This window comes from Spermophilus citellus (assembly GCF_964194105.1).
Source record: "Spermophilus citellus genome assembly, chromosome: 4".
NCBI classification, from domain to species: domain Eukaryota; kingdom Metazoa; phylum Chordata; class Mammalia; order Rodentia; family Sciuridae; genus Spermophilus; species Spermophilus citellus.
In genome coordinates, this window is record NC_138185.1 from 141,289,377 (window position 1) to 141,361,465 (window position 72,089).

Genomic DNA, 72,089 nt, shown 5'->3' on the forward strand with positions numbered 1-72,089 from the left:
CTTGAAGAATGAAACAGAATCCCATATCCTAGAAGCCTACAGGACGCCGAAAGTGCAAAATCATAAGAGATCCACACCTAGACACATTATAATGAAGATGCCCAACATACAGAATAAGGAGAGAATTTTAAAAGCTACAAGAGAAAGAAAGCAGATTACATTTAGGGGCAAACCAATCAGGATAACAGCTGATCTCTCAACACAGACTCTGAAAGCTAGAAGATCCTGGAATAACATTTTTCAAACACTGAAAGAAAATGGGTTCCAACCAAGAATCGTGTATCCGGCGAAATTAAGCTTCAGGATGGAAGATGAAATTAAAACCTTTCACGATAAACAAAAGTTAAAAGAATTCGCAGCTAGAAAACCATCTCTTCAAAAAATCCTTGGCAAAACATTACAGGAAGAGGAAACTGAAAATAACATTGAAAACCATCAGTGGGAGGTAGGACAGTAAAGGGGGGAAAGTAACCAAAGAGGAAAACTAATCAGGTTTAGTAACATAAATAAACAAATATGACTGGAGGAACAAACCAAATCTCAATAATAACCCTAAATGTTAATGGCTTCAACTCACCAATTAAGAGACACAGGCTAGTCGAATGGATCACAAAACAAGATCCAACAATATGTTGCCTACAGGAGACGCATTTAATAGGAAAAGATATACATAGACTGAAGGTGAAAGGCTGGGAAAAATCATTCCACTCATATGGACTGCGGAAACAAGCAGGAGTGTCCATACTCATATCAAACAAAATAGATTTCAAGCCAAAGTTAATCAAAAAGGATAAAGAGGGACACTGCATACTGCTCAAGGGAACCATACACCAACAAGACATAACAATCATAAATATATATGCCCCAAACAATGGTGCAGCTACGTTCATCAAGCAAACTCTTCTCAAGTACAAGAGTCTAATAGACTACCATAAAATAATCATCGGAGACTTCAACACACCTCTCTCACCACTGGACAGATCTTCCAAACAAAAGTTAAATAAGGAAACTATAGAACTCAACAACACAATTAACAACCTAGTCTTAATTGACATATATAGAATATACCACCCAACATCAAGTAGTTACACTTTTTTCTCAGCAGCACATGGTTCCTTCACAAAAATAGATCATATATTATGTCACAGGGCAACTCTTAGACAATATAAAGGAGTAGAAATAATACCATGCATCTTATCTGATCATAATGGAATGAAACTGAAAATCAACGATAAAAGAAGGAAGGAAAAATCATGCATCACTTGGAGAATGAACAATAGGTTACTGAATGATCAATGGGTTATAGAAGACATTAAGGAGGAAATTAAAAACTTCTTAGAGTTAAATGAAATCACAGACACAACATATCGGAATCTATGGGACACATTGAAAGCAGTTTAAGAGGAAAATTCATTGCTTGGAGCGCATTCCTTAAAAAAAGAAAAAACCAACAAATAAACGATCTCATATATCATCTCAAAATCCTAGAAAAAGAAGAGCAAAACAACAGCAAAAGAAGTAGAAGGCAAGAAATAATTAAAATCAGAGCTGAAATTAATGAAATCGAAACAAAAGAAACAGTTGAAAAAATTGACAAAACCAAAAGTTGGTTCTTTGAAAAAATAAATAAAATCGACAGACCCTTAGCCATGCTAACGAAGAGAAGAAGAGAACCCAAATTACTAGCATACGGGATGAAAAAGGCAATATCACAACAGACACTTCAGAAATACAGAAGATAATCAGAAATTACTTTGAATCCTTATACTCCAATAAAATAGAAGATAGTGAAGGCATCGATAAATTTCTTAAGTCATATGATCTGCCCAGATTGAGTCAGGAAGATATAGACAGCCTAAACAGACCAATAACAATAGAGGAAATAGAAGAAACCATCAAAAGACTACCAACTAAGAAAAGCCCAGGACCGAACGGGTATACAGCAGAGTTTTACAAAACCTTTAAAGAGGAACTAACACCAATACTTTTCAAGCTATTTCAGGAAATAGTAAAAGAGGGAGAACTTCCAAAGACATTCTACGAGGCCAACATCACCCTGATGCCTAAACCAGACAGAGACACTTCAAAGAAAGAAAACTACAGACCAATATCTCTAATGAACCTAGATGCAAAAATCCTCAATAAAATTCTGGCGAATCGGATTCAAAATCATATCAAAAAAATTATACACCATGATCAAGTAGGATTCATCCCTGGGATGCAAGGCTGGTTCAATATACGGAAATCAATAAATGTTATTCACCACATCAATAGACTTAAAAATAAGAACCATATGATCATCTCGATAGATGCAGAAAAAGCATTCGACAAAGTACAGCATCCCTTTATGTTCAAAACTCTAGAAAAATTAGGGATAACAGGATCATACCTCAACATTGTAAAAGCAATCTATGATAAGCCACAGGCCAGCATCATTCTGAATGGAGAAAAATTGAAGGCATTCCCTCTAAGATCTGGTACAAGACAGGGATGCCCTCTCTCACCACTTCTGTTCAACATAGTCCTCGAAACACTGGCCAGAGCAATTAGACAGACGAAAGAAATTAAAGGCATAAAAATAGGAAAAGAAGAACTTAAATTATCACTATTTGCAGACGATATGATTGTATACCTAACAGACCCAAAAGGGTCTACAAAGAAACTATTAGAGTTAATAAATGAATTCAGCAAAGTGGCAGGATATAAAATCAACACGCATAAATCAAATGCATTCCTGTATATCAGTGACAAATCCTCTGAAACGGAAATGAGGACAACTACTCCATTCACAATATCCCCCAAAAAAATAAAATACTTGGGAATCAACCTAACAAAAGAGGTGAAAGACCTATACAATGAAAACTACAGAACCCTAAAGATAGATATAGAAGAAGACCTCAGAAGATGGAAAAATATACCCTGTTCATGGATAGGCAGAACTAACATCATCAAAATGGCGATATTACCAAAAGTTCTCTATAAGTTCAATGCTATCCCAATCAAAATCCCAATAGCATTTCTTGTAGAAATAGATAAAACAATCAGGAAATTCATATGGAATAATAAAAGACCCAGAATAGCAAAAACAATGCTAAGCAGGAAGTGTGAATCGGGCGGTATAGCGATACCAGACTTCAAACTATACTACAGAGCAATAGTAACAAAAACAGCATGGTACTGGTACCAAAACAGGCGAGTGGACCAATGGTACAGAATAGAAGACACAGTAACCAATCCACAAAACTACAACTATCTTATATTTGATAAAGGGGCTAAAAGCATGCAATGGAGGAAGGATAGCATCTTCAACAAATGGTGCTGGGAAAACTGGAAATCCATTTGCATCAAAATGAAACTGAATCCCTTTCTCTCGCCATGCACAAAAGTTAACTCAAAATGGATCAAGGAGCTCGATATTAAATCAGAGACACGGCGTCTGATAGAAGAAAAAGTCGGCTATGATCTACATACTGTGGGGTCGGGCTCCAAATTCCTCAATAGGACACCCATAGCGCAAGAGTTAACAACTAGAATCAACAAATGGGACTTACTCAAACTAAAAAGTTTTCTCTCAACAAAAGAAATAATAAGAGAGATAAACAGGGAGCCTACATCCTGGGAACAAATCTTTACTCCACACACTTCAGATAGAGCCCTAATATCCAGAGTATACTAAGAACTCAAAAAATTAGATAATAAGATAACAAATAACCCAATCAACAAATGGGCCAAGGACCTGAACAGACACTTCTCAGAGGAGGACATACAATCAATTAACAAGTACATGAAAAAATGCTCAACATCGCTAGCAGTCAGAGAAATGCAAATCAAAACCACCCCAAGATACCATCTCACTCCAGTAAGATTGGCAGCCATTATGAAGTCCAACAACAAGAAGTGCTGGCGAGGATGCGGGGAAATGGGTACACTTGTTCATTGTTGGTGGGACTGCAAATTGGTGCAGCCAATTTGGAAAGCAGTATGGAGATTTCTTGGAAAGCTGGGAATGGAACCACCATTTGACCCAGCTATTCCCCTTCTCGGTCTATTCCCTAAAGACCTAACAAGAGCATGCTACAGGGACACTGCTACATCGATGTTCATAGCAGCACAATTCACGATAGCAAGATTGTGGAACCAACCTAGAAGCCCTTCAATAGATGAATGGATTAAAAAAATGTGGCATTTATACACAATGGAGTATTACTCTGCAATAAGAAATGACAAAATCATAGAATTTGGAGGGAAATGGATGGCATTAGAGCAGATTATGCTAAGCGAAGCTAGCCAATCCTTAAAAAACAAATGCCAAATGTCTTCTTTGATATAAGGGGAGTAACCAAGGACAGGGTAGAGATGAAGAGCTTGAGAAGAAGATTAACATTAAACAGGGATGATAGGCGGGAGGGAAAGGGAGAGAGAAGGGAAATTGCATGGAATTGGAAGGTGAGCCTCAGGGTTATACACAATTACATATAAGAGGAAAGGAGGGGTAGGAGAAAAATTATATAAGTGGAAGAAACGATTTAAAGTAGAGGGGGTGGAGAGAGAGAAGGGGAGGGGAGGGGAGGGGAGGGGAGGGGAGGGGAGGGGAGGGGAGGGGAGGGGGGATAGTGGAGAATAGGATAGACAGCAGAATACATCAGTCACTAGAAAGGCAATTTGTAAATCAATGGAAATGTAACTGATGTGACACAGCAATCTGTATAAGGGGTAAAAATGGGAGTTCATAACCCACTTGAATCAATCTGTGAAATATGGTATATTAAGAACTATGTAATGTTTTGAACAACCAACAATAAAATTAAAAAAAAGAACAATTTAGATTATATAATTACTTCCCCCACCATTCATGTTGTTATTGTTATTCGTACAAGGAAATACTTAGTTGACATCTACCGTTTACTTTAATGCTATATCTAGTTCATGGCTGTTTAGTTTTATTATTATTGTAATGCTGATCATGCCATTCCTTTTTGTGGCAAATAATGGTGTATGTGCCACAGTAGGCACCAAATATTTATTCTAATGCTGTGTATTGATTACCACAGTTGTTGTTTGTTGCTCCTCTGTCTGACATGGGCTAAGCAGTGACTGGAACACTATAAGTTCATGTGGAAGAGACTCTCTGGCTAACTAATCTACACAAACTCAGCAAAGTGCCAATGCACCTGCCTCCCCACACAAACCAACCCCCATTAAGCTTCACTTTAACACAGAGACTAGGGGAGAGAAAAATCACAAACCAAGGAGGCCCCAAGTAGGAATGACTTGAGAGGAACATCAGATCCTACCATTGAACATCTACTTCTACATCAAAATCAGATAAAGATTCTAAAATAAATGCTCATAAAAATCTTCAATGTTGGGCTAGAGTTGTGGCTCAGCAGCAAAACGCTTGCCTCACACATGTGAGGCACTGGGTTTGATCCTCAGCACCACATAAAAATAAACAAACAAAATAAAGATATTATGTATATGTACAACTAGAAAAATATTTTTAAAAAAATCTTCAGTGTTGCAGCAACTCTACAACAGTGAATTAATTTATCAGTTCTGCAGCAGCAAACTTGAGAGATACTGGCAGTTAGGACTGTGTGTATGTAACAGTGGGCATATATGTTGAAGCTAAGAGATATCCATAACACAAGACTTACTATAAAATAAACAACTCCATGCCAAAGGACATCCTCACAAAAGAGGAAGAGGAATCCATCTCAACAGATCTGCAATCCAAGACTATTGAAAACGAGTAATCAAGAAAACAGTTATTTTTTTATTCCCAAAAGTTACTATCCCCCAACAAATGAACACACAGACACTGGAGGGGATGAAATCCCAGAGAAAGATTTCAAAGACTGATAATTAAAATGATTAATGAGCTAAAGGAAGATCTAAGAAATGAATTAAGGAAACAACTAGGAGAGCAATTACAAGGGGTGAAAGACCACTCCAATGAAGAAATAGGGATTCTTAAAAGAAACCAATCAGAACCCCTCGACATGAAAGACATAATAAAACAAAAAATTTACCTCAAAGTATCACAAACAGACTAGATTACATTGAAAGCAGAACCTCTGGCCTCAAAGACAGGAGATTAGAGATGGAATACTCAGTAGACAGTAAAGGGGAGGTGGGGGGAGACCATAATCAGAATATACAAGAATTCTGAAACATTAAGAGACCAAATTAAGAGTCATGGTAGAGAAGAGAACATAGAAATTCAGACTGACATAAAGAAACTTTTCAGTGAAACAATAGCAGAATTTTTTCCAAGCCTTGGGCACAGATTGATATCCACATACAGCATCCACATAGAACCCCAAATTGACATGATAAAAAAAAAACTTCTCCCAGACATGTTGTAATCAAAATGCCTAACATAGATAATAAGGCTAGAATATTAAAAGCCTCAAGAGAAAAATATAATATCACTCTAGAAGTAGACCAACAAGACTCACTTTACACTTCCAACTCAGATTCTATAAGCCAGGGGAGTTTGGAATGGGATAATCCAAGCTCTGAAAGAAAACAGTTGACAACTGAAGTTGCTATAACCAGCAAAGCTATCATTCATAATTGAAGAAGAAATAAAAACTTTTCATGATAATGATAAACAAACAAAAAAAAAATGACCACTAAACCCACACTACAGAAAACATTTAAAGAAATACTGTACAAAGAAGAACCAAAATCCAGGTGCAGTGTTTAACACCTGTAATCCCAGTGACTCAGGAGGCTAAGGCAGGAGGATTGCAAGTTTGAGGTCAGACTCAGCAACTTAGCAAGACCCTCAACAACATAAAGAGATGCTGTTTCAAAAAAAAAAAGAAGAAGAAGAAGAAGAACTGGGGATAGGGCTCAGTAGCAAAACACCCCTGAGTTCCGTTCCCAGTGCAAAAAAGGAAGAAGAAGAAGAAGCAGCTACTACTATTTGCAGTACCCAAAACAAAACCCTAGATCTCTCAATGGATGAAGTTGATGTTCTCCAGAAGAATCCTTAAACTAATTAAAATTAAGAACAAATTAGGGGCTAGGGCTGTAGCTCAGTGGTGGAGTGCTTGCCTCAAATATATGACTAAAAATAAATAAATAAAATAAAGGTATTGTGCCCATCTACAACTAAAAATATATTTTAAAAAAGAACAAATTAAATCTGTGAAACAAACCAGGATGACTAGAAATAATAAATATCTCTCCATCATAGCTCTGAGTGTAAATGGTCTCAATTATCTCACTAAAAGACACAGACTGGCAAAATGGATTAAAAAGCACCACCCAATCATGTGCTGTTTGCAAGAGACTCATCAGCATAGATACCCAAGACTGAAAGTAAAAGGTTGGATGAAGGTATCCCATGCAAATGGAGTTTGAAAACATGTAGGAATAGCTATTTTTACCTCTGACAAAGTAAATTTCAAGCAAAAATTAATCAGAAAAGACAAGGAAGGCCACAATAAAGGGAACTGTTAAAAGGAATGATCCAAAAAACAGATATAATGATAATAAATAGTTATGCCTCAAATGTCAGTGCCCCTATTTACATAAAATAAACACTCCCTGATGTTCTGTCCTGGATAGACTCCAATACAATAATACGTGGTGATTTCAATGCACCCCTCCTCTCAACAAGAGACAGATCATCCAGACATAAAATCAATAAGGACATTTCTGACCTAAGTGATACTGTACATCAAATGGACCTAACAGAAATTTGCAGAATATTTCATCCAACAACAGCTTAATACACTCTTCTTAGAAGCTCATGAAACCTTTTCCCAAATAGACCATATTTTATAACACAAAGCCAGTCTTAGAAAATACAAAACAATTAATAACCTGTGCATCCTATCAGATCATAATGAATTAAATTAGAATCCAACAGCAAGAAAACTTACACAAGGAGATTTATCAATACTCTTTTATATAAGAATTAGACCACTGAAGAAATGAGATCAAAAGTTTTAAAATTTTCTAGAATCAAAAGATAAGAATGACACAACATATCAAAATCTCTGGGACACTATGCAGGCAGTTCTAAGAGAAAAGTTTATAACATTCAAATGCTCGGATTGAAAGGTCCCAAATGAAATCTAGTGCTACACCTAAAGGCTCTAGAAGGAACAAACTAATTCCCAAATCCATAGAAGACAGGAAATAATTAAAATCAGAGCTGAAATTCATGAAATACAGAATAAAAAGCAATACAAAGAATCAATGCAAGAGAGTTAGTTCTTTGAAAATATAAACAAGATTGATAAATTCTTATCCAATTTAACCAAAAGAATGAGAGAGAAGAGCCAAATCAACAAATTGGAGATGAAAAAGGAGATATAACTACAGACATTTCTGAAAGCCAGTCTATCATTAGGGACTATTTTGAAAACTTACATTCCAATAAATCAGAAAATCTAGGAGTTGACACATTTCTAGACAGATGTGACCTTCCCAAATTGAAGCAAGAGGGTAAAAAGAAACTAAGCAAACCAATAGCAGCCAATGAGATTGACTAACAGTCTTCCAGCAATAAATAGCCAAAGACCCAATGGATTCTCAATGGATTTCTACCAGATCTTTAAAGAACTAATGCCAACATCCCTCAAATTACTCTCATATGTGGAAGCTAGAGGAAAAAAAATTTTAAAGGGGATCTTGTGAAAATGGAAGATCAGTAGAGTAGAAGCAAGGGACCAAGGGTTAGGGAGGGAAAGGTAAAAACAAGAAAATGAAGTTGACCAAATCATAATAAATGCATGTATGACTATATCACAATTAACTCCATAGATATATAGATATAGAATGCATTAATTTAAAAATAAATAAATAGAATGAAGATTAATAGAGTAAAGGATTGATGGGGGCGGGGAGAGGATGAGAGGGAAAGGGGTAGTACTGGGGATTAAAATGAAGAAAATTATATCATATGCATTTATAATAAATCAAATTAACCCCGCTATTATGTACAATCACAATGCACTAAAATGTAAAATATAAAGAAAACACTTGCTGTTAAAATACAAACATTTCTTGGAATAATAAAGCATTTTTATTTACCATCAATTATTTTATGACAAAGGTACATTGATCATGTACCTTTCAACATGGAAAGTTTAAATATCTCACTTTAGAATAGTTATATTTTAATCCTAGAGTGAAAAGACTTTTTTAAATAGAAAGTCTTGCCAGAAAACACAATTAGTTCTGATACATATAGAAATTTGGAGAAGAGGAGGAAGAGGCAATCCTGAGACTTCTGTAGTCTGTATGAAAGGCTAGATAGTTGGATATATTAGATATGAATAGATTGGAAATTAAAGAAACAAGTAAAATTCGCCAAAATTCATTCAACTAGTATTTAAAGAACATTCACTATGTTGTAGGACATAGACATTTATTCATGCATCAGTGAGCAAAAAACAAAGTCTATGCCTTTGTATAGTATGCAGTCTGATGGAAGGAGCAAATAACTCATTCTTTGAGGGAAACTGGGCAAATAAACATTATTTAATATTTCAAATAGTTTTAAATGTCATGGTAAATGTGAAGTTGGTGGTGGAATAGACTGGGTAGTCTGTTAAGAAAATTCTCTCTGATGACTGACCTCAATGAAGGGCCAGCTTTACTAGTATCTGGAGGAAGACCATCCAAGGCTAATAGAAAAGCAAATTCAAGATTATTGTTTAAATATGGGAGGTGGTGAAGGAAATATTTTTACATGTCCAAGTAAGAGCAGAGTCCAGTGTAACCAAAGGGCAGTGAATGAAGCTATAGAGGTAGCAATTGGTCAGGTGAGAGTTAACACTTTAGATTCAATTTTAAATAGGATGAGAAGACACTGGGGAGGAAAAACAGAGAAGTAGCATGATCATACTTGTGGTTTTCTTTCTAATCACTCTGGATGCTCATGGAAATGGCTGAGAAACGAGTAAAAACTAGGAGGCCATTTTGAAGACCATTTGTCCCAATAAGGGAGGATCATGATCTTGACTAGTGTGATAACTGTACAAGGGACAAGAAGTGATCAGATTCAAGATATATTTTAAAGTTTTGTATATAGATTGAGATGAATGAGAAGGAATGAGAAAATAAAAGACAAACTTGACCTTCTTCACAATTTTGTTAGAGTTGGCAAAATGGGATTGAATTTTACATGATTTTGGCAGCATATATTGAGCTTAATTTCAGTTTGAAGGTTGCACATTTTGGAGAATATGCATGGTCTAAGACCCTCTGAAAACATGTAAAAACTGCATCTCGGCACACTGAATAATGTATGTAAACTACCATAGCTAAGAATAAGAATATTTTGATAGCTTGATAGCTCTGACAAATGTTAATATATAGACTTACCCCTTATATATATGCTGTCACTGAACTACTTCAACTAACTGAAATCCCTTCTCAGCAATATTTCATCTGGTTGGATTTGAGTGCTATATAACTTGTCCCCAACTTACCTTTGCAGCATCTTCTGCATCACTTCCTCAATGCAAACAAACAAACAAACAAAAAAAAAAAACCAGGGTGCTTCTTATTATTTTGTTTGTCCAGATGTTTTTCATGATTTCTCCATATTTACCTGCCTCTAAAACTCTTCTTCTTCGGTTCAACATGCAAAATGCTTTTTGTTCTTCAAGCATTTTCTCAAAAGCCAGTTGATCTGTTGAAGCATTTATAAATCCACCTCTCGTATCCCAACCAGTCTTTGTCACATGCCTATACCTCTACATACCAAGAGGGGCCCTGTTTGCTGGAAATGGGCCTTCTAAAAGAACAGCACAGGTTGTGCCCATGTCAGAATGCACTGCCATAAAATCTGTTATTTGACTAGAGTGCTGCAGTCAAACCTTACTTGAAAATCAAATTTCCAAGCTGAGCTTAAATTTATTCAAGAACAAATTCAACAGATAAAGGAAGACCTGTAAACTATCAAACTACAAATAGCTGATCAAATTGCAACTGTGCTTCCAAAGCCAAGATGAAAAAAGTTCCTGGAGTAAAATGAGCAGTGCAGAAATTTTGTGAAGCCAGTAAACAGCAGCAGGTCTTTGCTCCATTGAAGCCACTGACAACAGTATTTGTGCAAAAACCTAAGAGAAGAAAAATCCAAGTCAAAAGTTGAGTCATATAGATGTTATAGAAGGGAAAATGACTAGTTAAAGAAAATACACACTTTAACCTTAAAGTACTTTCTTGGGGCAATCTCCTCTCATCCTCTGAGCAGTTTAAGTTTTCTGCTGTATGCTCTCATTTGCACTTTCCCTGAGTTGCACTTACACTTTATATGATGTGTTATATGTACAATTGTCAGTGACTATTTCCCCCCTACAGATTATAACTTTTTAAGAAGCAGATACCATGTCTGTCTTATTCATCATTGTATCTCCAGTTTTTCACAATGACCTGAAATGAAAGGTGGTCAAAACTTAGTCGATGAATGAATGAATAAATAACCTGTACAAACCCTAAATGATGCAGAGAGAAAACAATAGTATGATTTACTTTTACTTTTTCTAAACTTACAGCCTAGGGTCACATAGAATCATCATCATTGAATGCATTTTCAGTTCCTAATAGCACTTTTTATTTATATCTGTGACACAGTGGGGGAGAAAAACCTCTAGAAAGAGTCTTTCAATCTTACTCAGAAATGTCACTCTGTTGAAGACCCAAGAACTTTCTAGCACATTTACAACATAATTTAGATTATTGTAACCTAGAGATCTCTTAATAGCACTTTTATATTCTTGCATCCAGAATTATTGTATCTTTATAAAAGATGATTTCGAAAATTGATATACTTAGGTAGATATGCAAATGAGTCACATTGTATACGTCGCCTGGTAGACTAAGCACACTAAGCTCATATGAACAACACTCTGGGCATGCTATGAATTTATGGTGTCATATACATTGCAATTATTGATTTACATAAGTATTGCAATTTCTCTTCCAGTGTAACAGATTTTAGCTTGAAAGGACCATAAACTGAGAGGCTCACTGTAGTTTAGAGCTGGCAGCTGGTGAGAAGATGAATTCTAAGCCAGAAGAGAGAGTAGGCAGGAGGCTCCTGCTGTTTCCAAAGAGAGTATCCCTGGGTGATACATCTGCTGTTGAAACATCAAAACACATTTCATTGTGGGATCCTCCACACATACTTAATCCACATTCCTTTAAGTTTACTTGGCAAAGTGAAAAGGAGAACACTTTGCATTTCCTATTATTAAGAAATGCCACACTCTTAATAAATAATGACTTAAATGGCAGGCAGAATAATGGTCCCCAAAGATGTCCATGTTCTAATCTCCAAATATATGAATATACTACCTTATATGACAAAAGGGACTTTTCTTATATGATTGACTTACAGCTCTCAAAATAGGAAGAGTATTCCTAACGATCTGGATGGGCCTAATGTAATCACAAGAATCCTTATCAGAGGAAGGCAGTAGGGTTAATTCAAAGAATTCAAAAGAATGCAATCTAATTTGAAATTATGACATTGCTAGAAGGAACCCGCTAGCCCAGGATTGCACAGAGCCTGGAGACTCTAGAAGGATTTTATCCACATAAGACCCATTTTTAGATTCCTGACCTATAGAAGAGTAAGATAATTTTTGTTATTTCAAACCACTAAAGTATATAGTGATTTGTTATAGCAGCAAACAGAAAATGAATATAATTCACAATTATGGCATTGATGTCTATTATCTCTAGCAAAAATTCCTTCTTAATAATTTGATTCTTAATCTTGCTTCAGGTGATTCAGTTCACTCAGGTGATTGAGTGACCTGGAAAGGTGAGTTAAAGTGGTCAGCAGTCAAACCACAAGTAGAGTTAGGCACTGAGCATTAACTATATTCATGTATTACACTCCATAGTCAATCCTGTGCTGCATTATTATTCCACTCTTTCTGATGCTACCAGGACAAAAATAAAACATGTCAAGTTCTCTACTTCTCCAAAGTTAACAGCCCCTGTTGGGAGATATGCTAAATTCCCACATAAAGCAATTGAGTTAAGAAACAACTCTAGCAGTCCAAATGCTCTTGTGAAATCTGACTAACATGGTACCCACAGGAATCTAGATGACTCACCATAGAAAGGTAAGCAACTGTTCTCCCCATTCATCAAACCACTTCTACCTTGCAAGTCTGCTAATCGGCTTTTGTTCATCTTCATAGATCTTTTCCTTTCCACATGAAAAAAAAATGAACTTCTAATAGAAATTCTTCATCCTGGAGGTTTTAAACATGAGAGCAGTTCATGTCATCATTCACAAAGTAAAATCATTTCTGAAAGCTAATGTCTTAATTCTGTGGGGTTTTTTTTAGGCATTTTAATCTCATTGTTTAAATCATAAGCACAAACAAAAACAAAAATGTATGAGACTCTTTCCTTTATAAGTACCCAAACCCAAAAATGAACTAAAACATGAAAAAATCCATTTTTTGCCTTCATATCATTTGAGTTAAAATACATTTTAAGTTTAAAAAAAAATGCTTCAAGATTATTGTGGTGGGCTGGGGTTGTGACTCAGAAGTAGACCACTCACCTAGCATATGTGAAGACTTGGGTTTGATTCTCAGCACCACATGAAAATAAATAAATAAAGGTATTGTGTCCAACTACAACTAAAAAAAATAAATATTAAAAAAAAGATTAGTGGGAAGATTAATTTTCCATACAATTCCCAGACTCCTGGACTCAACAGCATACCTTTACATTTTTAAAAAAATATTTTTTTAGTTGTCAATCACCTTTATTTTTATGCGGTGCAAGCACTCGGCCACTGAGCTATGACCCCAGCCCAGCATACCTTTACTTTTGATAGAAAAATAAAACACTCTCTGTGAAACTTTACAAACAGTATTTCTATATAGGATTTGGAACAAAACAAGGATATCCACTTTCATCACTTTTATTTAACATACTGCTAGAAGTCTAGATGAAGCAATCCAGCAAAAGAATGAAATAAAGGACATCTCAATTGGAAACAAGAAGTCAAATTGTACTGTTTGCAGATTACATGATCTTACAAATAGAAAATCCCAAAGACCCCACCAAAAAAAAAAAAAACTATTAGAACTAATATTTAAAGTTAGCAATGTTGAAGGGTGCAAAGTCAACATACAAAAATCTAGCATTGCAATGTGTCAATAGCAAATAATCTGAAATTTAAAAATCAAGAAACAATCTCATACAATAGCTACAAAAAAATAAGAATATTAATACCAAGGAATAACTTTAACCAAAGAGGTGAAAGATCTATATAATCAAAATTATACCATTGATGAAAGAAGCTATAGAGGCACACAAAGAAAAAAAATGGAAAGATACCTCATGTTCATGGAATGGAGGATTCAATATTGTTAAAAGGTCAAAATATTACCCCAAACAATCTACAGACTCAATGCTATCCCCAAAATATTGATGACATTCTTAAAGAACTAGAAAAAATTCTAAAGTTTATATGAAACCATGTTAAAAACCTGAAGAGCCAAAACCGTCTTAAGCAAAAAGAACAAAGCATGAGGCATTTCTGTAACTGACTTTATAATATACTGCACAGGTATAGTAATCAAAGCAGCGTGGTGCTGGCATAACCTCAGAGAGATACATTGATCAATGGATTAGGACGGAGAGTAACAGAGATCAATTCAAGCATCTACAGCCAACTGGTTTTCAATGAAAATGCTCAGAATATGCATTGGAGAAAGGACACCCTTTTCAATAAGTGATACTGGGAAAATTGAATACCCACATGCTAAAAAGTGAAACCAGTCTCTCACTAGTTACAAAGATCAACTCAAAGTAGGTTAGATGTAAGATCTGGAACTATGAAACATCTAGGAATAAAAAACATAGGGGAAATGTACCATAGGTCTTTTAATCAATAATTTCATCAATAACACTTTTTTTTTAAACTTTAGAATTATGTAACCCTTCCAATAATGTTCAAACTCGAGTAAGTCACTCCTTATTCCATTTTGGAATTAAGGTACCACTAGGTTATTTATACCAGTATCATAAAATAAGTTGTACCTTTTCATTATCTGAACAGATTGAGTAATATAAGGAATATCTGTCCTATGAAAATTTGATCTAATTAGCATAATGATTTATCGTCTAAGCTCTTTCAGAAAAAAAAAAGCAGAGGGAGTTCCTTTAATAGATGATTCTGTAACAAAACATGGACTGAAATGTCCAACCAAAGTGTCTCAGACAAATGACTCATTCAAACTAAAATCACAATAAAGTCATTTGGACCTAGCTTCAATGAGGAGAGATATATAATGACTATCAAGTCCAGCCTATTTTTTTCTTTCTGAGCTATGATTGTTTACATACTATAAGAAAATTACACATTTTATTTACCTTTTAAATTAATTTTATAATGTCTATAGTGTTATAATTTTCAAAATTATAACTGGATATGTTGTTTGATTTGTTGGGTTTATTTTACTATTTAATAAGCTAGTTTCTATCTTTTAATTCATAGGTTTAACCTACTTACCTTAATTACAAATACTTTTTCTGAATTATTTGCATCCTATGTCCTACGATTTCTTTGTTTTTTTAAATGATATTTTCATTTTTATTTTCCCAACTAATTTGGAAACTACACATTTTGTGTCCTTTGTTACTATCAACTTTTAATACATAATTAAATTTATGTTTCATAATTAAATTTATGTTTCAATATATATTTATTTAATAAGAAAAACCTTTAGCATCTTGTCTCTCTTCTCTACACTGTTTGTATTTCACAGTTCAGTCTCAGCTTGTGTTTGAACACAGATTCTGTGTAACTACAGTGCTGATTTTTAGCTCACCGTTGCTCCTGACATCCCATTCCTTTTTTTTTTTTTTTTTTTTCATTTTTCTTTTGGTCAAAGTAAATCTTTTATTGGTGCTTTAAACACAAATCTGTGGCTAAGCCTTTGGGTTTCTGAAACTATTTTCACTATACTATCAAGTGACCGTCTTTCTCATAGAGTTCTAAATGTGGAGTGTTTCCCATCCACAGTCTAAATGTATCACCACACTGTGTTCTAGTTTCTATTTATCCTGATATAGAATTTGATTTTAATTTAATTGTCAATTCTCTTGGTAAATTAGTCTCCTCTGGTTGCTGTTTATTTTCTCAGTATTTTTCAAAGGCCTGTGGTTTGTCAATAATGGATGTGGGCATGGCTTTTAAAAGACATCATTTTCTACATTGAGTGAATTTTTAAAGTTTTAGATTTTCTTTTAATTTCTGGAATATTATCAGACTTTTTGTTCTATCTCCTTTTCATTAAGTTTTTTTTTTTTCCTAGAACTCCTATTAGATGTTTGTTGGAGCTTCTCATCTGGACTTTGTGTCTTATAACTTCCTCTGTGCTATTTTTTTTTTTTTTTAGTTGTAGTTGGACACAATACCTTTATTTTATCTATTTATATATGGTGCTAAGGATCGAACCAAGGGCCTCGCACATGCTAGCTGAACGCTCTACTGCTGAGCCATGACCTCAGCCCCCTGTGTGCTTTTCACTTCTCTATATTTCTGTGCTTTTTTCCGGGAGATAGTCTTAGTTCTACCTTCCAAGTTGAACTTGAGGCCATCCTGGGCAACTTAATGAGATTCTCCCTCAAAATAAAATTTTTAACTGGCTGGGGATTTATCTCAGTGGTAGGGTGCTTGCCTTGCATCTGAAGGTCCTGGGTTCAATTTCCAGCCACCCCACACCACTCACAACTTAAAAAAAAAAAAAAAATCTCAGTACAAGGGCAAGTATAATTCTACCAAACCCATCTGCAGTACTAAAAACACATGAAATCTATTATATTTTCTTAGAATTTTACAGTTTTAAAGTGTTCTGGATACATATTTTTTCTTGATCCTATAGCATTGCTATGATAAAAGAAGAGAGAAAAAAATAAAAGCTACATTTTACAGTTGATAAAATTGAGAGTGAGAGTAATGAGGTTAATATATTGGTCCTTAAAGATGAGATTCCTCCAGGGCTACTCTGAGATCTCCTAACCTAACTACTAATGATTTGAATAATGATGTCCAAGTATCATTAATTCCTGTATCAAGATGAATACAAATATTTATGATAGTTTATTACAAAATTCTAAGATAAGAAAACACACTTCATATGAAAAAACAATTGTATATGCTCTGAAAGTGTTGAGTAGCCAATATTTATTTTAACATCTTCACTTTATGCCAAAGTAATGTTCATTGTCATTATTCTATGGGATAGATTTGCATATCCTCTCTGCCGGTTTACTCACTTTTCATAATAAAAAGATGATATTCACATATGATTTAAGTTCTAATTCTGGTAAATGGCAATGTTATCCACTGTCCAATGTCAGATGGAAATTTTTTATTAATGAACAAAACAGAAATATTACCTATGTAATTGAAGCAATAATCTTTGATTTTTTTTAAGTGGTAATACTCTGAGGAAAGTAGAGGTAGTTCAAAAACTTCTGAATCAGTGTCACATAATACCTATTCACTAGGGAGAATATCAATTTTTCATTAATAATTTTATTTTGAAATATGTACCTATATTTGGTCTTTTATATTTCTTAATATTTTGGAGAATCATTTGCACATTAAGAAAAGTTCACATAAGCTTTACAGCTCAATGAATGTTCACAAACTGAACACACCTGTGCAACCCATACCCAGCTCATTACCAGTTCTTATCACCAGAACCCCAACCTGGACTCTGTGTTTCAATGCCAACCATTTGCAAATTAGTTGTACTTCTATTTTATGGAAATATCCTGCATACCATGGGTTGTTAGATATCTAGTTTCTTGATCTCACCTCTTTTTATTAAAAAAAAAAAAAGATCCCACTCTATTGTTACCAAGCTTCAATGGAAAAAGCAGAATAGGTAGAAAATAGGTAAATTTCTTCTAGGGATTTGAAATACCTTGTGCAATTCTGTGACTGGCTCAATAGTCTGAAAGCTGTTGTCCTCATGTCTGATGATGGAGCTTGAAGTCCACAAAGCAGGACGGGGGAAGGGAAATGGATTTAAAATGGGGAAAGCAAAAAGAAGCTAGAACCCACAAGCACGAGTTGGGGCTTCAAGGACACACTGAAACCATGTCAGATTCAATGGCCTTTGACCTTGATGGCCTGGGTTGCCTGAAGATACCAGGCCCCTGACAGCGGGACTTGAATGCACACACGTGTGCAATTACACACACACACACCCCTAGCTGAGCAGAGAAACTAAAGGACAATCCCAGGAAGGAGCCAGTAGATAAGTGATAAGTGACAAATATGTCTGCTGGCTCACCTCCACCCTCCACATCTCACACCAGCTGCTCTTCTGCGACCTTTTACCTTATCCTGAAACACACAGCAAAGGGCATTCGAGAAAATGCAGTTCAGTTAGCCAAGGTGAAGCATTTTGAAACCACCACAGGGGAAAATGGAGAAAATAGGAGTCATCGGTTAGGGTATCCTTTCAAGACACAGGAATAGAAGAGGAGAGGTCTGCAACCCTCACACTGAAGGAGAGTCCTCCATTTCCCTGGAATAGGTGGAAAGCGTCCCCTTACCAAGCTCAGTGAACACATTCCAGTCTCCCTAACCTTCTGCACATTCCTGTAGCGTTGAATGCTATCAACCAATCCTGATTATTGAAGCCAATTTTCTGGTTCATTTCTGCTTTTGCTTTCTCTTTTTGAAGAGAAATTTTTGTGACGTAAAATTGATCATTTTAATGGGAATAATTCAATGGCAGTTAGTACATGGCAGCTAGTCACTATCTAGTTAACAAAATATTTTCATCATCCAAAATCAAACCCACAAGCATTAAGCTGTTGTTACCCATCCCTGCTCCAGCACCTGACAACCAACAATCTGCTTTCAGTCGCTATGTGTTTACCTCTTCTGAATCAGAGAATATGTGACCTTTTGTGTCTGACTTCTTTCAATTACCATAATCAAGGACCATCCATGTTCCTGTATGTATCAGTACTTCATTCCTGTTTATGACTGAGTAATATTCCATCATATATATATACATATATATATACACATACATATATGTATCCCTCATTTTTATCTATTCATGGCATTATGGTCATTTTCATTTTTGGCTGTGTGTATTTGTTTGCTACTGCCAGTTTTTTGAGTATCAATTCTCTCCATTCAAAGTAGGAGGATAATTAATTTATTAGGCACATCACTTCTCAATATACATATCAAATCTTCCAAAAATTCTAAAATTATCTTTCATCTGATAGATTGACTTTAATCTAATGAGTCTAAGTTCTGGCCAGTATGATATAAGAGGAATTCATTTTGGCAACCTCTGAGAAGCATCTTTCAAGAAAGATGCTCTCAAGGAGAATATTCTGTTCTTTCTCGTTCTCATTTAAAAAGTACATTGCTGCTTCTTCCACCCTAAGGATAAAGGTTACTGAACTCATTTTATCCTAACTAATTTATTTCCATTTGTTGCTTATAACGTTTTCATTTGGTGCAGATCATGTAAGTTTCTGAGCGTATTTCTGAGATAGCGCCGTCCCTGAGATTGGAGATGGACAGCCCTACAGGCTCTCCTTCTAGTCCTTACCAAATTTTCTGCCCAGTTTAGTAAATCTCATTCATCTGTACTTACTAATGAGCACATGATGTCGAATAGATTTTTAAAACTTAAGTTACTACTAATTAGATCTATCTTTTTCCTTTTTCCAGTCCTATCATTCTTCACAAGACATTCGAGAAAATGCAGTTCAGTTAGCCAAGGTGAAGCAGGAGTCATTATTACCTATACCATACTTATCCTCATGTTTTTGATGTTTGAAAATTGGTATAGCAATAATTTCTAAAATTTTGTTCTCTATTACATTAATTCAATAAAATTTACAACTTTAAAGTCACAATAGTGAAAATGTTTTCAGATTCTAGGCAATAAATCAATTATTCCAGTGAATATTTAGTACAATATAATTCCACTAAATTAAAATAATGTGAACAATTTATAGGTTATGCCTACTTGGCTATAAATCAATATGGTATCTCAGAGTGTTTCTTCTGAAATGTCCAGATATTCATTAGTCAAAACATTCATTTAACTAACAGGAATTAAGGACCAGGCTAGGTGCTCATGATTCCTTATAAATAAAGCTCACCCTCTGGTCTAGGCTAGTGAAGCATAAATATATATCATATTGCTATGATTTGGATGTGAGGTGTCCCCCAAAAACTCACGTGTGAGACAGTGCAGAATGTTTGAAAGGGATATGATTGGGTTATAACTTTAACATAATCAGTGAATTAATCCCTGATGGGAGTAACTGAGTGGTAACTGGAGGCAGGTGGGCTGTGGCTGGAGGAAGTAGTTCATTTCAGGGCGTGGCTATGGGGTATATATTTTGTATCTGCAGAGTGGAGTCTCCCTTTCTGCTTCCTGATCATCATGTGAGCTGCTTCTCTCTGCCACACTCTTCCACCCCGTGATGTTCTGCCTCACCTCAAGCCCAGAGGAATAGAGCCAGCCTTCTATGGATTAAGACCTCTGAAACTGTGAGCCCTCGAATCAACTTTTCCTCCTTTACAATTGTGCTGGTCCGGTCCTTTAGTCACAGCAGCAAAAATCTGAATAAATCACATATATATGTGTGTGCATATATATGATATTTATATAATCATGCAAACAAGGACTATATCCTTACTGGAAGAAACTACAAAGTTCTGAAAAGAAACACAGAGACCCAAATAGCTAACCTTATTCAATGGCAAAAAAAGGACTGGCTGAAAGGTTTTGAGAGAGTGTAATCTCTGAAATTGAAAAAAAAAAGTAGCAGCTGGAGCCAACGAGGAGATATTTCAGCCAGGGAGAGCAGTGCTTGCACTTCACTCATGACTAGTATTCAGATGTGATCATCGAGATATTTGGGCTGAGTAAGAAGGAGGCAGAGGACGGGAGTTACAAGGCAGGCTGGATTTAGGTGTAAAGAATCTTTAGCATAAATAAGGTTTGTGGCACATTGGGTAACTATGCTGAAAATCTCATCCACCACGTCTCAAAATGTCCCTAAGTTGACTTTGACTAAGTTTTCAGCCTTTCATCAGGACTTGTGACATTAAGTTAATAAATCCATTTCAATTAACTAATTTTTCATTAAGTCTTTGTCTCACCTGTTTGCTGCTTCCCCCCCCCCACCCCAGTCTTTGTCTCATCTCTCCTTATTTCCTTTCCTTTTGGGGACATAGTTATCTTTTAAATCCTAAAGCAGTCTGTCTTTCTGCTGCTTCACATTTTTAGATAATACTTGTGAAAGGTATTTTCATGAGGTTCTTTTTGGGGGTGATGGTTGAAAATCATCTGATTCAAAGCTCTTTTCCATTGTGTGCACTTCAATCCTCAGAATATAAATCTATTTTGTAACTACTCCAATGGTCTCATCCCAGAAACTTTGCCTGACACACCATTCCATATGTTTATGATTCTCTGAATGAAAAAGTATTCCCTGACAACCATTCAGATTTTTGCCTTTAATTTCCATTTATGCCTTATTGTCTTATAACGTTCAATTGAAAATATATGTTGCAATATTGTGTGACATTATCAGTATTACTTAAGATTTTATATACCCATATATCAGCCAAACATCAGATAAATCTTGCTGTTCTCCTCTCCGTACATCTTCTTTCCTGGAAGAGTACAGGTAATAGATTCAATTTCTTCTTCATGACAAGTTGACTTTAAGCATTTCTTACAAACTGAAGAGAAGAATCAATTTGCATTTGGGTTTGAATTATTTTTAAAATGTGAGCTGCAAATGGAATTTGGCTTAAGGTTTGTGCAATTAAAGTGATGATGCTAACTCTAGTATTTTTTAGAAGAAACTTATTTCAGGGTTGATTTTAAGAATAGTGTAAAGCCAAGATACAAGACTAATTTGAAGGTCTTGCTAATAAATAACGTTGTTAGAAAAAAAGGGGGGTATTCTGATGATTTGTACTCCTGCAATAATGGCTTCTAAATAGTTAAGATTAGTTTGAGAGATGAGAGCCTTTCCACCCTCTATGCCATATGCCAGCAGGGGACAAAAATCAATCTTGCGAGGGCTCTGATTACTTCTGCTGCAAGTTTCTTGTCAGCAGATTCAAAATGTGCAGGGCAATGAATCTTCCACAAGGTAGAGGCGCTGCCCATCAGCTGGAAATCTTTTTTCCCAACTTCTGGTAGAATATCTGCTTGTGATAAATTAGAAGGAGAGAGGAAAATAGAAGACTATTTGGTGCAACAATTTTAATCCTGTGTTATCAGTACAGAGAGAAAGTGACACCAGTTCCTATGGCTTAGAAATGAAAAATGTACCCTTGGAAGGAACAAGCTTGAACGTTAAGGAACAAATAAAATAATGGTCTTTGTCATCCTAAAATACCATGCTGCTTAGCAAATGATCAAAAGAGAACCACATTAAGGGTCAAGACCTGAATTAATAAATACTAATGTCTGAAGCAAGATGTCCAGATTGGACTCACATCAGAAGCAATGAGAAAAAGAAATTGAAGTTTGATTGTAATAAACGACAGAGATACCAGCAATGAGAGGCACGAGGACAATGAGGTAGGCAGAATAATGGTTCCTGAACATGTCTACACACTAAGCCCTGCAAACTGCAAATGTTGTTGTACATGGTGAATGGGAATTTGCACATGTACTTGGAGCTGCAGAGATGATCTTGGATTGTCCAGGTGGGCCCAGTGTAGTGGTAAGCTTTCTTAAAGCAGAAGAGGGAGGCAGAAGAGGTCAGAGTAATGTAATGTGAGAAGAACTCTGCTTACCTTTGCAGGCATTGAGACAAGAGGAAGGGAGACATGAGCCCAGGAATGCAGGTGGCCTGTAGATGCTGGAGATGGCAAGGAAATAGATGCCCCTAAATTCTAAAGAAAGCAACATAGCCCTGCCGACACCCTGATTTTAGCCCAGTAAGTGCCATGTGAAATATCTGATCTACAAAACTGTAGATCTACACAGTGTGTTAAGCCAGAAAGTTTGTGGTAATTTCTTAGAGAAGCAATTAAAAAAAAAAAACAATAGAGTGGAGATATAGAAAGGATGAAATAATAGATACATTTTAAAATTATATATTACAAATTTCCCATATTATTGTTATGGGTGAAATGTTCTTATTGCTTGTGGAATTATTCTTGGGACAACTTTTCTGGCTCTTTCTAGTTGTCTTTTCCTAATTTCAAATACATTAAAATCATAAATGCACTTGGGCCTGGAAACTTCATAAAATAATTAAAGGTGTGTGAAAAGATTAGCTTAAAATTGATAATAGCTTCATGTTTAACAATAAGGGTTATTTAAATAAACTTTGGCATAACCTCAAATAGCATATTATGAAGGTATTAAAAATAAGTTAAATGAAAATGTTTTGAAATTGGAAAAGCATTCTCAATATACTGACTTGAAATCAGGTACAAAATATTAGTCTATTGTGGTAATACTGGTGTGTAATAGTGGATATATTGGTATATGACATCAGTGTGATGTCTATTATCTTACTAATACTTTACACCAATTTTTCATATATATTATCAAAATGTATAAATAAAAAATGAGGCTGTATAGAATGTGTTTCTATCTTTCTCTTGGACTAAGTAAAGGACAAAATATTTTTAAACATATTTTTTTCTGCCTACATATGCATGTATATGTGTATAAATTTTTAAGTTTCGCCCTCTTTTAACCAACCATTAGCAGAATTACAAAATGTATAATTTGGGGAAATGTCTAGTTAAGCTTTCTTCTAAACATGATTGTGAAGTCCAACTCATTCAGAAGAGGGATAAAGCTGTTTCCACTAAAAATCAAAGAGAAACCCAAAGGGAAGTAAATTGTGTGATTGTGCTTCTGAGCCTTGGTGGCTTAAGCCCAGTGTCAGTCATGAACAGTTCCCTTAAAGGCCTATAGTTTGTGGGAGTGAAAAATGCTAAAATCTTTCCAAAAAACCATTTGGGAAAATATATCAACACTCCCCCTCCCAATTATACTCTTTGAACCAGTAACACCATTTCTGGGAATCTAAAGAAATAATAGGCAAATTTTCTTACAAATAAAAATATTCATGGAAGAGTTATTTATGTAGAGAAAAAATAGGAAAAAGCCTTAATACCCAATGAGAGAGGAATTGACCAATAATATAAAATAATGTTTTCAAAGAATATTTAATTACATGGGAAAATGTGTTCAATATGCTGCTAAGTGAATAAAAGCAGGCTGCAAAATTTAATATACAATATGATTCCAATTTAGAAAATAAAAAGGAAAAATATACTACATGTTAAAAACAGTTATCTCTGGGTAGAAGAACTGGATTTCAGGTTTTTTTTTTTTTTACTCTGTGTTTGCATGTATACATTGAAATTTTCCATTTTTTTCTACCATGTGCATGTATTACTTTTCAAATTAAGGAGACAATGTTTACCAGAGTAACACATACCCTCTGGAAGCAGCTCACAGTCAATTAGATCATCTACCAGAATTCAGTTGGCATTGAGGGGTCCCTTCTCCTGGTGACCTGTCTGCTTTGACAGTCCCTGATAGTTACTTGTCACTTCTGACTTAAGATTCTCTCAGTGTCCATGGAAAAGCTGTTAGGAACACTGATAAAGAACACCAGCCTTGCTCTAGGAAATGCATCCTCTCCTCAAGACCAAGTCTGACACTTGGAAATAGCCAGAGTATCTGGTGTAGCACTAATATACTGACTATGAGGGCTGATAGCTAATACACACTGCAGTAGTGCACAGAGGAGGCCTTGCCCCGGGAAACAGCCTGCTACACAAGAGACTGATGGAAAAGTTTCCAGTTGTTAACAGATGTATTTTATATTGTTTCTGGTCACAACTAGCTCCTTACTGGAAAATAATCTGAATTTAAGATTTATCTATCCTACTTTGCAATTCTCTCCTATGGCCCATGAGTTTCATCATCAGTTACCAGTTAAGGGTGTTAGAATACAAACTGGTACATCATCAGACCTTTTGAAAGGTCTCCCAGCATAAGAGCCTTGAGAAAGTATTTCCTCCACATTGTAAGCAACTAAAGGGCAAGGTCCACCCCATCCACCTTTCTCCTGCCTGCACACAGTCAGTATTCAGTAAGTGTTTATAATTAATTGAATGATAAATGGCACTTTTTAGAGAATTCTTTATGGTGTTCATAATGGCCACTTTTAGTGTTCATGTATGTATGTGCAGGGTTATGAAGTCCCTTTTATTCTAATGGTCATGCAAGATGGGGAAAAGGCAATTTTGTCTTCTTTTTCGAGGGTTTACTGGGCCTCAGATAAAAGGGAAGAAATAATTCCATCTCATTCTAAGGAAACTGCAGAGTCTCGGTTCAAGAGATCAAAACTGCATTAACTCTTCCAGTTACTGCCATTTGCCATTTCCTATCATTTAGCGCTCTGGAAAAGGTAATCTACTAAATAGTACCCAAGTGGCCGGGCAATTTATTAAGTGAGCAATTTATTCTTTTCTCACTACTAAGATCAAACCATTCACCATTCAAATTCTCCACGTTCCTCACAGATAGCAAGGAGGGAAAATATTTGTAGTTAGAGATGGGGAAACTAAGGTTTAGTCTTGAGTCAAATCAGCATGAGGAAAACCAAAAGAAAGAGAAGGATTTTGTATGGCTTAGCCTAGCTCTCCAGTTCTTGATGTTCCTTTCCTAACTTCAAATCCGTTGGATCTTGAATAAAGGAGCTGCCTTTCAGGCTCCAGTAGTAATGCAGGCCTGCAGCTGCCTAAGGTACAGAGCATTGGTAGGGATAGGTAAGAAAATGGACTGATTCAGTGCACACGGTAAGTGAGAAATAATGAGTTATTAAGTCTCATGAGGCAGGAAGATTTGGAAAGATTTAAAGAATTTTATTCTTTGCCAGCGGTTATCCACAGTAACTATTCTGACTGAAATCATGCAGATACTAAAAACAATCCAGTTTGAGGTTTTTATAAAATCTAAACATCTCATTGTTCTTCACATTAGGGGAGCATGATTCCCACTCATCCCACCCCAGTCCCTGGTCAGACTGTGGTCACTTGACCACAAAAAAAAAAAAAAAAAAAAAAAAAAAACATCCCTTTCACTCCAAACTTAGACAAAGTTATCAGAGGGCCCCTACACCATGAAAACAACAACCACAAAATACACACACAAGCTTCATAATACACATTATCTCACTTGATTATCATGAAGAATCCTACAGGGTAGTTATTATTACTATCTTACAGATGAAATGCTGAATTACAAAGAACTAAGTAATGGGCCCCATAGTCACACAGTGAGTGAGGGATAGAGCCAGTTTTAAACCCAGGCCTATAAAATTCCAAAACACACCTGTCCAGAACTCTTTCTGTAGAATGGTGTTTGTGTGCTTTACTAAGCTATGCGATCTCCTCTGGTGAGAAGTTGAAGTCATATCCTAGGACTTAATTCCGTTTCACTTTGCTCTCTAAAAAGTAAGAAAGATTCTTGTAGTGGTTCCAAGAGTGGCTATTGCCCAGACACAGACCAGAGTTCTCCAAAATGAGCCAAACTTCTATTTTCATGAAAACATTTCCAAAATATGACTTATGCCACAGCATGGTACGTTAAAACTGGTATTTATTGAATGTCAAAATTAGGAAGTACATGATTATGTCACCTTCATGAGATCATAGAACCATGTTCCTAGCCCATAGTGGAATTCCCAACACAGAAGTATTAAATGTACTATTAAATGAATACTACATTGAGTATTGAATTTTCTTTAAGAAACACAGAGAAAAGTGTTATGAAGATGTCCATGATCTATTATAATACTCTAGATAACATGGTTACTGGTAATTATTAGAAACCTTGTTCAATTCCAAATTTTCATTAACAGGCCAAAAACATTAAGTAAAATTGAACATATAAAAGAGACTGGTTACCTCTCTGATTTACTTCCATCACTGGGGTAAATAAAGCATATTAATTATAGAAGCATGATAATTATCTTTATTAGCAGAACCATGCCCAGGGTTCCATGAAATACCCAAAACACTAAAGATAACTATACTTTCAGAGGACTAAACATGAAAATATTTTTATGTAATTTTTTATTCATATATGACAGCAGAATGCATTACAATTCTTTTTACAGGGGCTGGGGATGTGGCTCAAGCGGTAGCACGCTCGCCTGGCATGCGTGCGGCCCGGGTTCAATCCTCAGCACCACATACAAACAAAAATGTTGTGTCCACTGAATACTAGAAAAATAGATAAATATTTTTAAAAATTCTCTCTCTAAAAAAAACCAATTCTTATTACATATATAGAGCACAATTTTTCATATCTCTGATTATATACAAAGTATATTCACACCAATTCACGTCTTCATACACGTACTTTGGATAGTAATGATCATCACATTCCACCATCATTAATTATCCCATGCCCCCTCCCTTCCCCTCCAACCCCTCTGCCCTATCTAGAGTTCATCTATTCCTCCCATGCTCCCTCTCCCTATCCCACTATGAATCAGCCTCCTTATATCAAAGAAAACATTCGGCATTTGGATTTTAGGGATTGGCTAACCTCACTTAGCATTATCTTCTCTAACTCCATCCATTTCCCTGAAAATGCCATGATTTTATTCTCTTTTATTGCTGAGTAATATTCCATTGTGTATATATGCCACATTTTTTATCCATTCATCTATTGGAAGACATCTAGGTTGTTACCACAGTTTAGCTATTGTGAATTGTGCTGCTATAAACATTGATGTGGCTGTGTCACTGTAGTATGCTGCTTTTAAGTACTTTGGGTATAGACCGAGGAGAGGGACAGCTGGGTCAAATGGTGGTTTCATTCCCAATTTTCCAAGAAATCTCCATATTGGCTGTACCAATTTGCAGTCCCACCAGCAGTGTATGAATGTATCTTTTTCCCCACAACCTTGTCAACACTTATTGTTGTTTGTATGCATAATAGCTGCCATTCTGACTGGAGGGAGATGAAATCTTAGAGTGATTTTAATTTGCATTTCTCTAATTGCTAGTAAGATGAACATTTTTTCATATATTTGTTTATTGATTGGACATCCTCTTCTGAGAAGTGTCTATTCAGGTCCTTGGCCCATTTATTGATTGGGTTATTTGGTTTTTGGTGTTTAGATTTTTGAGTTCTTTATATACCCAAGTGATTAGTGCTCTATCTGATAAGAGGGGTAAAAATTTGCTCCCATGATGTGGGCTCTCTATTTACCTCACAGATTGTTTCTTTTGCTGAGAAGAAACTTTTTAGTTTGAGTCCATCCCATTTACTGATTCTTGATTTTAATTATTGTGCCACAGGAATTTTATTAAGGAAGTTGGGGCCTAATCCCACATGATGGAGATTAGGGTCTACTTTTTCTTCTATTAGACACAGGGTCTCTGGTTGTATTCCTAAGTCCTTGATCCATTTTGAGTTGAGTTTTGTGCATGGTGAGATATAGGGTAAACATGAAAATATTGATAGTAGCTATACCTAGGTATTTCATTTGCTAGTTAAAATTATTGATTTTCATGTTCTCTATATTTCTATATTTCAGCAAAGAGTAGAGCAAGTTGACTTTTGTAGTAAAATTTTAAATATGTAAATTTCCAGAAAAATCCTTCTAAAATATAGAAACACTACAAATAAATATTAACTAAAAAATTATTGTTCATATTCTATATGCCAGCCACTCTTCTAAGTGTTTCATATGCAATAACTTATTTCATGCTCAGAATAAGTTAATGAAGCAGATAATAATATCCCCATTTTACAAATGAAAAAATCTGATACATACAATATTAGAATAACTTGTCTAAGACCACAGTAAGTTGAGAATCCAGCATTGAAAAAAGCAGTTTCTTTCCAGATAGCATTCTTAACCATTATACCATTTCATTACACAATGTACACTTTTAAAGAGGCATAGCCATCAACACTTGGAGCACACCTAAAATTATGAAAAACGATTACCAGAAAAGTCTACAAATGGAAGAAGCAATGGAAAAGGATATCCAAATGTTAGCAGTGATTGTTTTCTGTGATAGAATGAGAGTTTCTTCTTATTTCTAGGTATTTTAAAATGTTTTCTAGTGTTTATTTAATGATACTTTATCTTTTAAAACTTTTGTTTAAAAAAAATAATGCAATCAGTAGTCAAAAAACATATTGCAGGAAGGTGCCAGAAAATACCCTCAAACAGATATAAAAAGGAGGCAATTAATGAATAACTTCAAACTCAAATTCCTTAAGTCCAGAATGCCCTTGAAAAAGGAACATGTATAACTCCTCATTATTTATTCTAAAAAATTAAAGTGAGCACACGATAGTGATACATGCACACCCATGTTTATAGCAGCACAATTCACAATAGCCAAACTATGGAACCAGCTTAGGTGCCCATCAACAGATGAATGGCTAAAGAAAATGTAGTTTTATTCAACCATAATAAAGAATGATTATGTCATTTGCAGGAAGATAAATGGGACTTGAGTGCATTGTGTTGAGAAAAATAAACCAAACTCAGAAAGTCAAGGATGGGATGTTTTCTCTCTTATGAGGAAACTAGAAAGGAAAAAGGAAAATCAAGGTGGTGAGTGATCTTATGAAATCAAAGGGAGATCAGTAAAGGAAAGGAAAGAGACCAGCAGAAGAGAAGAAAGGAAATACTGGGAAACAATATTGGCCAGATTATATTGTTATATCATGTTCATGTATTAATATGTAACAATCAATCCCACCATTATATACAACTATAATGTACCAATAAAAAATGTAGGGAAAAAAAAAAGAGTGAACAGATACAGCATGGACTTCTAATAGATTTTTTTTTTTTTTTTGAGAGAGAGAGAGGCAGAGAGAGAGGGAGAGAGAGAGAGAACTTTAACATTTTTTTTTTATTTTTCAGTTATTGGCGGACACAACATCCTTGTTTGTACATGGTGCTGAGGATTGAACCCGGGCCGCACGCATGCCAGGCGAGCGCGCATGAGCTACATCCCCAGCCCTTCTAATAGATTTAAACCCTAGATCAGACCTGCTACTAAGAAGGCAAGAACAAATAGCTTCAGTGATTATTGGGCAGTCCCCAAATTATTTCAGAAGCAAACAAAACAAAACAAAAAACCTAAATAGAGGGATTCAGGTAAGTAGCTAAGTTCTAAATTAAGCTAGCAGAATGCAAACAAGCATCTAGAAAGGTCTATAAGTCTTATGTACAGAAGATCTCTGCTTCCACGGTGCTCCAAAGTACTGTCAACCATTAGTCTCCAGTTTATGAAGATGATTGGTGAATGAATGATAGATTGAATGAATGATGGATTAATTAACATACTCTGTTTTTGGAGGAAGGTAGCAATAATGTAGTAGAGAGTCTACAGACTTGTTAGAGAGGGAAAACATACCTTCCCTTCTCTAAATCTAAGGTTTCTGGCAGCCATCTTTAAAAATTTTTTTTTAAAAAGTAAACTCAACCAATCCTACAATTTTCAGAATACATAATATAAAATGAGCTAATTCCACGAGCAGGTCCAACTAGCTTGGATCTAAGAACCAAAAAGAATTTTATTAGACGAGTTCACACAAATAAGGTTCAATATAATGTAATGAATAGTATCCTTATCATAATAACATAATAATAGTGGTGCATTAAATTCTGTGAAGCCAAAATTTTAAAAAATCTCTCTCTCTCTCTCTCTCTCTCTCTCTCTCTCTCTCTCTCTCTCTCTCTCACACACACACACACACACACACACACACACACTCACACACAGGATTAGGAATGATAGGCAGTATGACAGTCTACTTTGTACTCCACAGGTCTAGCTCAATCTCAGAAAATGTCTAACAATATTTCTGTTCCTTTGTCCTCCATCTCTGGTTTCTGAATTTGCACAATGAGTTAAATTCCTGGAGCAAACAGGAACAGTCCCTTTTCTACTACACACTTGTTGCTGTGGGTTTTCAATATTTATTGACTGTGACCAGGGTGGAAATTATTCAGTTGTCAGGTCACTAGACTGTAAACTTCTTCAAGTTGGGATCATATCTCTTACTAACTTTTATTGGTCTGTATCTTAATGCCTAGTACAAAGCTATGAATCAGGTGGTCAACCCATTGTTAAAACTGAATTGATTTGTGCTTTATCATATATTTTTCCAAGGTGGCTGAACTTAAGAAGTAGGTGATTAAAAAAAATAAAAGGAGAAGTAACCTATTGCATTCAAACCAGTGCTCAGGGAAGAAACACATGATTATATACCACTGGGAATAATTTTAAACATGAGCCTGTGTCCACCCGAATGTGTAAGATTCACTTGCTAATTTCACCTTACCTTTTATCTGGTATTCCTTGTATTTGACAGACTCTCTGAGCCTGTGAACTCTGTGAACAGACTTAACAGCTGGAATTGGAGTTTCAAACTTCTCCAGCATGGACTACTCACAAAGTACTATGCTGAAAGCCCCTGGGGTATTTGCAGTCAACAAACACATGGGGATGGAGGAAAGTGCATAAACAGCCTTCTCGATATACAGTCATCTGAGTGTCATCAAAAGTGTCCTGCAGGAATAAAACAAGAGGCCTACAAAGGCCAATGAGTTGAGGGACATGTATCAGATAAGCAGCTCCATTTTCACAACTTTTGTCCCTGATTTACCCAACCCCCGCCTACTTTACACTATTTATGAAAAATCATGCTGTAAGGTTTAAGCATATTATATACAGATAGACAGGGAGTACTAATACTTGTCAGTTTCTTTCTCTGTTCCATAAATAATCATTTGTTTTAATATTCATAAATAATAAATTTATCCCCATGTTATAGATGATAATCATGTATACCATGGAACAGTGAAATAGGGCTGGGGATGTGATAGAGTGCTTGCCTAGAAGCACAAGACCCTGTAGTCAATCCCTTGCACCACAAAAAAAAAAAAAAGAAAGAAAGAAGAGTGAAATAATAATATAATATTTTTTAAGTTTGTCCAGAACATTAAACCAGAGCTTTGAATCCTAAGTGTGTATTCTTCCTTCTACACTACCTGAGTTACTTAAAGGTAGTGTGATGAGACTATTTAAGCTATGCTTCAATAAAAAGGCCATACTAGTTTCTAAGAACATCAAGTGCTGGTGGTCTGAATGCACCTGCTCCTTCCCCCAGCATGTGGCACGTAGTCAGGTTCTTTGGACTCCACCATTATTTTGAGCTGGAACTTCCTGTACACCACCAGACCGAACCAGTTCTTGAATGGCTCTCATTATGATTTCAGCAACCAAACCACTTCTCCTATTGTTCTCACCTCAGTTACCAGTACAGTCTAAGCATCCCACACCAGCCATCAAAATTGTAAATTTATATTTTCCTCTAAACTGTCTTCATCTCTAACCCCTTTCTATATAACCAGACTTTCTCACTTAGCATCTTAGAGACCACTGACCATTAATACCAAACTTCCCTGCGTTCATGATTTCTTTTTTTATATATCCTTAATAGATAATGGACTTTTTTCTACTCTGTATGTCCCTTGGGATCCATCTGCCCTGTCTTTTTGCTATTAACAAACTTTCTCTTCTTCTAAACTACCCCTGTTCTACAGCTCATGATCAGACTTCCAACTCTTTCTCTTCCTTCCATTCCTAAGCTTTTGGTCCTGTCCACTCATTCACTGATAGTTGTGACATGTGTATCTGTTATCTTCCTCATCCATCATGGTTTGATGACTTCAACTTGTACAAAGACGAGACATCAAATCACGCATTCTCTTGGTTCCTTGGCCTTCTGAACTCCAACAACCTCTTCCCACATTCAACCTTCTACATGGTCATGCCAAAGACCTCATCACCACCAAGGGAATCACCTGCAGAGTTTGGATCTTTAACCTCCAGTCTAGAAATCATCTTCTTTTGTTGTCTGTCCTATGGCTCATGTATGGTAATGCTCTATTAATTATGACCTTATTGAGAATCAGCCCCTAATCTTGTCCAGATCAGTCACTACACTCACCTCTCGTGCACATCCTTCCTGTATTGGCCCACTCCTCCTCCAACCTAGTTGTCTAAATAGCAAACAAACCAAAAAACATTGCTGTGGATAAAAACATGCATCCACAATCAGTGGACTATCTTCATTCATGACTACAAATTAATTTGGCACTCAAACATACTAGTAATGCTAGTTTGTCTATTAAATTAAATTTTCCCCTTTGAATATGTCTGTTTCATTTTTTATCTGTAACATTTAATTTTGTGTGTAATCTTGACATATCACAGGATACCCAGATATTAAACAGTATATTAAACAATATACTGGATTATCTTAAATAATATTCTGTGAGGGTGCTTCTGTATTTATTACCATTTCAGTTGGTAGGCTGGGTAAAGCAGATTGCCCCTCCCCACCCCCATGTGAATGGGTCTCATCCAATTCATTGAGGCCTGAAAAAAATAAGAGGCTCAGCAATGGAAAAATTGCTCTCTCTGCCCGAGTTTCTTCAAGCTGGTATATCAGTCTTCTGCCTTCAGAGTCCTACTGGAACTGCCTTCAGAGTCCTACTGTGGATACTTTGGGTCCCCAGCTTACCAACAAAACATCCATGGGATATCTCGGCCTGCATAGCCCACATGGATCCCTGGGGATTAGTCCCAGGATTTTCTACACATACCAAAACATGCAGATGGTCAAGATCTGTATGTAAAATGATTTAACATTTTCATATGACCTATGCACATTCTCCTGTATACTTTAAGTTATATCTATATTACTTATAATAATTTATACAATGTAGATCCTGTGTGAAAAAAATTGTTATACTGTATTGTTTAAGAAACAATGATGAAAAAAGTGTGTATGTGTTGAGTACAGATGCAATTTTTTATCGAGTATTTTTGGTTGACAGTTGGTTGAATCCTTGCATGCAGAACCCACAAATACAGAGGCTAACTGCATATAAAACAAAAATTATTGGTTTTGTTTCTTTTCAGAACCCAAATTAACTATTCTTCAGCTGTCATTTTCCTCTTTCCTCACTTTTGGATGATGTTTTTGTTACATGCCTCATGGAAAAGGTAGATGCAATCAGAAGTACTGCATGTTTCCATTACCAATTTCAACATCTCACCTGCATCTATTCCTGTAAAAATGTAAGCAATCCCTCACACTCCTCAACCTTTGCTCGGCCATGCCTTCTCAATCTCTTCTGCTGGTTTTCCCTATTCCATCAGACCTCTAGTGGTACAGTTCACAAGGTGCTGGTTTCAATTCTTTCTTCTCTACCTACAATCTTTCATATGATCCCAACCAATTTCAAATACCATCTATATGCTTATAAAACTCAGTTTATAACCCAAGTCAAAAATTCCCCTTGAGCTCTAAATTCCTAGATCCACCTGCCTCCCTGACATCTCACTTGGCTATCCAATAGATATCCAATCTAAGCCTAAACTTTAAAAGGGTCTAATAGAACTACTGACTTTTCCCAAAAATCCAGTTGGTACTCTTATTTCTGCCTTTTTCACCTCAGTAAATGACACCATCCACAATCTATCCAGTTGCTCAGACTCAAAATTAGAATTCAATCTTTAATTCTTTGTTACCCTCAGGATATGAAATTATATTGTCTATGCTTATTATCTTTCTCCCTGACTAGAACATAAGTTCCCTGAAGCCAAGAATGCTTTTCTCAGGCACTACTGTATTTCCAGGGCCTAGCACAAAATAAGATTTTTTTTTATTTACCACATGGAAAAAAATTGTATCTATTTCAAAAGAAAAAAAAACAGGTCTATTTTGATAACGACGTAAAATTAAAAGCTATGGTGATATCACATGATTAACAGAGAAATCCAATACACAGGTGGATAGCAAAGAAGAAGGATCATTGGAAATCACTGTTCTTGTGTGGATATGGCTCAAAACAGAAAATATACTTTAGCAATGTACTGAACAAACAAAAACAATGTACCATGTTATTGAACTTAGAATCTCAAAGAAGACTGGTAGATAAAGAAATGTATGTACTTGCTGGGTATAAATGGCACATGCCTATAATCCCAGTGACTCAAGAGGCTGAGGCAGATGGATCCAAGTTCCAGTGCAACCTGAGTAGCTTAACAAGACTCTGTCTCAAAGTGAAAAATAAAAAGAGCTGGGAGAGTAGCTCTGTTGTAGAGCGCCCCTGGGTTCCATCTCTAGTACTGAAAAACACAGAAACAAAAAAAAAAAATGGTAAAAAGAAAGAAATGTGATTTTGAATATGGAGCTCTGGAAAAATGCTACTGGTAAAATTAGGGATCATTAGGAAAAGAATTACACCAGAGGTCATGACTACAGCCACAGAATTATCAAAGGCATCAATAGAATATAGTGATCTGCAGGAAATCATAATTTTAAGACATAGTAGCAAGGATATGATTCAGCTTGAGGCCACAATCTTTAAGGAATCTCCAACTTTTGTTCTTTCTAAAATATAAATAATGTGGAGATCCCACTGGAGTCCATGGAAAGGAGAAAGTTAACTTGACTTTAGTATTGGAACTGCAGAGTAGTGATCAATTAGTTTATTAATAATCAGATAATTGAGCAGGGGGTTCCTGAATAAAATAAAAAGTAGAAATAACAAGCTGGACAATTTTAAGAACCATCTCTCAGCTTTATAAACTAATCCTCCTCTAATGGCCCTTTTTAATATAATTTATAGTTTCATCATTACCCTTTTTGTATTAGTAATTATTTCTAAAATACCAAAGAACCATCTTTTTTTTCAAGGTCCTTCCCTTAGCCTGATTTACAACCCAGCTCAAGTTGGACTCTGTCTTTCTGAGGTTTGACATTTCAAAATATTTATTGCTCTTTTACATTAATGCCTTTCTCATGAATCTGAAGGTGACCGTTATTTCTTTCATCGTGTTGTAATTAAATGGATCAACTATTGCTTTATTATTTCCACTATTTGTCTGCACAGCACATTAAAACTTTCAGATGAGAAAGTGATATTGAGCACTGTGTGAACTATAACAAACAAATATTTCCGAAAATATAGGGTCCTCTTGATGCATCACTAAAGAAGCTGTTCCAAGCGAAAGCACAAAATCTTTAATATTTTATTGATCAGATCTAAACCTTCTGCCCAAAGTGGCAATTAAATTTCAATTAAACTGACTGAAAGCATCATATTAAATTTCAGTACTTTACGAGCTATCAGATAATGCTGCAGGACAAATCTTTAGTATGATCACACTCTTTTCAAATTATATTATCCTGTTCATTCACAATAAAAGTGACAGTTTTAGGTATACTTTCAATATTTCTTGAATATAAACCCTCTAATGAACACACTTTATTGCCTTTAAATCAATTATTATTGGATATTTTAATAAAGTGAATTGAGCACTTTGTTTTACACACTGCTTAGAAGTTATTATATTTTGCAGTCTGCACAGCAAAGAACTGAATCAGAGAGAGAGAGAAATGGCCAAATATCTGACAGTGTAGGAGAAACAGAATGAGCCATTTATAAGGAGAAGGGCTTCCTGTCTCCCTCTATAACATTTAATGATACATGCTAGTTAGCATCTGATCGATTTTTTTTTCTTTTTAAAATTTAGGTCCAAGTTTTAGAATTAATTACCTTGTTTTATATAGGAAAATATAAGTAATCAAAAAACTGACATGAATACAATATTACACATACTTCATTATGGAAATTGGAATCCTTATGTTTTTATTTATTTATTTGTTTTGTCTCCCTTCCCCTTTGAATTTGTGATTTATAATATTATATTTACATTCTTCAAGACAGAGTCCAGGTTAAATCTTTTTTTTATATTTATTTTTTAGTTGTAGTTGGACACAATACCTTTATTTTTATTTATTTATTTTTATGTGGTGCTGAGGATTGAACCCACATCCTCGCATATGGTGAGTGCTCTACCACTGAGCCACAACCCCAGTCCTCCATGTTAAATCTAAGATTGTAGCCATCTAAATGATGTGGATAGAGTTCTCATGCAAGTGGTTCCTCACTTTGGCCACTCTTGGAATTAATGCAGACTTCAGACTAGAGCATACAGCTGAGGTCTTCAGTACTGATTGCCAAGGCGGACAAAATGCTTCAGCTCTGTGCTGACCAGATCACTTGTCACAGACTCAACACACCATCTAAGACTTACTTCCCACAATGTACTGTCCATGTGTATACATCATGGTGTAGAAGCACATTCAGAAAGGAGCCTAGGTAAGTGTTTTAGTCAGCTTTTTCACTGCTGTGACAAAAGGATCTGGCCAGAACAACTAAAGGGGAGAAAAAGTTTATTTGAAGACTCATGGGTTCAGAGGTCTTAGTCCATAGAAAGCCAGCTCCATTCCTCGGGGCTCAAGGAGAGGCAAGACATCATAGTGGAAGAGTGTGGCAGAGGGAAGCAGCTCATATGGTGATCTGGAAGCAGAGAGAGCAACTCCAGTGGATAGATACAAATATATACTCAAAGCCACGCCCCAATTCCTACTCCTCCCACCACACCCTACCACTTCAGTTACCACTCAGTTAATACCCATCAGGGGATTAAATCACTGATTGGGTTAAGACACTTACAACCCAATCATTTCTCCTCTGAACCTTCTTGCATTGTCTCACACGTGAGCTTTTGGGGGACACCTCACATCCAAATTGTAACAGTAAGAGAATGTCTTCCTCTCTAAAAGATCCTAGCCACATGCACGATTTTGCCCTGCATTGTGAATACAGACATGCCTTTCTTGCTGAAGTTGAAAGGATACTGTAATGACCTAAGTGTAATTCATTGGAGTGTATTAAATTAGAATTTAGATGAAAATCATGATTTCTTATTGAAATGATTCAATTAGATTATAGTTCCTGAGTTTGAGTAATTGAGTCTCAGAGCTACAGGGACTTTAACAAGTCATTAAAACTATCCTGTGTGGAACTAGATTAAGAGACCAACAGCAAAGCTGTTCCTGGGCATAGCATCAATCTACAAGGGATACTAGAGTATCATTTCAATAAATATTAGCCAGCTGACTCTGGTTTCCATGAAAATCCCACAGGATGGGTACAGTATCAACTGTCCACCTTGTGCTGAAGTGGACAATATTTCCAAGTCACAATTTCAAGAGTTCTCCTTTTTGGTACTGTTCTAATCTACATCAGCTGGAATTAAGCAGATCAATCAATTATTTACTCAAATGAGTTTTACAGAATCTTCTTCCCAATAAAAATGTGTGGTTTGAAAATTAAAAGTTAATACAAGCAACTTAAAAAGTAGGAAGTGCTTTTTCTGACTATTTCAAAGTATTAAATGTACTTTGGGCAGTGAAAGTACATTAATAAGATATTAGTCCCTATATGAATTTTTAAATTTTTTTAGTTGTAGATGGACACAATACTTTTATTTTATATGTTTATTTGTATGTGGTGCTGAGGTTCAAACCCAGAGCCTCATACTTGTGAGGCAAGCGCTCTGCCACGGAGCCACAAGTCCAGTCCCCTATACGATTTGTATTAAAAGCAAAACCAGTTTCTCCTGCACTCACCTTTTGAAGGAACACACACACAAAAAAAATGTATGTCAAGTACCATTTCACCTATATTAATTCCTAATGAACCACAAATATAGGAAGGGGAACAACTGGAAGCACATTCTAAATTAAAATAATGCTTGCTATTGGCAAGTCTCCATATATATAACCAAAACCTTAACTACAGTTTTGGTCTACTTATTTGGTTTCTGCTTCACTGTTCTAGTTAAACACAGTCAGTTACAACAGACTATCACGAAAATGCTTACTGTCACATGTAAGTGACCCTGTGTTTTACACATTGGCAAAGTAGTGGTGTCATTTGTGAAAGAGGTGACCTCTGTTTGGACTTCTGTTTTAAAATTAGGCAAGCAGAAAGCATATTTCCCAATGAGGGGTGAACCCTTTCCCACGTTGAAAACCAGTGGAGAGAAGCCGGGATGTACCTGCATTATAGCTGCCCTGACTGGCCCTCCAGGATTCACTCTCTCTCCCAGTGTCTTCAAAATGCTCAGGGTGAGCCACTGAAGTGAGAGAACACAATAGAAATCCTACTTACATTATTATCTAAAAATAATGAGGGAACTTAATCTTCATATTAAATACACATATTACACTGGCAACTGCTCGCACGTGTCACAGTACAAGAGGTAAACTTAGCGAAGGTGAATGCCACGGGGCAAGAAAGGCCCTCTTGCATGCATTTGCTTTCAGCCTCTCATGGCACATAATTGTCGAGATCCCTCCAATTAGCCTCCTAGATAATGTCACCTAGTTTTATCTAAATTAACCCTCACAAGAGGAACTTAGGATTTTAAAAGAACTGTGGTAGAAAGATATATTATTGATGCAAACACTTCTCTTTTCCTAATGTGTTTCATCGTTCATACTACAAGTTAAAAAACAAATCGATCTAATAAAAATTAAGGCAAAGAAGTTTTAAATTATCTGGATGATTGTCAGAAATTTGGACTAACATCCACAATTACTAATAATGACCTTTGCCATATTCATGAAACAAATATTACTTGAGCACCTACTATAGGCCAAGGAGTACTCTAGGCCCAGAGGAAGGAAAGTGAGCTAGCAGACTATTGTCTGCATTCATGGGACAGACGCATAATAAAGTAGTTAAGTAAATTAGATGGCATTTTCAAATGCAAAAGGAGAAAAGCAAAGCAGGAAAGAAAGATGAGGAATACCAGAAAGGGTTCATAATCTTCAATAAGGTGGTCAGGAATGCCTCACTGAGAATATATGGGATCAGCAAGATGTATCAAAACCAAATATCCACCATGTGAAAATAAGCATCTACAATTTGAAAGTGAAGGTATCAGTGTGTTCACAAAATGAAACATTGCCTTAAAAGTATTTTTTAAATATTTGTTTTAGTTTTCAATGAACCTTTATTGTATTTATATGCCCTGCTGAGAATCAAACACTGCCTCACACATGCTAGGCAAGCTCTCTACCACTAAGCCACAACCCCAGGCCTCCTTAAAAGTTTTAAAGACACATTACAAAATCAGTTCATTCTTTTAAATTCTTGACATTTTAATGTTTTAAAGTAAACATAATATATTGGCATAGTGGAATCAGTATAATATTTATAAATAAATAAATATACATGTATTGTAAATTAGTTATCTAAAAATGTTTACTGATAGGAGTATATGATGAAGGATTGTGGAGAGAACTCCTCTCAATAACAACCAATGTGATTTTTTTTTTCTAAAATAACAATTTCATCACTCTCTTGCTTATTTAAAACACTGACATAGTTTCTGATTGCCTTAAAGGACATTTCCTGATCCTTCTTGTCTCTGGAGATCATTGGGGGCCTGGCTACTCTCTCCTCTCTACCTCACCCTTTGATAATCTCAGCCAAAATTTATTCTAACTTCCCTGTGAGCAATGGGAGGGCACAGACTCGTACTGGGCCACTGGAGTCCCACCCCCGCAGCACCAGGCACATAAAAGGTATTTCACACATAAATGCTCCATGAGTAAATGAATAAACAAATGGATATGGCTAGAGCATATTTAAATATTGTTGTCAATTTTACAGTTCCTGCTGCACTCATCAATTGAGTTCTATTGATTGTGCTGTTTGATGGCTCCTCTCTATATATCTTTATAACAGAACATTTTATACTGGATATTAATTATTTTCACCTTGGATAGTATAATCACCATAGAACTTAACAGGTTCATGGTACTTTAGCTTGTGCCTGACATATAATGAATAAACCAAAAATATTTAGCACATGTATTTTCTTGAAATGTAAGATACAATCCTCAGTGTGGCAAATCTCTATTTATTAATAATTAATTTTCATGGACACCATGCCTAGGAAATAATACTGATTTTATTTGGGGCTACCATGAAGGTTACTACTCATTTAAATTCATGAAGTTGAAATAATTGTCTTATTTTTATATTTTTTATTCATTTTACCATCACATCATAAATACAGGAGATGAATGATTATAAAGTAATAACACGTTTTATATATGTGGTGGGTGTTGGGGTGTCTGGATGTGTCTTCCCCATGCAACCAAAAGCTGTCCTGCTGTCCTTACCTGACTAATCCTTAGAAGAAGGAACTTAATCTGAGGTTCCACAAAATCCCACCTTCTTTATGACACTCACTAGGGAGATCCATAGGAGATTAAATGTGACTGTAAGGAACCAGACCTTTCTCCTTAAAAAAGACTGATCACATTCCTCTGCTGGAAATTATGTAGGTCTTAACTCTTCCCGGTAGCACCAATCCCCTAATTGCTCAAACCTTCAAGCAGCAAAGCGACATGACAAAAGAAAAATGGTAAGAGCAGACATACCTGGGCTGGCTCTTGGAGTAGTCAGACTGCACGCTTTTCACAGAATTCTGCTGATTTTTTTTTCTTCATGTTTTCTAAAAGCAACACCAGTTTTAAAGAATATCCCTATCTTTGTCCACGAAAAAAAAAATCAAAATCAATGAATATAAATATAGAAATAGATAGTTTGTTTATAAAGGACACACTCTTGACATTTAAGCAAAAAAAAACAGTCTACAATCTGAGCTGTGTGCTGTGTTGATAAAGTGCATGGTATTTGAGAGAGCATTTTTTTCCATGATTCAGTATGTTTGGTTTACTTTTAGATATAAACCCCTTTTTCACGCATGTCTGCCTTTCCTTCTAAGACATACATATGTAAGCAATCTTGACAAACTGATCAAGCCAAGCTGCTAATAAATTTGTTTGATAGCTATTTTTGCATATCCTGCATCTCTTAAATATATAAATTCCCCAATGTAATAAAAAACTAATTTTTATTGCATGTTAAGGGAGTGATTTGGCAATCTTTTTAATGCTTGTGTTTTATTTAACCACAGTGAAAGCCTTCAGAAAAGGCTTCATGGAAGAGCTAAAAGCACATGGGGAAAGAAGGGGCAAACGAGACCAAGGTAAAGGAGCTGCTGTGCTCAGAAAGTGCTTTGCATTTCATTGAGTCCTTACAATTCATTCTCAAGTACAGTAGCTCTGTTGTGTGAGCAAATCTCTTCGCCTAGACCATAATAATTGAACTTTTACGGATTTCTCAAGTACATCGAAACTGCTGCTAAATCAGAAAGGGTGAACTGCAGCCTGCTCCACTGTACTGCACTTACTCATCTCCAATGCTATGCTGGATTTATTTTTGACACTAAGAAAAGAACCATGAATTTTTGTCAACTGCAGCATGGGAATTTACATTTGTTCTATAAAATGCACTGAAAGGACCAGCCTGCTCTTTGAGAATGGGAAATGTAATCTATCCAACTCTCAATAAACTTGAGAATATATATCTGGTTAAACCCATCTAAAATGAGATGCAGTCCTGACAATATGGTGGGCTCAGAAAGGCTGACAATAAAAGTAGATATACAGTATCTGACATCAGATTGTTTCAAGCTTAATTTCAGTAAAGTAATAATGTCAGGAAAAGAAACGCTCTGTGATACACAGATTGATACCATTAGATAGAAACTGTGCAATGCCTTATGAACACAACCATTTTTGACTTGATATTATGTGTAAAGAATAGAGCAATATTCCATGTGCCAGCTCCAGATTTGCAGTTATAAAAGTTGACCAGGATAGTGGTCAGGGAGAGAGATAAAATTTGGCAAAATATATTTCTCTATAAATGAAATCAAATAGGATTGTGTTACTCTAAAATATGTTCTATGCAAATGCCCTCCACGATTTGCCCTGGGTAGCAAGTAATCGTCCACGTTCAATGTCACACAGAATGTCAAACAAAGAATGCATATGTATTGTAGTCAAACAAGAGTGCCTTGGTGGTACTACTAGCCTCACCAGCAGAGATGCATGAAATAATTGGTCAAAGGCGATAGATATCTTGAGAAACCCAAGCAATGAAATCCCAGTTCCATTTATTTTTCTCTTAAATTGCTTTTTCCAGTCAATAAATAATCATGTAATCACATCCCGCTTCCAGGAGAACATACATGGTTGCCACCCTTAGCAGGTTGCATGTGTGAGCTCACAGCTCTCTTCAGGAGCTCACGTGTCAGCTCTGCCTTGGATTTTCATCTTAAGAAATGTCAAGTGCATTTTGTCTTCAAAAACAATGATTTCTGGTTTTACTTGTCCTGTAAAAAAAAAATCATTCCCTTCTCTTCTTTCTGTTTTGGAGAAGATATTTTAGCAAGTTCAGGTTCAGATCAAGTTTGTAAAAATCAAAGTAAAGAGCACCATTTAGGGCCAATGTGCACAAAGAAATAAACACTCCTTCCCTACCCCGCATACACATACACTCATACACACATGCACATTTCTTTCCCAAATATGGCTAGATGTCTTAACAAAGAGACTCCTTGGACATAGAACCTTAAGAACCACAATACAAGTAAACAACCCATGAAGAATGATCCTTTATAATTTTGGAAAATATTATGGCAAGCTTAAGTCAAAAGCTAATGACACAATTAAAAATTATTTCTAAATCCTTTTAGTTAAATATTAAGTAGGTTCCCAATTATGCTGAGATAGGAATAAGAGAGAGATTAAAATTTTTTCTTTCACCTCCAAAATCATGAAAAGATTACTGACAAATCAATGTTGTTACTATTAATAGTTACACCCATAAGCCGTTTTGGGGGAAACATCATGCTTTCCTCTATTTATATACCATGAGTCTGTCTTCTGTCACTCCCTTTCTCTTTAATCTTGTTTGAGTGTACAGCTCACTCGTCCTTATTTTATTGACTCAATCACAGGCGCACTGTCACTTTTTATAAAATGGTCACTGCAGAATCACATCAAGCAAATTTTTGATTCTGCAGTCAGTAATTTAGTGCCTTTATGGAATTGCAATTTCAGGGCTCACTGCTTGTTTTTCTAAAATGTACTTTAGGAATTAGTTACTCCAGCCACAAATCAGTTGAATTTATGCACAGTTGTAATACAGTTTATGGCCTCATGGTACATTGCTTCAAAAACAGCAGATGTGAAATTATGATAAATATAATGAGTGTTTTTTTGCCTGATCTAGTGGAGTAGAGAAGGATCTGGAGCGTGTTTACCTATCCCATACAGTACATTTAATGTCTTAGTCAGGAGCCCTGACAATGCCTGATTAATGTCCTCATCTCCTTTATTAAAGATAAGAGTAGCACTGCAGTCAGGAGATAGAAAGCACACCATAAATCTTCGTAAAATGAGCAGTCAAATAATCACTCATCAGAAATAAAATCTACATACATTAACACTAACACTCAGCCTTCCACGCACACTCCCATAAAAAGCAGGAAGAGATGGTGGTCCCGAAGTTTTAATTTGAACTAGTTCTTTAAGTTGAATATTACCAACCCTGTAACCTGGATGCAAAAGCTGGCATTTAAAAGCACATGTGAAAGGAGCAGATGCCTCATCATTACATTAAGAGCATGGAGCAGGCAACAATTAAGCGATTCACTGGAAAGACATAATGCTGATCTATGCTAGCAATTAATCACAGAATACATTAGACAATGATGGGTGACCTACAAATTTTTGACAAAATAATTTTTCATCATGTTGGCGATTTCTTAGCCTAATATGCCTGCAAGGCACAGAGTCAAAACCTGTCATTTATTCCATCTCTCCTTGACAGGCGGCAACCTGTCTTCCAGACAAAATGAACATTATCTGTGCTCACTAGACATTTAGTGCAGGGCTTAGCTTATGACTAATGATAATCGGCAGACAGAAATGTTAGAGTCTGAAATAATGTTCTCTTTGTTAAAGAAATTTCTTGAGGTAGAATTTTTTTTTTTCCCCGAAAGATGTATAAAGATAAAAACTGGTTTGTATCTGGGTTTTAATGCAACTCAAAGATCCAATATTTCCCTCCTACCAAAATAAACAGAAAGATGTAACAATTTTTTTAAATTAACATCTCATTTGAATACTGACTCTTGCCTGAAAATTCTTCTGTGGCTACGAACTGAAATACAAAGGAAAGCTCAGGAGATAGAGTCTTAAACAAGAAAATATAGGCGGGCAGTTCCAGGTTTTATTTTGAATCTGGTGGAAATAAGTTTGAAACATCATGAGCGAGTGTGCTGCAGAATATAAATAAATGAAGACCGAGTTGAGAAATGGACTCCCACTACTCCTATTTCTCTTGATTTCCATTCGTCACTTGGTTCTTCAAAGCCTGAGACCTAAAGCATATTTGGGAAAGGCGATTTTGAGCCAAAGAGGTGCATAAATTGCAAATTTATTAACTGGATTTAAAATTCCACAAGCAAGTACTTGTACTTATAATTAATATAATTGTTTTATGTGCTTTGGTTGAAGAGAAGGGGATTTTTTAGTTATTTCTCTTCTGCATTACATGTGCAAAATGCCATCTTAGCGGTATATTTTTCTTTGGATTCAGGCACCAAATTCCTATTAGCCTTAATGGGACTTACACATGCACATTGATAGGCGAATATACCCCTTAGGCTGGAAATTTAAAAGAACAAATGGCAAAGACATCAAAATAGTAAAGTCTAATTTAAATGATCCATAAGCCTACACAGTTACTTTCATGAGAAGGCAAACAAATGTTATGCCTTATGATGTTTCTGATTGTTTTGATAGCCCTGTAAACATATCCTCTAGACTCATTAGTTAAGGGAAACGTCTGTTTTTATCTAGCAAGGCAATCTTTGACCACACTTTTAGTTTGAATTATTTTCTATATTGCATAATGCATTTGCTGCAAATAGTACAATGTAGTTGGTCCTTTCAATCACAGCACCTGCTTTGTACCTATCACATTGTCTTTATGTCATTCTTTTGCCAGAGATTGAAGGAGGAGGAAAACCCAGAAGATTTTTGATCCCAAATCAGGGGTGTTTTATTATATCATTTGCTCCAAACTCCTTCTAGAAAGAACTTGGTTGTTATATAATCCAAAGAAGTACTCGTTATTCTGATAAAATGACTGCTGAAAATCAATAAATCTCATGAGTTTGTTTGGTCAGTTTACAACTCCAGGTAACTAGTCCTCTACCCAGAAAAAGAGGGGCTCCTTCTGTTATGTTTCAAAACCCTTCAGTAAGGGCTATTGAGAAATTACCCTTTCTACTCTAGACATAGCCAGGGCTTCCGGCTCCGGGATCTGGGTATACCACCTACGAAAATTAACATTTAAATATCTGCCTAATCTCAGGATAACAAATAATGTTAATGTTCAGCAATCACAAAGCCCTCATTTGGGGTGGGGGCTTTCATTTTATTCTTTGGAAAGTACATCACATCGCTGGGGCTCATCTCTATATGCCTTAATAAGAGCAATGAGAACCAAGCGTGAAACAAGTCTCCTCCAGTAGGTCACAACCATCATCAGTTGCTGACTGGGTTAGAAGAACTTCCATGCCAGGGCTCATGTTTACATTATTCCCACCTCTGCATAGAAAACTCTTTGTGTTTTCCACAACTAAAATGTTACTTCAATAAAAATAACAATGAGAGATAAGGACCTGGACAGTCAAATGAACGTTTGATACCAATCATCAATTAAATGTCACAAAAGAGCAAATTAAATTTGAGAATAAATAAGCATATAAAATTTAGAAGGCAGCCAGCCTAGCTTGGAGTCAAGGAACTAAAGCTATAGACCTACTGATTCTAATTCTGGAAATCACTTATGCTGTGAACTTGGCCTCACCTCTGTATATTCTCTTGCAGCTCTTGTTTCATCTCTCCCTTCCCCTTCCCTTCCCCGCCTTTCTCCATGCCAGCCAATGGACTCTTCATACACTGTTTCTCATATGTGAAGTGGAGATAAAAGAAGAGACAAACACTGATTTGAACCTCTGGTATTGCATCATAATCACAGCAGAGTTGCCTGGGCAGACGACGAAGACAGGTAGAACAAAATAACTGCTGGGGTTTGACAAGCAGGAGATGATGACACAGCACACAACAACTGTGACTTTGTTTTAAATCCATTTGCTGAGTCAGGAATGGCTTTAAAATCATACTTCAGGTTTTCTGTGTTCTCCAGAATTGTACAGAATGGTAGCAAACCACAGGCTGGAAGGTCATCACTGGCATGTTTGAATTGAAGGGATTTTTGAAACTGTCTACCCCATGTATGAATTCTTCTGCAACATCCTCATGTAAAGCCATCCATATTTGCCCTTAGCATCCTCTAGTGATATGAAATTTACCCTAAGACCTTGTTCCCATAGAACTATAAAAAACTTGATCATAATAATTACCTTTATTGAGCATTTATTACATAGCGAACACTGGGAAAATACTCTGATATGCATGCTTTTATTTAAATCCATTTTAAGTATTGTAGACCCATTTTAAGGATGAAGTAATCAAGGCAGAGTTTAGTCAACTTCCACAAATACACAGAGCAGCTTAGTTCCTTCTGATTCTTAAGATTGCTCTAAGAATTATGGAATGCCACCTCCTTAGTTCTAGTCTTTTAGCTGATTCCACACAAACATCACCATTATTTCTGCACTATGCGTTCTGATCCCTCTCTCCCAGGAGGATGTTTGATCCAGTTTAATATTCGTAGCTGTCTGGTCTATTCCTCATACAGCGAGGCTTTGGTTCCCTTCTTTACCCTTCTTTCTTTCCCCCTGAGTATTGACTTAAAATATGGCACCCAGAACAAAATGGAATAATACTATGAGGACTAGATGCTTTTTCTGAAAACTATGCTTCTATTTATGTAGACTAAGATGAAATTAGCTTTGGTCTTAGGTCATATGTTGAAAGTGCTAAGCTGCATTACTCACTTGACACATGAGCATTGAAATTTAAAAAAATTCCAGCTGCACGCCTATGATATAATGTATCTCTTCCTAGATTTCCACCTGCTCTCCTCACCACTGGGATATGGAACCCTTACTAGGACACAGTACCTCCAATTGTAAAAGGAACTGGTTTACTGATTTCTCTCCAAGACCTATTCCCACTAAAATATTAACTGTGTGTGCTTAAAATTCTATGTACGTGCCTTAAATTCTCTTTCACACATTGTTCATTGCATTACAGGCATACCAAATTAATGATGGGGTAGGGAGAAGGTGTACAAGGCTGGCCAAATGCAGAAAATTGAAGTAAGGGAAAAGCAAAAGCTTGCTTTAAAGAGGAGATTTACTTACATTTAGGTCATATTTTATGTACAATGTGAAGAGTGTTGTAAACCATTTAGAGTTTAAGCTTATAAGACTTAAGGACTTCTTGTCAAGAAAACTTTGGCATGTTCCCAGATTCAACAGAAAGAGTAATAATCCTTAAAACAGTTCTTCCGATAAACTGGATTCATCATAAATCAAATTAATTAAGGTCAAGGTCTTTGAACCTAAATCAAATGCAATAGTTCTTCCAGATATTACCAGAATCAGATGTTTTCAGATCTCTAAATTAAGTGGAATTTTTGATAAATGAGTATCTCTAAACTCTTCATTTTACTCTGTTCTGAGTCTAAGGATTAACATGGAGATTTTCTGAAGCACTTTGGATGTGTATAGTACTGATAGTGTTTTACCATTTTTGAGGAAAGAATGGACTGACATAACAAAAGGAAAATTATAGATAAGATCCTCTGCTGTGGTTAGTATATGAAATGTCCCCCAAATACCATGTGTTGAGGGCCTTGTCCTAGCTCATGGTGCAAGTAGGAGGTGGGAAAACCTTTAAGAGGGAGGGCCTAATGGGAGAAAGTTAGATCACTGGGGACATGCTCTTGAAGGAGACTTCTCCCTCTCTTTTTCACTTCCTGGCCACTATCATGTGGACAGCCTCCTCTACAACATGCTCCTTTCATGATGTCTGGTTCTGCCATGAGTCCAGAGCAACATGTCCAATGACCATGGGTTGGAATCTCTGAAACCAAGGGCCAAAATAAACCTTTGCTCATTTTAGGTTGATTTATCTTAGGGATTTGTTATGGCAACACTATGCTGACTAATACATGTTCTCTTAAGTCTCAGTGACTTACATACTTTCAGGAATCACCAGCCCCACATGTCCTTCTTCATTGCCTGAAAGATAGCAAATGTACTTCTGAGATCTCTGACATTGAAACTTTTGAGGGAAATGTACTGTCTGAATCCAAAAAAAAAAAAAAAAAAAGGGGCCGGGGGGGGGGGGGTGGTAATAGAACATCTGAATCAAATACTCTCATTTTTCAACTTCATTAATTACTTAATTCGTAACAACTACCCATAGACATTTCCTACCACCATTACTTTTGCCTCAGTTTCTCCCTTTTAAAAAGTGGTGATTCTGGTTCTTTTGCTACTTTGACAAAACATGCATTGAATTATAAGACTGTGCAGATAAAACTCAATTAGTAAAAGACATCAAAGGCAAGTTAATTTGAAATTTTATTCACTCAAATATCCAATTTGACAATCCCAACACACAGCTAGTGTGTAGCAGAAATCTTCAACTGTCAGGATACAAATTTCCCTTTCTCACAGATGGAAAAAATACCATAAATAATATAATAAGCACTTTCTTTCTAGATGTCCTTAGACAAAACAACAATGATCCCCTAGTTTTCTCAGCATGCCACTAATCTGCCCAGTAAGGCTATCTTGCTAGTTCTTCCTCCTCTACACTGCCTAGGCCCTCATTTCTTCTCCATATATGCATGCCTATCCTCTTTGAATTCACTCAGTTCATGGCTGTAAACATTCTTTTGTTTGTTTTGTTTTGGTATCGGGATTCTAGGGGTGCTTAACCACTGGGCAACATCCCCAGCCCTTTTTTGTATTTTATTCAGAGACAGGGTCTCGCTGAGTTGCTAAGTACCCTGCTAAGTTGCTGAGGCTAATTTTGAACTGTCTCAGCCTCCCCAGCTGCTGGGATTATAAGCGTGCACCACCATGCCCTGCTTCGAGCACTCTTAAGCAAGCACTCTCAACATCAAATTTTTCATCTAGTTTTGATGACTTTGCTCCAAAATGTATTTCCCATCCAAAAAAAAAAAAGAAAAATCAATTTTCTCTTATCATTATAATCCAAACCACCATATCTCTTTCAGACTAACACAGTGATGTCCAAGCCAGTTAAACGTCCATTCCTCCCTTTTTGACCCATTCTCCAAATATCAGTCATTATACCCTTTCAGAGTAGAATCATGTCACTTTCCGCTGAAAACCTTCCAATGGCTTCCTTTATGAATACAATCCAAATGTCCTGCCCTGGATTATGAAGCTACCATGTTTACTCTCTGCCTGTCTCTTTTACCTCATCTTTCATGATCCCCTTTTGACTACACTTAGGTCACAATGAATTTACTTTCCTGTTTCACAAACATCCATGGCTTATTTCTGCCTTACAACCTTTCACTAGTTGACACCTCTTTCTAGAATGTTCTTCTCTCCAACTTCATAAACCGCCTCCTTCTTGTCATTGGTCAGCTTAAATGTCAATTTCTCTAAGAGGCCTTTCTGAATCAACCATGCAATCTCCATGAAGAAAGATGATCATCTATCATAGCTCTGTTCTTAGCTCTCCCCAACACCTAAAACATGACTATCATGTAGTGGCACTCCATATTTACTGGTCCAATGAATGTATGAATGAGCTATGATTTTTTTAACTTTAAGATGAAGGAATTGAATTAAATAATGGTAAGCCCTCTCTACTTCAATCCTTCTAAGTAAATGAGTTGATCACTAGTAATTTGACTAATCATATTAAATATACTCTATTTCAATCTGAAAAAATTTTCTTTTCTAATGAAGAGAACTGCTAATAATTGATCATCTCAAGCATGACAATGCTATAAGTTCATGATAAAGTATTAATTTCAGTGATTCATATGAAGCATAAGTGCCAACAACCTTTCTTCAGAGCTATATTAACACACTTCTGCTGTCAGCATTTGGTTTACTTGGCCGTAGCAAAAATTTCCAGACTAATATAATCAAGGATGAGAGAAGAATATGTGACATTTTATAATTCATTATTACATCCTTATTTTAACATTAAAGAAAAAAAGCATTTCTACTGGTAAGACTAATAAAATGTATTAAGACTGAATAAAAATGTATTTACATCTCACTTTATTCTCTTCACATACATCCTTACTTTCTGCCTCTATATAACACATACATATTTAAAGATGATGTGGTTTAATTCATGTAAATTTCTGAGTCTTTAAGAATTTTTTTGTTTCTTTCTATGATTATTATTACCTATCATCTTTTACAATCCTAATGAATTTTTTGAAAACTAATTAAGCTTGTATTATATGTTGTATTCTACTGGATCTCAAAATTCCCATATTGAGAACTTAGTAGTAATTTCAGTTATGAGATTTGGGTTACTAAAATTTTCCACATTTCTATAATTTCCCAGTCTCACCTTTTAGATCTTCTTTTAAAAAAATGTCTGTGTCTTACATAGTCCTTTGCTGTTTAGAATCTTGCATGGAGCCTCAATAAACATACAAAGAGTTAAATGTTGAAAACCTAAGTGGCTTATTTAATTTGGTTTTATTAAAACACACTTTCCTTTAATCTTCCAAACTAAAGTTACTTTTATATTTTATCTATAAATACAAAAGTATCAGTGTCATTATGTAATTCATTTTTATAATCCATTAAATGGTAGCTATAATTATAGACACACCCCAGTGTATTTTATGACTACTTCTTTTCTTTTTCTTTTTAGAGGTGCAGGTCCATATTCCAGAGCTAAGCAGAGGGCTCATATTCTTTTGGTCACCTTCCAATGGATTGTTTCTGTGACATTTTCCCAGGATGACGAGTAATCTCTCTCAGGCACAAAGAGCTTGACTCATCCTGTGATGACTTTATGTAGGTTATATGAAGGCAACTCTTACCCAGCTATCCTGTGGGCTCACCCAAAGGAGATTTGAACACATTGTCATTATCACTCGATATCTGATATTTATGGGGGAAACAAACAACCCTCCCCTTTTGGGGAAAATACAATTTTTAAGCCACATTCTGTTTATCTACATCAATATTTGTAGAAGTAACTATCTTACAGTACCACCCACATAGTTATTTGTTGATCCATCCCTGAGTCTATCAATCTTTTTTCAATCCTGGGTTCATGGCTAGAATGGTGTAGCAGCATATATTGCATCTCTATGATAATTTAATTTAACTGTAGTCTGCTGTGGTCTAGATTGCTCCTCTTAGCAGGCAGGGGTGACTGCAAACAGTGCCAGGGCCTAGATTGTTGTCAGCAATAATTACTGGCTAAAGAGAGCTTTGAAAGAATACGACATTCTACAGAATTATTCAGCAATAAGAGTCAGAGTGTATATAAGGATACATATATGGGTATTTTAACAAAACCATAAATTTCTTTGTCAAAACAGCTTATAATTGATTAGCTGATAAACTCTCTAAACTGCATTTGCATCTTTGTATAAGTCTGTATGGTATTATCTACTTGCTCCAGGCATGTTTCCTTAATGGATTTATATATATAGATAATCTGAAAATGAAGTAAATGGCTGAGCTAAATATGAGAATACAAATAAAAAGAAGAAAAAATGCTATCATATTTTCTCATTTTTATTCCCATAAAAATAAACTCAACTTTAAAAATCATAGGAAATAAATAAATGGTTCTCTCCCCTCCCCATTGATTGCACGTTTAGGCAGAATGTAAGTACACACACCATTTCAGCAAGTGGCATAGGATCTGAGTGATGCCATAGGATGCTGAACTAAAATTCTTGCCTTAAAAAGTGCTCTGTAGTCATATACTGGCTTTCACAGCCCTTATTTCTGTGAAGTAAGAGTCAAAAAATAGTAATAGAAATCCCAGTGCCGGGACTGCAATAATATTTTCCCCCACCCACTACACTTTTTTAAAGAGTAAACTTATAAGAAACGAATTGTTTGCTAACTGTGAGAAAAAAGAAACATTTGCCTAATTTTAAAAAATGCATAAGTGGTTGTAGAGACGAAGTCATTTTCAGATGACTTTGCAGTAGGTCCTGAATAGTGACTGTTGTGATCCATCCCAGTGATGCTCATTGGAAAGATCACTTCCCCCTTAATGGTAAGTACTAATGGAATGCCTATCCAATCTGACTGGACAAGAATAACAAGATGAGTCCCAAGGCTATTTTGAAGAAAATATTATCTTTAGAAAACTTGATTTTAGTTTTTAAATTACCTAATGCTACCCTCTCAAAGTGGAAAAGAAGAAATCAGAAACTTGTGTGATGGTCCATTAGCTTGCTCTCTAGGAGATCCAGGTCCTGTTGATGGAGATATTCTCAGAAAAGGAATTATCATGTTAATTCTCTTCCTGGGCCAATATTCACCATCCATCTGATGTGGTGACTGTCTCAGTTATAAGAAACATCAAGGTTGTAACTTTAACTGCCACCTAGGTAAATACCTGAATTCTCACTCCAAACTCTTATTTCATGCATTCAATCTTTTATTTCTTTGTCTATTCTATGAGAAGATTTACACATACCAAGAGAGTTCTTGGAAGGAGTTATTTCAAATCATGTTATTCCTCACTTGATGTTTTTACTCAGTACTAACTTGGTCTGTACAAGCCAACATTATCTTGCATATCTTCTACCGATTCCATGAAAATATATATATATCTTATTTCCCTGACTAATTAATAAGTTCATCAATGATAAAATCTTTGTATCACTCCCAAATTATTGCACCTCCAAAACACCTATAATTATGAATCTTTGGCACCTGGAAAGTACCCATAAATACTTGTGACTCAATGATACAATTAGAATTATTTTGCATGCATAAAGGTAGAATATATCCCAGTAATGAGAATTTTTATGTATTTGTTTACTTATACCACAAACTCTAACAAGGACCACCTTACATCCTATCCACAAGGATACATCAATTAAGGAAGAGGTGGTCCTACCCTCAGTGAGTTAATAGCCTATAAAAGAAGATAAACTACAAATAAAGAATTATAACGTCTTATGATTCATATACATGCCAGCATCAAAGTTTGTATAAATTTTAAAGAAAGGATTAATACATAGAAATAGAATTGACTTGTTTTTGTTTTGTTTTGTCTTGTTTTTTCCTTGTTTTTGTTTTTTTAGTGCTGGGATCAAATCCAGGGCCTCAAGCATTCTAAGAAAGTATTCTACCACTAAGCTACATTCCAACCCTTGATTTGATTCTTTAAAAATATAGTCAAAAGTTAAAATATTGTGGGAAGAATTTTCAAGGAAAAGGGAAAAGCAAGAATTGGTATAGCTAAGATGCAGTGCATATGAGTTATGGGAGATACAATCGAAGAGGTAAGTTTACAAACATTTAAATACAGTCTACCCAGTGGACTTTTTGGAAACATCTCCAGATGCTGCCTTTAGGGCCCACCCTCTTCATTTGACCCTATCTCCATGATTCAGTTCTAAAATATTCCATCTGTCCCCAAGCACACCTTCATTAACTCCCTATGTTCTTTACCTACAGCCATGGGCTAAGTTCCAAGACCCCTGCTCAGAAAAGAGCCAAAGCCATTCACCTCTCCACTGACACTAATAAAGACATAGGCAGTAAACTTGACCAGGGAAGTTTTGTATGCTTGAATAACAGGGTTGGACTTTACCCTATGCTCCAGGGAATGGGGAGCATTTTTATACTTTGTTCAGAAAGCCCTAACAAAAAGATGAATGTTTAATAGGATATAAATAGAGTGGCATTAAACAAAGATCATAACCTTTGATTCCCATTATGGTCTTCATAGAATTAATGGAATGATTAACTGAAGCCATTAATCTAGGTAAACATTGGACCCATTATTGTTTCGATTTAGGAAACAGCATGTGAAGCAAGCCTTGAGAACACACTCATATTCTACTCTGCAGATTTTAGCAGTATGCAGAGAACCATTTTTCTGATATCCATATGTCATTGCACATGGATGATTTATTAATCATCAGATGTATTTTAAAATACAGCCCATACGCAGATAGATAATAATGTGCCCAATAATCATGCACTGTAGCACATGATTTATGTTACAGACTTCTCAACATCAGGTTTTTGGTTTTTTTCTAGAGGTAATCTCTTCAGAAAAGACTGGCCTCATGTCTCTGCTGTCTCTCAGTGGATAAAGGAGCTTTACCATCTTTTAGAGAAAAAAAGTCATTTCTCATAGTAATCATTTCAACTTAGTGAAGCACTATCTCCTATAAGATGTCAAATTAAGTTTCAAGTTTTCAGCAGTCACAGTCAATCTATGAAAATGGTATTCCTCTGGTAAAAGGGCACAACAATGGGTAGAGTAGAATGCTCTTCCTGTCTCCTGTATACAGTGGTGCAGGTTAGGCACCGACCAACTCTAGGGAAAACATTCACAGTAATAACAGATTTCTTTATTTATTAGAACTACTGATCTAGTAGAAAAAAAAATGTCTTGAGGGTCTCTTCTCCTTTACATAAATGCCAGGTGAACTAGCAGTTCAAATAGAACAAGTGAAATTTGCTATATTTTCAAATTAGTATTATTATACTTCTTCATTCCTAATTCATGCACATTCAAGAACTAGAATAGATGGAAGCATGAAACTGAATGCAAGTTCAAAAGAAAAAAAAATCACTCTGTAGGGGGTTAAGACCCACAGTGGCCTTTAAGATTAAAAGGCCCTGCCCACTGACTTTCACTGAGCATCCCACTAACAAAAACCAAGCTGAGAATGGTCAAAAACTCAGATTGCACTATTATTGATTTATTTAAGATAAGCCAGAAAAAAAATAGCTGAGTCTTTATGCCATGTTGAGTTACAGCCTGATAGGGACAGGTCACAAGGAATTTCTTCTTGGAGTTGTGATGATCCACTTCTAAGCACCTTAGAAGTTGGAGATAAAACACTGCTCCCTGAGTAGTAATATTAAAAACACAGTTGTCTTGAACATCATAGTTAAAAGACCTCTATAGCGTATCTTACTGTTTTTTTTATTCTTCCCATTCATGTTTTTATTTATTTTTAGAGTAAGCAAATGGGGAAAAAAGGTAAAATCATATTGGCAGAGGGCTGACCTCTATTTTATATAATTTGTAGCTAAAAAGTTCATAGCGTAAAACATGTAAATATATGCAGATCTGAGAGCAAGACCTCAGAAAGGAAATAGCAAAGCAAAATTGAAGAGAATATGGGCCATACACAGCAAATCACTGGGGCTCTTCCAGCAACCTGGAGACCTGAAATGAGTTATTATCCGGGTCCTATCCTGACCTACTTAGTATCCCAGAAGCATGTTGGCATAAGAAGAAATTTGGGACTGTAGGAATTACTTATTTACTTGACCTTGAAGATACACAAACCAGGAGGGTGACTGCTGACTCCGCCACATGAGTAGACCTCATTCTAGTTCCAGGCTGATCCCAGTTCACTTAAGAGTGTTCATCCTGTACCCTGGACAAAGACTGCCAGAGCCAAGTTCCTCTGCAGAGTTCTGTTCTCCTTGGAATATACGGTGTCAAAGGTGTAACCATTCCTGACAATAGCAATAGCCAAGAGAAAAATGTATACCACCAAGTTTATCACATTTTTTGTCTCTACTTTTTTTTTTAAAAGTAATGTCTCAATGAGAAGAGAAACCGAGCACTGAGTTTAAGATTACAATGAGAACGAGGAATCAGTGCTTTGAAAAAAGGAACAATACATTTCTTTAAAAGAGAAAGTGAAGGTGAAGGAAACAGGGATATTTGTAGCAGGATTGAGAAAATAAGCATTACACTTCCCCAAAACCACAAGATTTCTCATTGATGGATTTTGATCACATTAAAGAGCTGGCATGATGCAAAGAGAACATCAATTTTAACTGTTGGAACTTACAGATGAGGAACTAAATCTCAATGCTACTCAAAATGCCAGACCAGAACTCAATTCTCCAAACCTTCAGACTTTTCCATGTTTTGGCACCACTCCACTCCCTACAGTAACTATTCTTTCAAAATCTTCTTGAGCATAAATCTCTTCTCATGGCACTTTGAGTCAGTGGAGTTCTGAGTAAGGTGAGCTGAGGTAAAGGTAATAACTCTTTATTTTCCCCTTTTGAGGAAGAATCCATTGAGGGGTCAAATTGTGCCCTCCACTTCAGTCAAAGCAGACATGAGTCATAGTTGAAACTGGATCCTACATTTAATTTTGCTTGTGTACCTGTGCTGTATAATATATGTCTCACAAATGGATTCTTTCAGAAGAGCCAAAACCTGAGATGCTATGATTGATGGAAAATTCCAAGTAACCCAATTAACACGAATGGGGAAGTTATCAAATGTGAAAACTTTAGGTGAATTAAGTGCCATCCAGTATGTTATGATGTGATGAATAATGGGCATCTGGAGTTTTATTAATGAGCATCTAATGGAAAAGATGGAACTGGCACCAACAAGTTTAATCCCCAATAATGCGTAAAACAAGCCTGAGCCAAAACCAAGAGATTTGTAGGCGCCAGACCCTATGATCTACAATAGGAAGCATCTTAACTCATAGGTGTGTTACCAGAGAGACGCATGCCAGCCAGCCCACGATGTTTCATGGGACAAGAACCTCAGTTTTAAACCAATACAGCTGTTACCTTATTGTATTGAAATAGCACAGAGTATCTCAGGATATGTACTGTGCATCATCACCAAATATGAGGTGGCTACCTATACTTAGTGAGATAATCAGAAGAAAGAAATGTTTTTCTTAATAGAGTTATGAACAACACTACAGATAGCTGTCAGAACAGATAGCTGTCAATGAAGACCAATTTAACAGGCCCCAAAACATCTCCCAAATAGGGTTGCTGCTGTTGCCTGAAATTCATCATTAATAGTTTGCTCCATAAGGCACTGATTCTCTTGAGAAATGGTTATCCACAAGATAGTATTGCAATATCTTATGAGTCAAGGATGAATATTTAGACAAAGGCATTAATCTTCAACAAATAGCTGCAATATAGAAATATTTTAAGAAGAGGTAGGAGAAAACAAGAAGGTTCTGATCCTACTCCACTGTCTAAGGGGAATCCACTTTGATTCTATTCCTGGGTAGCCATTACATGGAGCTCACAGGTTCAATGAAGGAAATAAAAGAACTCTTGCTGAATCCTGGGAATTCCTCATAAGCACCATGCTCTTTCTTGCATACAATGTTTGCACAGGTTTTTCTCTCCATGCAAGTTTCTTTAATGTCAGTTTTCCCTCATTTTTCCTGACTGACAATGTTTTAAGATCGGGAAAATTACCTATTATTTTATTCCCATAACAAACACAAGAATATTATTTATGCTCAACAGTTTTCAAATTGGAATTAGAAATATGCCAAAAATAAATCCCACATAAGTCACCATTTTGCCTAGGCCCCCTCCTACCTGATTAAAGGAAGTTTATTTCCCTAATGGGTCTGCACCAATGAGTCGCAAATATATTTGGTTAGAGAAAACTACGGACAATCAATATAATCATATGTTACAATTGCATGCATAAAAACTAAATCCACACTTATGAAAAAATTAACATTTTACTAAAAAAATCAATAATAAAATCCAAACAAACATCAATGCTTCTGTGTTTATCTTGAAATGTCATGATATTTCTTAAAACAATTAAGGAAAAAAAAACTCAAAGCTCACCAAGATGATTTTTATAGTTCATACAATGTAGTCATTTTTGAGGAGGAAAAAAATCCAAGAATTTCTTATTTTTATTAGCCTTAAAAATTCCCCCAAATTCTAACTTTCCATTTAAGGGAATATTTAAGGGCATATATTCCTTTCAAATCATATATGTAGGTGTGTGGGTAGGTAGATAGATAGATAGATAGATATAGAGATGTAGTTTTAAATTTTTTCTCACTACATACTTTCTAAGGAGGGGTAGAACACATACAAAATTATTAGAAAATAAGTTTCACTGAAGACAAGTCAGTAGATTCTGGGACACATGCTGCTCTTATGGGGGTGACCCTGTAGGTGACAAGAACTGATGACCTGAGAGACAGTGTGTCATTCTGTTCTTAACTTACTAATAGTAGCTTTTTTGATATTTAGTAATCCAAAAGTTGGCTTAAGAGTTTTATAGTATATTCATTCAGGAAATAACATTTAAAGTCTATATATAGATTTTATTTTAGGAAGATGTCCTTATTGGGTATGCTGACAGAGGCAAAATGGACGGAACAAATGACGAAATAGAGTCCTCATCTTCTGACGGTGAGGCGTCCTCTCTTTCCTAGAAAGAATTAACACACAAGTGAGAACTTATTTAAATTTATCATTCAATTCAGTAAATTTCTTTTATGTAAGATAATATTTTATACTTAAGGGTCTTGTTCTTCATCTGCCCAAAGGAAGAGAGGAATACATGGGAAAAGGAAGAGAAAAGAGAAAAATTGGAAGAGGATCCAAAATGATACAGAAATAAATTTGCATTGGTAGTTTATAGTTCAGAGACTTAAGAAAACAGAGAAATTTTTTCTGATACAAGCTTCCCTGGAGATGTTTTTTTACATTAACCAAAGCTTTCAAAATCTGCATACACTTTAATGCAATAAGTCTTCTAGAATGTGTTCCAACAAAATTATTAAACAATGTGTTTAGATTTATGCATGTGATGCTGATATTTTATTTATTATAGCAAAAGCAAAATTATGATGAGAAATACATATTTATTGACATGAAAAAAAATCTGGTATATTTTGTTATGTAAAAAAAGCAAATTATAAAGCAAGGTGTATCATAAAAATCTCATATTGTAATATGCTTCTGTGTATTTTGTACATTTTCCTGAAAATATTTTCTGTGTGTACTTCACATATTTCCTAAGAGTATTTTCTCTCCATGTGTATGTACACAATATATATCCAACCAAACCAAAAGAAAAAAAACTAGAAGTATTTATCCATAAAGTTTGTAATGCAGTTGTTCATTTTAATATTTTCACAGTCCCATTTTTAATAGTAATACAGATAATAAGTACAAGAAAAATAATAAGGGATGGAGGTGTAGCTTAGTGGTAGAGCAGCTTAGCAAGTTCAAGGCCCTGGATTCAATTCCCAGCACCCAAAAGAATTTTTAATAAAAAATAAAGAGAACTATTTTTAAAATTCATTGTAGATATTAAACCTAGAAAAAGATGCAATGATGATGATGATGATGATGATGATGATGATGATGATATTTGCCTTTAATATTGACAACACTATTTTTTTCCACTGGTTCAGTTTTATTCAAAACTAGTAAAAGGCAAAAATGATTCAGCCTCCAAAGTTTTCCTCCATCCAAATACTTCTTTCCGACTGTTTATTTACCATATCTTCTGGGACATGACTACAAATCGCTTGCCAACTTGGGAATACACAAACCCTCCAAACTAATATGAAAAACAAATTGTTCCATCATCCCATGGCTAACAATCATGAAGAATTATTGGTATTATAAATAATATTCAATTGAAATTTTAGAACAGATATGGCTCTGCCTGAGTAGTTTATTGGAAAATCATTTGTTTCACATCAGTTTTGGCATCCAGTATTCAATGTGAATTATGTAGTTATAGCCCAGTTTATTATATTTCTGTTTGTTCCACTGTGAATATATGTGTCTTAGGCCTTAAAAAGGTAATTTGTGCCCTCAAAATGTATTATGTAACAAATTGTGATTCATGCAAATCACTTTGATTTGTTTTCCAAAAATGTAGCCTGCTTCAATTAATCAGTTGCTATTCATTTCATATGTTTCAATTGCACACACAACAAAAGCTCCAGTGGGTTATCACTTATATAGGGGGCTGACTTCCAGAGGGTATGAAAGACACAACAATCAGACATTACACCAAGCATACAATTATAGTGTGTATCCCCACAAACTCCAATAAATAACACATCCCATTATGCTGGACTCCCACCTCTCTAAGTTCTCCGTTCCCAGAGCCACCTACCTGCTGTAATCACAGCATTCTGCAGTGCGTGGGTGCAGGGCTTTCAGCCTGCTGACACCTAGTCCAAGACTCCCAATGGGTAGCAAAAATCAGCAAGCAGATGACTATATCTATGTTCAACCACCTGCCCATCATGGTAAGTGAGTGGCTGGAAGTGCATACTCCTGTGACTGGACTTTGTTTAGGAAAGAAATAAAAGCAATGTGCAATTTCAATTGTTCTAAGAAATTGATGCTACATAATATTTTCATGTGGCTCTTTTGCTCAAAATGCAAAAATGGACCTAACAAAAACTTGCCAGAGATGTTATAAACTAACGATGAAAAATGTTCTTTTTAATAAAGGTTTTGTTTTAATTATGGGATAACTTAAAGTATAATTAGCCCTCATGCTTTTACTTAAGTGTCACATTGTCTCAACTCTATCCTATAGGACGAAGTAATAATAATAGACTGTGATTTGCATTTTATATAAGGTACATTATTATTTATTTTCTTAGCAATAGCAAAGCACTTAGTGTCATCTAAAATAGAGGGCATTATTACACAAAAACTACTTTTCTATGCTGGCTATTTATAAACCACATATGAATAGTTCTAAAATATAGGGTACTGAAATGACTAATTGTGCTGGGTAGGTACTCATTAGGAGTGAACTGCCCACAAAGGGAAGATCTGTATATGGAGTTCTGATAGTACTTTGTCAGCCACTGCCAAGTTACTCCTGTGACAGTGATGCAACATTTTATTTGGAGATATTTCTTCTGGAGCCAATTAGTATGGAAATAAGTCAAGTCAACAGAATTAAGCATTAAACGTATTCTCACTATGTTCAATTTTTGGTTCTGGATTGGGTTGTGAGAAATCTTGGGAGAATAGACCAAGCAATAGGTTTCAATCATATGGCACAGAACTCTGTGAATCCCCAAGTATTGGACCATCCTGGCAAGATCAACCTCACTTCCAAAAAGTGAAGTCCACAGTCATTAAGTACTTTAAAAGAAAACACAACCATGTTGCAGTTCTAATTTTCTATTATCACTCTTCTAATTTGATACATTAAAGAAAGAAAAAGAAAATTAAAGGGAATGAACATTTGTTTGTTAATTAACTTCCATGTTATTAGGAATCGGTGTTTTACCTATTGCCATAAATGTAACAATCACAGCAAATTTATGAAGGATAACAATCTCCATCTGAGTCAGCAGAAGTTCAAAAAATAAGAAGAGGTAAGAATAAAAATGTAGCCAAGTCTTAGTTTTTCCAGCATGTCTGAGTCTAAGGTCTATACTCTTTCCAACTAAACTGGGTTTTCTTCTTTGCTTTACTATGGAAAAATGAGAAAGGCTTAGCTGTAAACCATGATGACATATTTGTTTTATTGTAGTGCCTATAAAAATGTCTTTATGAAAATATACATAGAACATTTTAAAATGATGTACTGATCTCCAGTTTCTTTTAGGAAATAGGAAGCTGCACATAGACCACGGTGGTAGGCTGAACAACACTGCCCTCACCCCAAAGACACCCAGGTTCTAATCCCCAGAACTTGTGAACATGTTACCTTACATGGCAAAGGGGCATTGCACACACAATTCGGTTAAAGACCTTGAAACAGAAGATTAACCTGCATTATCCCTTTGGGCTCAATGCAATCACAGGTTCTTATACAGGAGAGAGAAAAGGGTCAGAGTCAGAGTGGGAGTTGGGGCAGCAGAAGCAGAAACTGGAATTGGGCTCTTTGAAGATGAAGGAAAGAGCCATAAATGCAGAAATGCTGAAAGTCTTAAGGAGCTGGAGAAGCTGAGGTAATGAATTATCCCCAGTCTCCAGAGAAAAATGGAGCCCCTGCTGATACCTTGATTTCAGAACCACAAAACTCATTTCAGATTTCCTCCAGAATTGTAAAATAATAAATTTATGTTGTTTAAAGACAGTAAGTGTGTGGTAATTTTTATAACAATATGAAACTAATACAACCATCATCCCTACCCTAACAATGAAAAAAAAAAAACAAAAAAAGATGAAAGTACAAAATTACAATTTTTAAACATATCAGAGGATTCATGACTAAAATCAAATTAAATTTTGTAAGAACTTCCTCAAAGAGATTTGCAGGGTTACCTTCATTGCTGGGGGAGCAGTGGTAGAAGAGGAAACTTAACCCCACCGATAGAAATGAAGTGAGACCAGCTCAACGTGGGACACACTAAGAATGAGTTAGCATTGAGAGTACAGTCTCAAGGAAACCAAGTCACAAAGCCAATTGGCACCCACCCACCAACTCTTTGCCATGAAGCCATGACTAAGCTCATGGGGACCATATGTCCAAGGCTGTGAGCAAGCAAAGACCTGAGAGAGAACATGGCTTCAGCACACAGGCCTTAAGCAAGCACAAAGCAGAGAAGAATGAAGGCTGTGTGGGGTGAGGAGAGTGGGACTGAAATTGTCCTTGAGTTGTATAGGATATTCACTGGGCCTTTGACTGATTTCAGGGCTGTAGAGCCCACGGAAGGCTAGGAGCAGAGCAGAACTGAGAGACAAGGGAAGCCAGTGGTGAACTGAATCTACCTGAATCTACCACAAGGCCTAGGTTCAGCTCAGCTACAGATCAAATTTACTCAGCATCCACCCAACAGCCTGGTAGAGGAAGGGGAAAGGCCCTTTACCACTAGTTTCTACTATTCTTGACATAATGTGATTACAATAGAATAAAACTTGTAATACAAGTAAAAAAGTAAAAAAAAAATGTGACAAATAGGAGAGAAGGCATTATATAGAAACATGTTATCAGATGACTCAGATATTGGATTTAGCTGGCAAGAACATTAAAATAGCTCTGGTAAAGATGTGGCAGAATCTTGTGAAACCTGATGCAGGAAAAGGTTGAAAGTTTCAGAAGAAATATGAAACTACTAAAAAAGAACCAAGCAAAAGTTCTAGAACAATGTAAGAAGTGTGAAATACATACAACAGGCACAAGGGCATACTGGACACAGCAAAAGAAAAGATCGGTGAACTGGACAGGAGGACAGTAGAAATCATCAGACTGAAATGCAAAGAGAAAACAAATTTTAAAACGGATAAAGAACCCAAGACTTCCTGAATCATGTAAGGTATATATTATTGAAGTTCTAGAAAAAATGATAAAAGAAAGAGAATAGGGAAGAATAATTATTTTGAAGAGATAATGGCTGAGAATTTTCCAAAACTCACAGATCCAAAAATCTTAGCAAATCTCAAGTAAAATAAATAAAAAGAAAGTCCCTCTGGGCATAAAATGTCCAAACTGCTAAGAAAAACAGAGGTAAAGAGAGAATCTTAAGAATAGTCACACACACACACACACACACACACACACACACACACACACACAAACACACACACACTCAAAAAAAAGACATATTTCATATAAGAGAAACTAACAATATGACTGATGACTCGCTTCTCATGAAAAATAGATAGATAGATAGATAGAGAGAGAGAGAGAGACCAAAGACAATAGAATATCATCTCTACACTGCTGAAAAAAAATAGGATGCTGTAGATAGAAAGTATGTCCCTCTGAGGTAGAAACAAAGTAAAGGAATTTCAGAAAATGTGAGAAAAACATGCATTAATATATCTGATCTATAAGAAATGCTAATGAAAAAACTTTAGTATGAAAGAAACAATAAAAGATCTGCAAGGAAAAAATAAAGACCACGAGACAGGTTCACTATGTGGGCAAACATAAAAGACCTTTTCAAATAAATAATATTTTTATACAATATATATGGTGTACTTATCATACACATGTAAGAATATGTATGTGTATTTATATATATTTTTAATTATTTTGAAGAACACTGACAATTAGAAACAAAAATCATAAAAAGGGCACCGGAATGGTGGTTCATACCTGTGATTCCCAGCAACTCAAGAGGCTGAGGCAGGAGGATCACAAGTTCAAGACCAAGCTAAGCAATTTAGTGAGACTCAAAATAAAAAATAACAAGGGCTGAGGATAGAACTGGAGATTATCATAGTAAGTGAAATAAATTAATCCCAGAAAACCAAAGGCTGAATGTTCTCTCTGATATGCAGATGCTAACTCACAATAAACTCGAGGGGAGCAGGGTGGGGATAGAAGTTTTCTGGATTTGTCAAAGGGGAAGGAAGGGAAGGAAGGAGGGATGGGAACAGGAAAGATAGTAGAATAAATTGGACATAACTTTCCTATGTTCAGGTATGAATATGCGAGCAGTGTAACTCCACATCATGTACAACCAAAAGAAGGGGAAATTATAAATCATGTATGTGGAATATGTCAAAATACATTCTGCTGTCATGTATAACTAAAAAGAACACATTTGAAAAAAGAAAAATAGATTAAAAGGAAAAAAAGATGGGGCTGAGGATGTGGTTCAGTGGTAGAGCACCCCTAGTTTCAATCTCAAGAATCAAAAATAAAAATAACAAGGAGTAATAAGATAAGAAAATATAAAATATATAACAACAACACAACAAACAAGAAAAAGGATAAAATAGAATCATGCTAATGTAAGCCTCGTACAAAGTATATCTGAAGGTAAACTGCTGTTAAAAATGAATACTATTATACTATCTAAAATATAAACTAAAAGATAATAAAAATAGTTGATGAAGGAAATAAAATGGAACTCTAAAAAATATTTCACTAATTTAAAAGTAGACAGAAAAAGAGAAATAGGAAGATATGATGATACAAATAGAAAATGAATATCATGATGGTAATACTAAATCCAATTATGTAGATAATTACATTAGCTATAAATGTACCTCATGAAAAATCAGAGAAGTCAGACTCAATTAAAGAGTGATATTCAACTCTGTGTTGCCTTTAGGATGCATACTCTAATTATAATGTGCAAATAAAAATGCAGATATAGGTTAAGAGGAGAAAGTTGTTGTGTCTAGTAAACAGAAGAGAGGTAGGCAAGAAGAGATAAAGACATTTTTTGCATAATAAAACATGGTCACCTCATTAAAAACCCATAAGAATTCTATTTAGATGGACACTTAATAGCAAGGTTTAAAATACATCATCGATTAATGGATAAAGAAAATGAGGTATATCTATACAATGGAATACTACTCAGCTATAAAAAAGAAATTCTATCATTTGCAACAACATATGCTATCAATATAATATCAGACATTATTCTAAATTAAATAAACCAAACACAGGTGACAAATATCACATGATCTCATTTACATGTAGAATCTAAAAAAGTCTAACAGACAGAAGTAGAAAAGAGACTTATGGTTAAGGGTGGGGTTGAAAATAAGTTGTCCAAAGAACATAAAATTTCATTTGACAGTGAGGAATAAATTCAGAGACCTATTGTACAACATGAGGATTACAGTTAATAATAATGTACCACATACTCGAAAATGGCTAACAGTAGATTTTAAGTGTCCTCCTCACCACAAATAAATGACAAGTATATATCGGAACAGTCCTTGGGAGAAACTGAATTCCTGATTACAGAAGAAATGTTTAACATAAATGACCTCAGCTTTTATTTTAGAAGTTAGAAATAGCAGAATAAATAAATCTAAAAAAGAGAGAGAGAGAGAGATGGGGGAGGGAAGGAGTAAGTAATAAAGACAATAGCAGAAATCAATGAAATAGAAAATTTAAAAATATATAGAAATAAAACAACTTAAAGCTTAGTTATTTGAAAAGAACAATTATTTTTTATAATCTTAGCAAGACTGGCCAAGAAGTATAAAGAAACTAAACCAAATTGCCAGTCTCCAAAATGAAAGAAGGGGCAGCACTATAGGGCCATAACTAGTAAAAGGAAAATAGAGATATTTTAAACAATTTATGCCAATGAGGTGACAAGAGAAGCAAAATGGAAATTCCTTGAGAAATAAAAATTACCAAATGGACAAAGAAAGAAATAGAAAAATAGTGCAATGTCTAAAAAGGGAAATAATTTGAAGTAAAATTCATCTCCCTCCCCAAAGGAAGAAGAAAAATTGAGGCTCAAATAGCTTAACTAATGGTTAACTAGTGAATTGTATCAAACATTTTAACCAAATTTACAAAATCTTCTTTAAAAGTAGAGGAAGTAGACATATTTTTCAATTAATTTTACAGGACAACAATAACCCTAATCACAAACTTGACAAAGATATCACAAAAAAAAAACCTAGGGGAAGATAAAATGCAGTTAAAAATTATTCCTGAATATATCAAAAATTCTAACAATAAATAAAATTCAGCAATATATAAAAATGGATAATATATACCACAAGCAATGGCATGTGAACCAAGGATGCAAAGCTGGTTGAACAATCTAACATTGATGTATTTCATCATGATAAGAGAATAAAAGGGGGAAATTGTATAATAATAAATGAATAAAAACCATTTGGCAAAATTCAGTGCTTCTTCATGATAAAATCTCCATTAAACTTGAAAAGAGAATTTTCTCAAATGAAGGACATCTGTTAAAAATTTACAATTAACCTCAAAATCAATGGCCAAACATTGACTATTTCTCCCTTAAAGCTTTTAAGTTATCTGTTTTGCACTTTCTATCTTAACATTGTAGTTTATGGAAGCAAAAAATAAATAAATAAACAAACAAAAGACATAAATTGGAAACGTGCTAAATAGAAAACTTCTTTCACCCAAATGATATGATTGTATACATCAAAAACACTAAGAAATCCACAGTGGGGGATAGGAATGGGTCAGATCTAAAAGAAATAATGAATAAATTTAATACACTTGCAAGAAAAAAATGTTGATATATATTGGCTATAGAAGCTCAAAAATGTGAAATGAAATTTCAAAATGAATTAAGAAAAACACCATTTATAAAAACACCAAAAAGTGAAAAACCAAAATACAAATCTGAAAAGAAAATGTACTGTCTGTTTTTTAAAACACAGAACATTGCTTAAAAAAAAACCTTATTGTGAGGGGAATGGGAAAATAAACAAAGAGAGAAATGAATTACAGTAGATGGGGTAGAGAGAGAAGATGGGAGGGGAGGGGAGGGGGGATAGTAGGGGATAGGAAAGGTAGCAGAATACAACAATTACTATTAGTGCATTATGTAAAATTGTGGATGTGTAACTGACGTGATTCTGCAATCTGCATTTGGGGTAAAATTGGGAGTTCATAACCCATGTCAATCTAATGTATGAAATATAATATGTCAAGAGCTTTGTAATGTTGTGAACAACCAATAAAAAAAAAACCTTAAAGATCTAAACAAATGGAGAAAGATGTCATTTTCTTGATTGAGCATTGTATATTATTAAATATTCATTCTCCCCCAATTGATCTACATATCTCATGCATGTGACAATTAAAGTGCCAGCAATATTTCTAAAGATATTAACAAAGTGATTCTAAATTTTATTAAGAACTAAGTTAATGAGGCTGGGGCTGGGGCTGGGGCTCAGTGGTAGTGCACTTGCCTGGCATATGTGAGGCACTCGTGGCTGTGTCTCTGTAGTATGCCATTTTTAAGTCCTTTGGTATAGACTGAGGAAAGGGACAGCTGGGTCAAATGGTGGTTCCATTCCCAATTCCCCAAGAAATCTCCATTCTGCTTTCCATATTGGCTGCCCCAATTTGCAGTCCTACCAGCAATGTATGAGTGTACCTTTCCCCCACATCCTCGCCAACACTTATTGTTTTTATGCATAATAGCTGCCATTCTAACTGGAGTGAAAAAGTTTCTTCTCAGCAAAAGAAACAACTGTGAGGTGAATATTGAGTCTACATCTTGGGAACAGATCTTTAACAACTCACACATCAGATAGAGCACTAATCTCTAGGGTATATAAAGAACTCAAAAAGATAAACACACACACAAAAAAAACCAAATAACCCAATCAATAAATGGGCCAAGGACCTGAAGAGACACTTTTTAGAAGATGATATTCAATCAATCAACAAATATATGAAAAAATGTTCATCATCACTAGCAATTAGAGAGATGCAAATCAAAACCACTCTAATACTTCATCTCACTCCAGTCAGAAGTCTTTTTTAACAAAAGATGCTGGAAATTCTGACAACCGTCTGGATGGAGAGGAAAAAAAGAGAAGCAGTTGATCTGTATTCTACACATCTGTATTCCCCTCCAAACCCTCTGCCCTATCTAGAGTTTGTCTATTCCTCCCATGCTCCCTCTCCCTATCACACTATGAATCACCTTACCCCAAAATCAGTTCAAATGGTTATATCCCCAAGACACTAATTTAAAAACAAACAAACAAACAAAAATTTAATAGCAGAAATAAATATAGAGTAGAGGGAAGGGGAAAAGGTGGGATAAATGGAGGTGAAGGGGAAATACTGGGGACTGAATTAGAACAAATTATAGTCCTAAACGGAAAAGGCAAAACCATAAAACTTCCAGGAGAATATCTTAGAATAGGCAAAAAAATTTTAAGGCATTTTCCAGAAGGATATCTTAGAGCACAGACCTTGGTTGTTACCCAAGAAGGATGAAAATATATGCCTGCTGGGGAAAAAATGTTTAGAGAGCCTTTATTCACAGTAGCCAAAAAATGAAAAATACCCAGATGTTCATCAACAGAACCGATGAACAAATAGAGTCACAGTTATACAACAGAACACTACTCAGCAATAAAAATGTTAGGGACTACTGATTCACGCAGCAGTATGTTGAAAAAAAAAAAGTCGTTTATATAAAATCCAAAAACAAATAAAATTCACCAGTGGTGAATGAAATCAGAAACTAGTTGTCTCTATGTCCGTTCATGGGTTGATAGGCACCTGAGTTATTTCCATATCTCAACTTTTGTAAATACTGCTGCAATAAGTATGGGCATGCAGGTTTCTCTTTGTTCAGCAGATTTCACTTCCTTTGGATCTAAACCCAGAAATGAAATAAATGGATCACATGGTGTATCTATTTTAGTTTATTCAGTAATCTCCAAGCTGTTCTCCATAATAGCTGCACTAATTGAATAGAAAGAGCTAAAAAGGAACTTTCTAGAATGCTGGAAATATTCTATATCCTTTTGAATAGTGGGTAAATGGGTATAAAATTTTCCAAATTCATATATTTCAGTACTTGAGATCTGTCCATTTTATAAGTAAATCATACTTTATTTTTATTGAATGCTAAAGTTACAGACTCACCTGAGGCACTAAATAATTCTACAAAACAGTAATAATGATCTTTTGCAAGCCTTTCTAAGAAATTTTAATTTTAATCCAAACATAATCAAACCTCTTCATATTACTCCCACTTATGGAAAAGAGGAGATAAAAACCCAAGTTATTTCACATGACATAAAGAATCAACTAAATCCAAAGTATGAGATATTCCATGGGTCTAGTGACCTTATTTCTTCCAAATAGATAGCATTTTTTAAAAGGAGAGCATTCGGTTATAGATTGAGACAGGCTTAGATGGCATATCAAACAATTGATTTGGGCCTTGTTTTGATCTCTTTTTGAACAAATCAACTATTAAACAAAGATATTTTTCAAAATAACTGAAAAAATTTGAGCACAAACTAGATATTTGATGAAAATATGGTTATCAACTTTGTCAGATGTGATAATGTGATATTATGGCTATGTTTAAAATAGATACCTCATCTAGTAGCAACATATAGTTATAAGAGTCCCAATGAAATAACATGATTGTGTAAGGTTTCCTTTAAAGATTCTGGCAAAAATTTAAAAAGTAGGATAAGGAGATAAAGAAAACAGGGTTGATAAAATTTTGAAAACTATCGGAAGCTTCATGATGGGAACATATGGATTCATTTAGCTATGATTATTTTATATTGAGCATGTCAGGAATGTACAACAATAAAAAATTTTAATGAATTATTATTTATGAAAAGCTGGTTCCCTCCTGTCTCCACTGAAAGATATTGAAGGTTATTACCCAAGCATTTGTTTTCATTAGCTTCCAAATTATACATGTCTTTTATTGCTTTTAAATCTTTATGTTGCATTGATCTTAAGATATTAAATAATTGACATAAAGATAATTAATATCATAATTAATAAAAGCAACATCTCTTATTCCTGCTTAGAGCATATAATTAAATGAATATCTTATATGTACAAATGTACACCTATGAATATTATATACGTATTTATATGTGCATGCAGTTAAATGTGTGTATATGTGTGTACATATATTCATAATCACCCTTATCTTCCACCAAAACTGAAATAATAAAATCTCTATAAGTCTTATAAAGTGGACCTTTTGTACCAAAATCTTTTTTGACATTTCAAATACATAGAGTGAATAAAATTGATTTTTGCTAACGCCAACTTCTGAACTCTGCTGTACATTTTTAAAGTTATTATTGAACATATATAGAGCTAAAAGTGGAGGTAGACAGTCTTTTCCCATTACAATGGCAATCTACACTTGACACATTGATAATATCTTAAACTATTATTCACCAAGGTAAAGACTCCCACTCTCTTCAGATCTTTTATTAATACTTCAAAGGACCTCTTTTCCAAGTCTTTTCTTTTCTTTCTTTCTTTTTTTTTTTTTTTTTTGCTGTTCTATAACATCCTGAATGCTTTCCATATTAAAATATTTGGTGGCTAATAGTTTCTTTAACAAAGTTCATCATACACTAATTATATGCTACCATTTTAAGGAAGGTTAATTATAGATACGGTGATTTTTTCATTTATGAATTTACGTGAGGAACAGGAAATCAATCACCACTAGTAGCCCCAATAATCAGGCATAAATCCCAGGATCAATTGTTTACTGATTTTGAGCTATGATTGGTTAGGGCCCCCCAAAATACAACATAAATGCCAAATTAAAATTATCTTGGTATAAACATGATGGTGGTCCTAGTACTGGTTCTGCTTCTAATAAACTGTTTGATCTCCAACAAATCATTTATCCTCTGGACTTCAATCCTGTCAGGGTAGAACTATAAGATTCAGTTAAAGTTACTGTGAACACATTTAGAAAGAGTCACCTTACTTAAGGCCTGACATGTGGTTTGCTGGTACACACCTCCCTCCCTCTCTCTTCCCCTCTCTCTCCAA